This window comes from Phoenix dactylifera, unplaced genomic scaffold, assembly GCF_009389715.1.
Source record: "Phoenix dactylifera cultivar Barhee BC4 unplaced genomic scaffold, palm_55x_up_171113_PBpolish2nd_filt_p 000587F, whole genome shotgun sequence".
NCBI classification, from domain to species: Eukaryota; Viridiplantae; Streptophyta; class Magnoliopsida; order Arecales; family Arecaceae; genus Phoenix; species Phoenix dactylifera.
The window spans coordinates 251,019-316,625 of record NW_024067987.1 but is presented as its reverse complement, the minus strand read 5'-3'; the positions used below and the strand labels follow the sequence as shown (position 1 = coordinate 316,625).

At 38.4% G+C, this 65,607-nt stretch overlaps 2 protein-coding genes across 5 annotated transcripts; both read right to left on the bottom strand.

Moving 5' to 3' along the window:
- Positions 1-5,407: 5,407 nt before the first annotated feature.
- LOC120106645 (serine carboxypeptidase 1-like) lies at positions 5,408-8,224 on the bottom strand. The gene is made up of 8 exons (XM_039119647.1): positions 7,775-8,224; positions 7,317-7,424; positions 6,811-7,085; positions 6,382-6,633; positions 6,188-6,294; positions 5,995-6,081; positions 5,800-5,905; positions 5,408-5,691 (listed from the first exon to the last, which is right to left on the bottom strand). The coding sequence occupies exons 1-8, from the start codon at positions 8,148-8,150 to the stop codon at positions 5,548-5,550; spliced, it is 1,455 nt and encodes a 484-aa protein (XP_038975575.1). The 5' UTR covers positions 8,151-8,224; the 3' UTR covers positions 5,408-5,547.
- A 2,896-nt stretch (positions 8,225-11,120) lies between these two features.
- LOC103723780 (alternative NAD(P)H-ubiquinone oxidoreductase C1, chloroplastic/mitochondrial) lies at positions 11,121-47,036 on the bottom strand. Of its 4 annotated transcripts, XM_039119645.1 has the most exons (12): positions 46,780-47,036; positions 40,940-41,145; positions 30,762-30,857; positions 26,072-26,138; positions 25,739-25,931; positions 25,074-25,167; positions 21,206-21,421; positions 16,596-17,000; positions 16,443-16,519; positions 11,864-11,967; positions 11,659-11,780; positions 11,121-11,535 (listed from the first exon to the last, which is right to left on the bottom strand). In XM_039119645.1, the coding sequence occupies exons 1-12, from the start codon at positions 46,937-46,939 to the stop codon at positions 11,527-11,529; spliced, it is 1,749 nt and encodes a 582-aa protein (XP_038975573.1). In that variant the 5' UTR covers positions 46,940-47,036; the 3' UTR covers positions 11,121-11,526. The 4 variants fall into 4 exon arrangements, with proteins under 4 accessions (XP_038975573.1, XP_017702283.2, XP_008813033.2 ...); XM_017846794.3 differs by lacking the exon at positions 11,121-11,535 and having other exon boundaries at positions 11,560-11,780; XM_008814811.3 differs by lacking the exon at positions 11,121-11,535 and having other exon boundaries at positions 11,560-11,780; positions 40,940-41,133.
- Positions 47,037-65,607: the final 18,571 nt, after the last annotated feature.

Below are 65,607 nucleotides of genomic sequence, written 5' to 3'. Positions count from 1 at the left end.
TATTTTCTTTTTACTTTCCCCAGCTTTAACAAAGAAGTTACTAAGAAGTTTTTGTTTATTTCTTGGTTTATACCCTAAACCCGCTTTATTAAATACGGCTCGTTGACTATTAAGTATCATGTTTAATTTTTCAGAACTATATGTAAATTTTTCAACTAAAGGTTTGTATTTTTCAAGTTCTTTAGTTATTGTTTGATTTTCTGCTTTTACATTATTAAGTTCTTTTGTTAGATCCTTGTTTAAGATTTGTTTATGATTTTTAAGTTCTGAAAGTTCCTTAGTTAGTTTTTCGTTATCTTTACTTAAGGTGTTAGTCTTCTTAACTAAGAGTTGGTTGCTTGTTTTAAGTTCTAGATTTTCTTTGATAAGAGCATCTTTATCCTTAACTAATGAATCATACTTACGGATATAAGTTTGGTTAGTTACTTTTAGTTCTCTGTTTTTAACATTTATATCCTTATATTCAATCATTAGTTCATTAAAAGCATCATAGAGTTCATCAAAAGAAAAATCAAAATGCGTATCGGAAGTTACCTCATTTTTATTGGCCATGAAGCAGAAATTGGCCTTCTCCTCTTGTTCATCATCTGATGAGGAGGATGATGAGTCGGAGTCGGATAGTGTTGTGACAAGAGCCTTCTTCTTCTTGTACTTACTCCCCTTCTTCAGTAAAGGGCACTCAGCTCTTATGTGACCGGGCTTCTTGCACTCGTAACACCCAATCCCCTCATTTTCCCTTTTCTTACCCTTATCCTTTCGATAGGAATTTGAGGGGCCTCTCCTTTGATGATACGCCTTCTTGTGGTTGATGAATTTCTTGAACTTGCGCACAAGAAGTGCCTCACCATCATCTTCCTCATGTTCTTCTTCTTCACTGCTGCTACTGCAAGATAAGTCTTTGTTAGATGAAGTAGATTTTAAAGCTATTACCTTTTTCTTATGGGAGGACTCTTCCTCGTTGTGTTGTTTCATGGTGAGCTCGTGCGTCATAAGGGATCCAAGGAGCTCTTCAAGTGGAAGCTTGTTCAAATCTTTAGCTTCTTGAATTGCCGTCACCTTGGCTTCCCATGACCTTGGTAGACAACGAAGTATTTTCCTGACAAGATCACTGTTAGTATAGCTCTTGCCAAGGCTTTTTAGGCCATTGACAATATCAGTAAACCTAGTGAACATGCTAGTGATTGTCTCATTAGAATCCATTTTAAATAGTTCATACTTATGAACCAATATATTAATTTTGGATTCTTTAACTTGATTTGTGCCCTCATGGGTCACTTCAAGTCTATCCCAGATCTCTTTTGCAGAGTTGCAGGTAGAGACCCTATTGAATTCATTTCTATCTAAGGCACAATAAAGTACATTCATAGCTTTAGAATTAAGTTGTGCCTTTCTCATGTCATGCTCATCCCAATCCTTTTCTAGTTTGGGTACCGTGACACCCTCTACATATATGGATGGGATGTATGGGCCATTTACTATAATGGTCCACATCTCATAGTCTTGGGCTTGGATGAATATTCTCATTCTAGCCTTCCAATATGAGTAGTCGGATCCATTAAATATGGGGGTCTTTGGGTGGACTGACCCTCAATGTGAGAAGATCCGAAAGGGGTTGTCATTTCGATCTTTTACTCTTGGGTGGAAGAGTTTAGGCTCTGATACCACTTGTTGCCCAGATAGACAACCCAAGAGGGGGGGTGAATTGGGTTTTAAAATAATTTGAGTATTTAAAACGTTATGGATGATTAATTAAAAACTATTGCAAGTTATTTAATGAATGCTAAGTGCTGTGAGTGATATGAGAGGAAGAAGAAGAGAGACAATCCAATCACAAACACAAAGTTTTATAGTGGTTCGGAGCTAACCCTTGCTCCTACGTCCACTCCCCAAGTCTCACTTGGAAATTCACTATAACCCTCTTGGATTACAGTCGGTTGTTTTCCAAGCTCACAACCTAACTTGTTGTTTTACGAGCTCACAACGAACTCGGTCGGTTTTCCCAGGCTCACCGACTAGAACCACTCCGATTGTTTTCCCGGGATCACAATCGAACCCTTACACTCGTTGGTTTTACACTCGGCTCACCAACCAACCTCAATCCCCTTGATTCAATCCCCCGATTGAGCCAAGTAAATACAAGTTGTAAATAAAAAGGAAAACTAAGCTTCTCAAAAGCAGATGATAAACAATATAATCAAAGAGGAGTTTAGAAGCCCTCAAACGCTTTTAAGCTGAAGAAGAGGAATGGCTTCTTGAACTCCGAGTCTCCTCTTGAATGTGTAGTCGACTTGAATGCAGGAGGAGCTTCTTTAATTGCAGGGAAGGTGTAGGTGGATGCAGTAAATGCAGCTCGTCCCTCTTTTTCTTTGAAGCACAGGTTGCAGAGATTGAATGCTCTATTGCTTTGAGTGGAATGAGTGTTCTCTGCCTTGCTACAGTCTTCTGTGGCTATTTAAACCAACCCCCACGGGAACTAGCCGTTAGAGTGCTTTTTCTGCCCGTTCTGCACACTCTGCGCAGCCTGACAATATGTCCGTTGGTGGGTTGGAGTCGACTCGTGCGATCAGGAGTCGACTCGACTGTAGCGGGAGTCGACTCATACTCTTCCGGAGTCGACTCGGCAACTATTCCAAATTTGAATTAAAGTTGCCTTCACGACTGGGAGTCGACTCGTCTTGACCCGGAGTCGACTCGCCAACTTCTGGAGCTGACTTGGCAATTTTGGAGTCGGCTCATCCACTGAAGTCCGTGGATCCAATTTTGAATTTTGTCCACTCGAGTCGACTCGACTGTCCTGGGAGTCGACTCGAATCTCAGAGCCCGAACTCCCGATCCTCTGTATTTTGGCTCGTCCAGTCTTGGAGTCGACTCGAACTTCCTCGGAGTCGACTCGTCTCTCAGTTTCCGAAACTTGGTCTTCTGTCTTTGATGTGAAGCTGTCGTGGAGTCGACTCGAGCAGTCTGGGAGTCGACTCGAATCTCAGAGGCAGTAACTTAGTCTTCTGTCTTCCTGGGGGTCGCGGTGTCTCGGAGTCGACTCGCGTATTGCGGGAGTCGACTCGAATCTCAGAGTCCGAAAATCGCTCTCTGACTTTTGCCTTGTATACCGCTGAGAGTCGACTCTTGCTTTCTTTGGAGTCGAATTGCCAACCATCGGAGTCGACTCGCATTCCACTGGAGTCGACTCGAATCTCAGACCCAAAAACTGCTCTCTGACTTTTTCTTGGTGTTCCTCTTGGAGTCGACTCTTACTATCCTGGAGTCGACTCGGTGAACATCGGAGTCGACTCGCGCACTTTGGGAGTCGACTCGTTGACAGGTTCTGAGTTGAAGCTTTCTGTTCTTCTGTCTGTTCTCAGTCGGAGTCGACTCGTACAGATCTGGAGTCGACTCGAGCCCGTGCCAGTGAACTTGATACGCTTGGAGTCGACTCGTGATACTCTGGAGTCGACTCGAGTCTCAGACTTTGGTTCAAGCTGACTTCTTAACTTATCCAAAAATTATGAACCAAGTCTTGAGACACTTAGACAAGATTTTCACTGAAACACTTAATTGAATTCATTAGTAAACAAGAAATATACTCAATTGCTTTGATCTCATCAAAATCAAATAGGGTTTTAATCAATCACTCCACAATATTTGAATAATGCTGCCTTAATGCAATACATTAAAATATGCCATAAGCATCTTAATGCACCAATATAATATTATATCAGTCCCTATAGCAAACCTTGTGTTAGCATAACAAACTAGCATGGATCTTGACAAAATAGTATCAAGGCATGAAGGAAGGCTAGGAGTAGTGTTTTTCAACATTAAGCTATCCATAAAAGACAATTAACCAAATTGGCCAGGTAAGTAGGTGGGAGGCTTCCCGTGCTTTTGCAACGGTCCTAATTAAGTAACCAGCTTTGATACCTTCCTAGACACCAATTGATCAATAGATCCAGAATGGGTCAGCTTAAAGTATTTTGCACTACAACTTAATATAATTTTTATGAGGGCTTTCTGGTCTCTTGCATATTCTATAAATGTAACACATATATACATAGCATTTCTATAGACATACTACAACATATAACATTGCTATCTCTTAGCATATAACAATCATATAATATTGCTATCTCATAGCATATATGAATTCTATATCATGCATATTCATTTTATTGAACCAATAAAGGTTGGCTCTGATACCACTGAAGGGTTTTGGTATGATATTAGAGGGCAACGGAAGCACGGGATTTAAAAAATTTCTTAATAAAATCCCGTTACATCAAACTCTTATGAGCTAAGATCACCTTAATGGTAGCAATCAAATAAATAAATATAAATATAGGATTAAAAGAATAGCTGCAATGCTATATCCAATATGCAGAATTTTCACTAGGTGCCTAAGTGTTCACCCTCCAACGTTGATCCACACAGGACCTTGCTTTAAGATTCTAACTCCGAAAGATCTTAATTCTTGATGCTGAATTCTTCTAAAGAATTCAATTGGCTTGCTTTCCTTGCTTTTCTAATTTTCTTCCTTTTCTAAATCTTCTTCTAAGCTTCTTGTCCTAAAGAAAACCTCCTTGTCTTGGCTTAGGACAAACTAGGAAAGAGATGTTAGAAAGAAAGATTACTTGTAAGAAAAAAGGGATAAGAGAGAGAGTTGGTTTTGGAATTCGGATGGAATGAAAACATCGGGAGCGACTCCTATTTATAGATGGCGTTGGGACGTGAGGATCTTGACGCTTCATTAAGGAAGAGGCGCCTCATCAAGAGGCGCCATCCAATCGGGAAGCAAGAGGCGCCTCATCAAGAGGTGCCATCCTTCATCACGCCATCCCTTCTTTCATTCCTCTCACGCATGAAAAGTAGGAGCCATTCCCATCCATTCATCTAATGGCTAATGATGATCCAAAGGCTATAAAAGGAGGCGCCTCATTTATCTTAGGCATGAGGATAAGAGAAGAAATTTAAATGGATAAGATTCTTTTAATGGTTACTTCATCCTTATCCATTCATGGTTCCGTGAAACCCAATCCAATTAGGTTCAAATCCAAGGTGCCACATCATGATCTCATTATGTCTTCATCTAATGGGCTGATGAAGATCAAATGGTCATGATTAAAAGCCCTATCTTCGCTGGGTGTCTGATATAATGGCCATTGTTTGTGTGGACTGTGGGAGTATTGGACTCATTCTTATTTCTGGGACAAATGGAGTTCTTCTGATTGGCATCATTAACCCTTTTTTTTGTCGAATTCATTCACTCTTTGAAATGAATGCATATAGAAACTTTACTCTCTCTCTCTCTCTCTCTCGCTCTCGCTCTCGCTCTCTCTCTCTCTCTCTCTCTCTCTCTCACACACACACACACACACACAAAAGAAAGAGAGACAGACACAGACACGCACAGAGCTGTTTAAAGAGGATCGGTATTATTGCTAGAACGGCAGGATATATTAGTACCAAGCACATTAAGGATATCACGTGTACTACATCTCATGAATGCATACAATTGTTCCATAAAGTAGACAGAGGGTGAGGGGATGATGCTTCTCATGGAGGAGGAGGAAGCTTTCCCTTAAGGAATGCAGAGATCATGACCAGAGCCTTTTCAGGTTGGTAGCTCGGTACTTCATGGCCAGCTCCTCTTACTGTCACAAAAGTAAGTCCTTTGTATGCTACAACATAGCCTGCTACCTGTCATATGGATTATCATGGCAATAGCATGATTGCTTAGAATAGTTTATAGCCATTTAAGATTTAAGCCATTACATGACAAAGGAATCGGGTTCAAGGATTTCCTACCTCACCATTGGCCTGCCATGGGCGCCATGGACTTTTGATGGGCAAGCCAAGCATTCTTAAAGAGTACTTTGTGGATGTTACTGAAACAACTGAGTCCATGTCACCACTGCAAGTGCAAAGTTTCATATAAAAATGAGTTCTTTTTCTGTTCACATTTTACTGATGTGCTTAGTTGCAGCGCAGTATCGAACTTGCCTGTATAACCAAATTCTTATGCCACTCGTCGTCAATTGCTCGATCATAGGCAGCATGGTATCAGGGGAATCCCTCCAACCACCAAGACTAAATAATGCAATTTACAATAAGAAGAGAATTCTCAGCAGTTTCAAGTGAGCATTTCATTAATTCTATTAGATCGACGCGAGAAGGAGAAGAAAACCATGTGTACCTGCAGTGCGTCCATAGGCTTGGAACTGCATGAAGAGACTTTTGCACCACTGGTTGATTAAGATATGCATCAACGTACTCATCGGTGCAGGGATCAAACTCGACATTCTGGTCATGTTAGATTGCTGATTAGTACTTCTGTGAAATTAAGAATAACAGAGTTGAAAACACATGAAATGTCACGTTGGGACTTACCGAACTGGTAATGCAAGTTGCTTTGTGTGATTTTTCAGTGCAAAGTGGAGCATACACATTGTAGGGATTAATCGACCCAATTTCCATATCGGCCAGATTTGTGGCATGTTTGCACTCTGGCGAAGACATATCTGAAATGTTACATGTCCTCCGAATCAGCTTGTGGGTCCTGTCGGAATACATATCATGCATCCACAAAAACTCGTACATTGCCATCTCAGTTATGTTGCTGTCGATGTATGCGTTGCCCATCTATGCAGTGGTCAGTCAAGGTAAGCAACATATTAGAGACAGTAGTCAGTTCCAAATGGCAAATTGATCGCTTAATATTGGATAAGATGTTAAAATTGAGCTCCTAACGAAATACCTAATTTAATCGTCATCATATATATTGTTTAATTTTCTAACAGTTTGATAGTATTGTCTTACTGCTATGCCTCTTAGGTTGATGATTGGTTTGTTGGGGTTCTTGTTGTTCAGAAGAATAAGACTGGCAAGCTGAGGGACATAGTGGCCAGCATAGCTCTCGCCAGTTATGAATAAATCTCGGGTCTTGTATTCCGGGAACCTCTCCAACCAATTGACTAGAAAGGTATAGGTGTCTTCTGCTGTTCTCTTGTCCCCCCTGTTTTTGTAATCTGAACTTGTATTGGTGTATGAGAACCCTACACCCGCCGGAGATTCCAAGAAGATCACATTTGCAACTGTGATTGTCGAGATGTAGCAATTATCGGATAGATGATATAATTTAAGTTAGTAGAAGACTCGAAGATTGCTGAAGAAAATGAAATAATGTTCAAGAGGTTAACTACACCACAAGTAGCTAAGAATCTCTTATCTAGTATCATAATTGCTTAGCAGCATTTTATTTCGATCACTAAAGGATCGGTGTAATCAACTGGAAAAATTGAGATATGAGGGTTGAATTCACAAACCATTGTTCCATGCATGGTTATTTCTGAGAAGGGTTTTGCCATCACTGTTAACTCTGAAGGGTCCTAATTCCTGCAAGGCTCCATATCCCAAGGAGGAGCATCCGGGACCTGGGCAATCCAAATTTTACACATAAATTCATGATCTACCGAGAGGTGTTTTACATTTCTTTTTTCAAAAAAGAAAATAAAAGAAAAGAGAAGAACGGTGGCAGACCAATACATTTGTAACATCAAGTTGTGAATAATTCGATTAAGGTCTATTATTTGGGCAGCAAATATAAAAAGTAAGGGAAGTGAACAAATACCTAAACAATAAAATGCCAATTGAACAAGAAAATTGAATTATGATGGCATTGCTTGAAGAATGCCAATATATGACATTTGTGCATGGCAAACATTTGAGTGTATGATTGACATGATAGGCAAACAGCTGAAGTAGCAGTATGCAGTTGGCTAACCTCCATTAAGCCATAAGAGAAGTGGTTTCTTTTCTGAATCCCGTGGGGACTCAACAAAGTAGTAGAAGAGTGTTCTTCCATTCTGCGGCTCGACCGTCACATAACCAGCATATTGATCAAAGCTTACACCTTTAGGCTGGCCAGGCAATGCATCAATCTTATCTAAATCTTTCAGCCCATTCTGTGGAGCAACATAAATCGGTGGCGATGCTTCACTCCCGTTCACAAGATGCAAGAAACCATCAAAGCGACCACTAGATGACCTATTGGATCTGATCAAACTACGAAGAAGGTCAGCTTGCTTGGCATCGGTGCAAGTTGGCAAGAAGAGGAAGCATGAGAAGAGTATCCAAGTAAGTAATGAAGCATCCATCATGTGCTTGATGGTAGGGAATACATTGAATGAGCCAGAGGGAATGTTAGTGTGTATAGATATAGTGAAGTGGCTACAAGGGTACATCAAGGTGGCCATGCCACATGAGTTAACATTTCCTCAAGAGGCCTGGGGGACCAACATCTCTTTCAGTTTCGAAAGTCAGGATGGTACTTTGTCTTGTAGTTCTTTTTGGGGAGTTAAAGACATGCTTGGTTCGAGAGTGAAGCTTTAATCAACTGGAAGCATGAGGACCTGATGTAATGCATGACCACAGAATATGAAACGGCTATCCAAAAAGAAAAGAAGAAAAAAAAAAGAGTTCATGGATGAAGACAAGAAATAAAATGTAAGGATATGGTTAAGGAACAAAAAATGGAAGATTTGATGGCCCGTTTCAGTATTTACCCTTCTAACTCTGAGGAACTTCAGGATTTATCAGTAATTTTAGACAAGCTATCATCACCATCAAAGGAAAAAAGGATATGTGGAATGGACAAAAAACACATGCGGTGTCAAAACTTTCAGGCTGGAGGAATTGTTATGCCAGTATGGAAGTTGATAAGTAACAAGGGCTCTTTTTGATCTGGTTTTGTCTGCCCTGCCTACTCTTCTTTCTGTTTTCTCCTTGCGGTGTTCTCAAGAAAATGGATGGCAGCATAAGGGCCTTTCTGAGAGAAGGGTATCCTTCTCCCTCTGGATTTTCTTTCATTGCCAATAGACAGGTGGTCACCAAGACTAGGAAAAAGAGAAGCCTAGGTATGGCTAATCTCAGATTTTAATTGTTGGACCATAAATAAAAAAGTAAAATAAATAAATAAATAAATAATGAAAAACAATCTGCAGATTTGGCCACGTGTGGTTGGTGGATACTTGCTAACCCTTACCTTCCTCGGGCTGAACAGAACTTTGGATCATGCTTCCTACTTTAACCTTTCTCTTGTTAATTGCTATCTAGCTAGTTATTCAATAAAGTGGGCGCACATTATCAGTTTGTTTCTTTCTAGCTATGAAGGGACATTGTGCCTTAGTAGCTTAGAAGCATTTATTGCCAATTGAGGCCCCTAAGTGGCTGGCTTGGGCCAACTCAAGCTTCATATCTGTAAAATTGAAGGCTCTGATTTTGAGGCTATGATCTTTAGAAATTGTGATAGAAATGTATCAGATCTTGAGGCTATGATCATTTCGGACATAACAAAAGTGGCAGAATTAAATCTAGTGCTTAGGTCACATTTTGATATAATTTTAGATATGGACCGGTTAGCGTCACATTTTGCTACCATTAACTGCCATGAAAAAAGGGTAAAATTTGAGATTCCTGACCATACTGAATTTAGCTTAATGAGTAGTAGTGCTTATACTTCCCCTTGAGTCGTCTTTGCAATGCAAATAAAGCGGCTACTCAAGAAAGAGAGTATAGCATACATTGCCATAGTAGTCGATACTAGACAATCAGACTAAAAATTGGAAGACATCTTAGTAGTGAATGAATACCCTAATGTCTTTCCGGAAGATTTTCTTGGTTTACCACGAGATAGAGAAATTGAATTTACAATTGACTTGATTCCCAATACCATACCAATCTCTAAAACTCCCTATAGAATGGCTCCAACTGAAATGAAGAAATTAAAGGAGCAGTTGCAAGATTCATGCAAAATTCGATATTTAGGAGAGTATTCATGCAAAAAAAAAAAAAAAAAACTTAAAAAGAAAAAAGAAAAAAAGAAAAAGCTAACACTAATGCTTTTGTAAGTCAAATCCTGGTTAAAAAAATTCGCCCGACTGATATGCTGCCTTTCCATTGCTTATTTTGAAGTTTCTTATAAGCAATGTTACGACCTTAGCATTGCTCAAAAGGTTGTTCCCACTCCCCAACAAGCAGTTCAGCATAAAATTTTGGTTTCCCTCCATTACCAGCCTACACTCGAGCATTGTTCATCGCAGCGCCATTTGTTGAATGATACTGAATTCATACAAGACTAGGATCATAAAAAAAGAACATTAAACTAAGCCTAGGTTAAATACCTGCATTGAGCTAATGCACTAGTGGTTTAATAGAAGAATTCTCCGGCAGACTGGATGCAGTTAAAAAGATATCTCAATACTGATCAAAATCTATTCCATCTTGCTGCCCTGGTTGCTGCTCAATACTGTCGTCTTCCATTACCAATATATGCTGGGGATTACATCACAGCACTCTCCGGTTCAAGCAACTCGCATCATGGCATTTTAATGGATTCGATCTTTAGCTCATTTTGCCCTCGCAAGCTTCTCCAAAGGATCAAAACCTATGCGCACATAAGCAGTAGAAAGGATGCTGCAAGAAGAGGGGGACAACAATTCGAGGAACACAGCTTTCACCATTACAGTCACAATTTGCCTCTGATCAGTAGATGTCAGAGGTGTGGAGGATCCCATAATAAGAGAACACAACTCGGATAATGGCAGATGGCGGTTCCATGGAATCCCAGGAGGCTGGAAACCGGTGGGTTATTAACATGTATCTTCTTATCGCTACTTGGGTTGATTCTGTTTTCCAGATTCTTGTGGAAAACCAGACCCAGTATGACATCAAATTAGACTTCATGTGGAAGGATCTATGAATCTTTTCAATATATAATAGTGACTTGTCTTGTGATACCCAAGTTGCACTCAGCATGAAAGCTATCTCAGTTGTCTTGCTTCGTCTTAAGAGAATGGACTCCAAATATTTTAAAGAAACCAGAAGAAAAGGTGGGAAATGCCTTCCCAAACAGAGTAAGACCCCATATTTCAGTCTTCTCACATGTTTGATGCATTAGATTGTAGAGAAATATCTATCCCTCATTAAGTCACAGATATTTCAATGTGGCCTCTCACGCTTCAGTTTCTTTACATAATAGTCACAATTTCAGCTTACTATGATGATTCAAATGTCATATTCAAAATATTTTTTAAAAAACAACTTTGCCAAATGTTTACAAAGAATACAAATAATGCAAGAAACAGGAAAATTTTATAAAAATGACATTAAATTTACAGTAACATATGCAAGTAAATGCCAAAGTTGCAAGCATGGCAAGGAAATCACCAAAACCAACGGGAAGAACTCTAGAGTCTTCCATGTTGGCAAGAAAAATTCAAAGAAAACCTAAACCATGAAATGATCATGACGAGAACAGCGCACTTGCAAATAGCTCTGGTCCGACGTATGAAGATGCATCATGAAGTATGATTTATTGTTTCATATGTTTTAGAAGCTATAGTAGTATGATTGTTCCCTTCATGTGGTTATTGAACCACAGATGCTGATACTACTAGAAAAAAATATTATTCCATGCCTCGAATCATCAACTTGCTTGGCACAATGAGAACTGCAGCAAAAAGCTTCTGATTCATCCTAGGATCGCTATATTAGCAGAGAGAAAAATAATGAGTCGAACAAAATATCAATTTATGGATCTGTCAAGGTTAGATGAATGTACAGTCTCAACTTTCTGGATACATTATGGATTTATGAGCCCGATATTACTTTGGTCATAGTACTCTGCAATGAGGTAACAGAATCCACAACAGATTTTGTAAGCCAACTTATCCCGACTTTTACTCGGTGTTCATCTGTAGGCAGTCTCAGGAGGTATGCTATCTTCCTTCCTGCAACATAGAATGTTCCCCTAACCTCCACAGACCCAGATTATAATTAATCATGTAATGGATTAGGAGAGAAGTTTACTTACCAGCATGCCCAACGGGACCCTCCAACGTGAGACCCTCAATGAAACTTGGTGAGATTGCAGCATCATTCCTCCCAAGAGTCATCATCTCTCCCAGATTTTGAAACCTGATTATTAAATGGACAACACATTCTATATTATTGCAATGAGACTAGCTACTCTTTCAGTCAAAGAATATATACTGAAGAATATATGATTTTGCATTTAGTATTTAGTTAACATTGGGGGAGACCAAGACAACTGATTAAGATGAAAGCAACATTCAGCCTGCATGTACACATAAGATATTTGCAGAAAGCAAATTTTCTAATCTACAGCAGCCGCTAAACTAAAAGCAAAACTAGCCAACTTTTACTCTGTAGAAAAACTTAGTTTGTAGTTTGGAACTGTTTTAAATAATTAAAGGGACATTGCAGAGAAGAACCTAACCAGCAGACTGAGTATGAACACATTTTAACTGAACTGATAGTAGTGAAATAAGCACTTCATTTAACTTCAAATCCAATCTCAACTTTTCAGGACTCTATTAAGAAGCACCTCCCCTCCCAGAGGAAATAGGGCTGCAGATAAACCAGAATGTTCATGAATAGCTTCGGCTCAGCTCGATAACAGGCTCATTCAAGCTCGTTCAGCTGAGAAACAGGCCAAGCTCAAGACTCAAACATCTTTCAAATCTTGACTTGTAAAGGAGCAAAGCCTGAACATTCTGGACTTGCAAAATAAATAGAAGCTCGGCCAGCCTTGATACCAAGCATGTCAAGCTCATTTCAGTTCACAAATGTCTGACTTCAAAATATGTTGTTAGGTTCATCCAGAACCGTCTAGTGTAGGGCATACGGAACTGAAGTGGTCGATTATCAGAATGGAACGGTCTATCTATTCTGTTCCTGTTCGGGCTGTACAAACCCTCGCTCGCCTCTTGCTTACCTCAGCTAGGGTTTCGTCATCCCGGCCACCACCAACGACGACCCCATATGCATCTCCCTGTCTCGCTCTCTTGCCCTCTACATTCTCTCTCTCTCGCTCGCTCGCTCATTAGTCTCGCCCTCTCCGTTCAAGGAAGCCCTACTCTATCTCTCTCTCTTTTGCCTCTCTTACTCAACTCTCACTCACTTGCCTCAGCAAGGGTTCTAGCATTGTCGCCGCCCAATACGCATCTCTAAGTCTCTCTCTTGCCCTCTCCGTTCTCTCCTCTCCCTCTCCCCCTCTCCCCCTCTCCCTCTTCCTCCTCCTGGTTCCAATATAGATCGCGTTCGTACAGTAGATACCGACACCATACCAAATTGGTCGTTGACCGGTACAATGCCTAGTACCTATTTGGCAAACCTTTGTTTCTTACCATATACTAAACCAAAGAACCATCTTCTATGCTTTTTCATCTTATGCGAGGGAAGGGGCAGCATGACGTACTCATGCAAGCCATTTCACAAGAGAAGAAATAATTGAGGAGAATTTTGACTTGCATGTAAGAAGGAAGAAGTCTGATCACCTTGCCATGGTGAGAAAACCAATGTTTTACCAGTATAGATCGGTTCCATATGGTACGTGATGCCTGTGACCCCATACCAACAAACAGTACACTATTGGAGTCAGCACAGCACACATAGTGGTTCAGTACTTAAAACCTTGGAGAAAATGCTAAACCAAATTATATCTAAGAATGCTCCAATTATGAATTGCACATAAGGATGCACCAATCATTGAGGCACACACTAATCCATGATGCCACACATAAAACTTACAGGCTTGCATAAGTCAAATGTTTGCTATATCTACTAACAAGTATGCATGTGATTTTTGGCACCAAACAGTAGTATGTTCTTAGTCACTGATGTAAATTTCTGATTGCCTCCATACCATGCTAGTTGGAGTTCAATGGAGCTTCACTGAATGTTTAAGCCCACTTGGAGCTAGTTAAAAAGTACCTGCTACCTAGTGATGTAGTGTCATAATTTATTTGAGACTACATAATGGTTCCTTTGAACACACATGATGAGTTGAAGAACAGCACTATGTAAGTTATTAGCAAAAGACAAGATCCATTCAAGTGATTGGAAGATAGAAACAATGCATCTATTATGTCCCAAGGATGCCGAGGTTCAGCTTTAGCAGATTAACCAACTGAAAATAGAAAACCATAACTCTATTTTCCTAAGTGAATTAACTAACCTGTTGAGGCTGACCAGTTTGAAAGGCCTGAGTCTGCATTGATGGACCTAAGGAACGTACTAAACTTGGCAAAGGTCTACATTTCACTATTCTCTCGTGCTACAGAGAACAGGGCAAATTTCCCAGTTGAGCTGTGTCCAGGCACAAGCAGATTCTTGGGGATGTAGCTGTCTGAAGGTGTAACTTTCGGGGTCAATTCCCCTCTTGCATACTAAAAGGAATAGGGAGGAAAAGATGCTCTCAGTGATTATAAAAATTAAGAGTCAGATACTCTCTTGTGGGTCTTTATGAGAGAAATGAATCCTGAGGATACAAATTTGCAGCTGACCAGGTGACTGATGGAGGTAGATATTTGACTATTAAGAGAATTTCATATCTCTAAAATAAAAAGGTGCAGAAATATGCAGGCTATGTAGAAAAGAAACATAAAATTAAGTCTATTCAACTATTCATTTTAGGTGGGAAATGGCATATCTATTCACAGCACAAAAGAAATAGTGATACTCACAGATTCTGTAGCGCAGAGAATCAGCACACAAGAAGAGTATCGGCAAAAGAGAATAGTAGGAAAAGGAAATAGTGAAATTCTCCAATGAATATGTGTATCCAACTATTCATTTTAGGTGGGAAATAGTAATATCTATTCACAGCATAAAAGAAATAGTGAAAATCACAGATCTCTTTAGTGCAGAGAATCAGCATATAACAAGAGTATTGGAAAAAAAAGAAAAGAAAAGGAGAATAGCAGGAAAAAGAAGAGCTTATAAGAACAAGTGCGCAGGGAGAGGGAAAGAAAGATGAGAGACGAGGAATTATAGATTAAGAGGGAAGAGTTGACCAAACCTAGAGTTCGATCTTTTTCTTTCACCCCAAAAAAGAAAATGGTATGAAATAATAATAATAATAGAATGCTTTCTTTCCATGCCCATCCATAGGGATTTTCCTATATCCTTCTCATGGCTTCTTCAACAAGTAATCTAGAATTCTTACAATATGAAGTGCATCTCCTGAGTAAATCAGCAACTAACCCTTTATTTTTGCACAAATTAGACTCTCTTAAGATCTTAAAAGTCTGCTAATAGTAAACTAACTGAACAGCTAAGTTCCTAGAGGAATCTAAGGGAAAAGGAAATAAATCTTTTTCATGATTGACAGCATTACTGTATGGACATTGATCTGTGAATAGTATCTTACCCCCAAAAGAAAATTTCTAATTAATTTAAAATCCTTTCAGAAATTCAAAACTTGACATGGGCTGCTAGAAAGCCTTTTGTGGATGACTAGATCTACAGCCTGAATAATTGATCCGCTAATTTTGTTCCGTCAATGCTCTAACTAGCAGATTGTGGACTCAAATGATAATGATAAACATGATGCCATGCTTTCAGAGCCTCGCCACCTGCTCCAAAAACAATTTAAGGTAGTGGGTCTAATAAGTTTCAAGGGGACTAGGGAGTTTACAGCTGCAACATATAACTTGTAGCTAGAGGATCGTTAAGAGTTTTCGGAATAAATTCAGGTTTTACACTGTTTTCCAGAGAATCTTAGACCAAAGTCTGGTAAAATGCACTATTATGCATATATGGGCAAGCTTAGACGGAAAGTTTCATAATGGTGAGTTTGGATTTAGATCATAAACCAAATTGTGTGGAAAATACTGATTGCAAAAGAATACTGAAGATTCAAAAGCTAAGCTACTAGGAAAAAACTTAGGTTGACAATTAGCTCCTGTATAATCTACTGTACTTCACATTCTTTTGGAACTGATTGCAAGAAATCATCAATCATATGCTTTGACAAATGCTTCTTATGTACAATCTTAGCCGGTAAGAAATTTGATGACAGATGTAATCATGTAACCCTAAAAGTAAGGTTTATGCAGTTAGATGAATATCTCAGAATGAGATAAGCTCTTGAAAATCTCTTTTGAACAAGATTCGCCGTCTCTGTACCGGACCCCGTACCGGATACAGTACGGAGTTATTTTGGCGTACCGAATGTCCGTATGCCACCCGTATCGGATACCGGTACGGTATGCTATGCTCCGTACCATGCAGTTCGGATCGGTACAGCATACCATGCTTTTGCATTAGCTTTCCATTTTACTCTCTCTCTCTCTCTCTCTCTCTCTCTTTGTGTGTGTGTGTGTGTGTGTGTGTGTGTGTGTGTGTGTGTGTGTTGTGTGTGCCTGCATGCGTGTGAAGGAACTAAAAAACCTATTCAGCCTATTGCCAAGCGAATCTGATCATGGAATGACTCTATCTCGGTTAGCTAAGCTGCATACTGAGCTTAAATATTAAACAATATTAAATTAAAAATAATGCTTGGGTAAATCCATATTCTAGAGTGCAATGTCTGTTCCCAGTTATATTACTCTGTCACTAATGATTTTTTTTTCTGTAAATAAGCAAACCTGAATGGTAATAGAGGCCTGTCATTGATTGCTGCCCAAAGATTCCAACCAGCGAAATCTGCCTGCTGAAAAGCAACCTGAGAAAGTAATACAAAAAATATTATTACAGAATAGATGATTTAATCTGATGCACAAAAATAAGAATCATCATACTTGTGCGGTGGCAGGCAGAAGCTTGCCGGAGGAATCCCTTAAAGCTGCTGAGTCACCAATGGCAAATATTCGAGGATGACCCCTTACGCGGAGAGTTTCATCTGTTTCTGCTTGCCCTCTAGCATTCAAAGAAAATATGTTGGACTGATCAAATGGATCCAGATGAGGAATTAAAGGCTTAGATCCCACTGTCCATAACACTATATCTGCTTCCAAAATCTGACTTTCCAGGCCTCTTTGGGCAGGTTGAAGTTCCAAGATGAATTTATTTTGGTGATTCTTTGCATCAATACTTATTTCTTCTCCAATTCTCGTCATCACAACTGAATTTTCAGAAGCAGAAACCTCTTTTATGCAGCTCACAAAATATCCCAAGAAAAGCTGAGTCTTCCGAGATTGAAGAACCTGATGGTATCATTGACAGAAGCTCTAGCTGTGAGCATTTGTAAAAGAATATAGCCTTATTAATGGATTAGCCTTTAACAAGTCATGGGTGGAGTCAGACTTTAAAAGATATTAAACATAAGCATCATGATAATAAAAAAAATCTCGTTTGTAAACATTTTTTTATAAAGGTTTTAGTCCTTTTGCACCAAGTCTTAAGATGACTTGTCGAACACAACTATCTGAATTTATTCTGGCCATGCTAATGGGTCCAAGAATGTGACAATCTGTGCTAGGACTTCTTTCATTACATGTTTAATTATTCTACATTTTTCTAGCTCTATAACAATCAAACATCAATTAAGTAGGAGCAATGAGCCACCCACCCATCTTATCATGCTATCACACATGAATTAGGCCCCGTTTGGCAAATCTTTGGTGGGCCAGAAAGCACTTTTTGACCCTCCAAAAATACTTTTGGATAGAAAATGGATGTTTGGTAAAAAAATGGAAAAGTTGTTATAGTTTTGCCAGAAAGCTAAAACAGCTTCTCGAGAGAAGCTCCAAAATTACAAAAAATGGAGCTTCTTCAGAAAAGCACTTTTAGCATGCGTCAGAAAATTGTTTTGATTTATAAATTTTTTTTTGGGACCAAAATATCCATAATAAAATATTATAATTACAGAAAATATCCCTTTATATTTATTAATATATAATGATAATAATTACAATATTTTATATCTTTATTATTGTATTATACTATAAATATAATATTATATTACATTATATCATAATACATTATGTTATGTTATATAATATCAAATTATGTTACATTATTATGCTATAGTATACAATATTAAATTATTATATTGTAATAATATTATATTATATTAAAGTAATATTATACTATATCATATATTTATGTATTAATATATATTATATTTTATTATGCTCTATTGTATAATATTATGCAATATCTTTTATGATCATTTTGTCATACCAAAAGTACTCTCTTAATTTGTTTACCAAATACATTAAAGTTCTACGGCACTTTAGAAATGCAGTTACCAAACAGTAAATAACTTTTTATAAAAGCTCTACTTACTTTTAAAAGTTCTACTGTCAACAGCTCTGCCAAACGGAGCCTTAATAAGTAGAGATGCACATGACTTGGGTCTCCACATAAATTGACCACAATCACAATGCAACGTGACAGCACCTAAACAAAACTATATGACATCTTGGGTTGGGTTCAGCTGGTTCCAAACCTGGACTTCACTAATAAAAAGGGTAGAGCTTGCCACTTGTATATTGTAACTTAATCCCAACATACTGCAAATAGTATGGACCAAGGTACGCCATACTGTACCAAATCGGACGGTAGAAGCATATTGTACTATGCCTATTCGGCACCAATATGCGGTACATGAGGCAAACCGATACTCGATATGCTGAACCAACCTCCGTTAACACGGTAATATGGTGGCATCGGTATAGGGCTGGATACCGAGACGGCATACCTTGGTATAAAACATAAAATGGTTCAGGTGATAACCCAACCCAACCTGACCCAATAAAACAAATACTTATGCTAATACATAGATACATATAAAATTAGATACGTAGATAAATGCATAAATATTTTTTTTTGGTTTCTGGAGGCATGAATATGTACATTATACTATATATCAAAGTGTAAATGCACTCTCCTTCATTAGGCCTTCATGGCTCTCTTATTTCACTAGAACCATTTTAGCCCTCAATCGGAAGTACCAAACCCAACATCACTATCTCTTCAATGGTCGCTTTTTTTCTCTCATGATCTACACAACCACAATTTATTGTGCCTATATCTCCCCCTCGAATTCCCTTTCCCATGAAGAAGCCATAGATGAGTTAGAAGATATCCAAAAGAATTGAGAACTTGCACAAACGCTCTCTCTCTCTCTCTACGTAATTCTTTGTAACAAGATTCTGAGGAATAAAATATTGCTCAACTTCCAATTTAAGGAGACATGATGCACATTTGTGTGCCTTCCAATTACGCGCAAATGACACTATGACATCTCGCTGCAAATGACAGGTAGCTGGTGAATCACAAGTCATATGGGTAACTCTACCATAAGGAGTACATGGAATACAATCCATAGTGATGGCCTTAAAAAGTGCCCTCCCACCCACCCCCCCCCCCCCCCCCCCCCCCCCCCCGGGGGGAACATAGAATGCTGAAAATCTGTTTTCTAAGAAAAAAGCAATCTTACAAAAAGATTTATAAATTGAGAAACAGTAAAAAGCTTATTAATCAAACATGACCCTATGAAATCATGATAATGATCCTGTTTTCTGGTGCTGTGCCATGATGAAACATAATCAGACATTGGCCCAGCTGGGCATCAGTCACTTTGGACTTACAATATACTAGAGCTTTATTAGATATGACACATGCAGGAAATAGAGGAGCATTTGGTGGATGGTTGTGATCAAAGGAGGAAAATATAAGATTGATAGAAAAGAGGAATCTTGGATTCTTTGTTTTAAAAAAAGCATAAAATAGAGGAGTTTACAAAGGATGTTAGAAGAGGAAAAGATGAGACGGATACAAAAAGAGAGGAGTTCTCAAAATTTTGTTTTGAAGAAAAAAGGACCTCAGAACTTGAGATGTACCTAGATTTGTGGAGTATGGACCAAGGTTCGTTGTAATTGGTACAGTACGGTATGCTCGGTATGGTACCGACTGACATGGCAAATCTTACTATAGACAATATTGGGATTCTAACAGGAAATACAAAGAAATAAAAGTCTGATCACAGTTTTTTTCTTTTTTCATTTTTCTTGTGTGTGTGTCCGGAACTGAAATGGGAATCCAAGGACAGAAGGCTCTCCCATGTAAAATGGAAGATAAAGATTGGACTTTTATTATCTCAATCAAAATTCTTATGAAAAACATGAAAACAATGGCCATTGAGTTTGCCTGATAGAATCAATTGTAAGGACATAATACACAAGAACAGTATCTTATAAGTGCTCGTCCAAATTTCTGTAAAAAAAATGCATGCGGACATGGTTGGCTTCGCTTGATAATAGAGACAACGCAATGCATAAGAGTAGCTAAACCAAGATTCGCCATCTTAGTATTGGCCCTCATACATACTAGTACCATACTGGTAGTGTCGGTAGGCCCAATATGGAGATCGGTTCAGCATGCTAAGACTCAGTAAGATCCATGTACTGAGTCTCAGTTCAATATTGGTATAGTATGGTATGCCAGACGGTGTGGTATCCACTGGTAATAGTAAATATAAACTAATGTAACTTCTTGGTCAGGTCATTAGTTTAGACGAAAATAGAACCAAGAAAAGAATACAACGTACCGTCCAAGATGCTAGAGCTGCTTCAAAGTTTTTTTTCTGCTCACTTAAATTTTAAGATCATAACTGAATAAAATTTAGCCATATATCGCTACAACCGATCACTAAGACGAGAAGAATAACCGTGTAGAATAAAAGAAGCATTAAAAGCCCAAAGACACAAGAAAGCATCCAAGTCTTTTATTCCATAAAAATATACATTATCATACAAAATTCATCATCCTATATGGACCACTATTCATGCACACCCAAACCAAGACACAGGGATCCCGGACTCACTATGGAGGTCCTTGCATCAGGAGTTTCTTACATGAAAGAGAAAATTGAAAGAAAATGAATGTTTCTGATTTCATTACTCCAGATATCATAAAATAAAGAAATTTCCCCCCTATGAAGGATTCAAACAAATGAGATTAAGACCCAAACAACACAATTATGCAATTGATTGTCACAGGTCTCAATCTTCTGTCAATCCACAAGCCACAGACTTGTATGTCAGTGACAACAATAAGAACGGACCTTCAAAGCTTGCATCAGCCATTTAGAGATAGTTGGATTGCTTACAAATGGTTTTTACTGATTCAGGATTATGAATTCCATGGATTAATTTAAGGTGGTTTAATGAATATTCAGGTTGATCAAGCACATAACTAATTAAAGTTGATTTTCTATCATGTTGCTTGTAGTTCAGCTTGTACATTGGATAGTCTATTATGGATCTTAAATTTAACATACAAATGAGATGGCAGACACCATAAAAACCTGAATCAAAAGACTAATGTGAATGCACAATTTGGACAAACACAGAGAGCCATAAATTTTGTATTCTATCAAAATATGCTCAATATGAATTCTTACTCTGAATGCAGCTTCTCTATTTCCAGGTGGAGCATTCGGACAAATAGCAGTTTCAACACTGATTGCTTGAATTATCCCTCTATGTTCGAGTCTTTCAGAAATGGTAGCAGCTAACTCAACACCAGAGTAGCCACAACCGACAATAGCCACACGTATGGGAGGGGAATCCTTACCAAACCTCTCTCGTTCCAACATTCTTAACTTGCTGTTGACTTTCTGCAGCATTGGAGGTTCAAAGAGTAGAAATAATGAGGATAAGGTCCCCATGATATTTTTTATATGCACACAGATAACGAAAAATAAGAATACTTGGAAAGTCTTGGTGAACATCAAATCAACAGACACAATAAATTACCAAATACAAATTAAAAAATTAATCATTACCAAAATGGTCTGAGCTACACAAGTTATATTAATCAGTGTTTTCCTCTCTCTCTCTTTTTTGCTGAAAAAAAGGGGAAGGGGGGAGGAAGGGATGAGCCCACCCCCGCGTAGCAGCCCGAACTAGGCCCCCACCCTGCCAAAAGAATGTTCGATGCGGCAGAAATGACCGTGTGTTGGACACGCCGGCTGGTTTGTGTTTTCCTTTTGGCTTGCATTACGAAGACTTTGTTAAGAAAGAATATGTTGACCAGGATCTCAACAATAAATAATTCTATATTATTACGTTTCTTTATGCTTGTCAATTTGAAGTTCACCTTGAGGATCATGTCATTGGTAGCATTTCTTCATCTAGATAATCACTTCTGCTTATTTTCATTTTGGCTTCGTTCCTAGTGTCTGAGGCAATTTGCATGAATATGTCGTGTTTAAATATGTATGGAGCATCATATGTATGTTTCCTGCAATACTTACACGACAGGAGCCTAATTTCTGTGTCATGAAAATCTTCATTAAGTTTTTAAGTGAAGCAGTGAAAGGATTTGGTATCTCATAAGAATCCAACATGGGACTCTCCTAAGATTCAGACATTTGGGACACATCTTTATATATATAGTAAATATGTACAAGTGTATGCATATAAGGAATAATGAACTAGATCTATGCTCCTTAGGTTCATAAAACTGGATCAAATGGTTGCTAGTTGTGATGTTAGACTTGATAAATTTTACATGGAAGTGACAAAAGTAAACACATAATGATGATGGCATCATAATCCGATGGCATTAAGTGTCAAGGAATATTACAAGGTTCCCTATCTCCATACCAAACCCCGTTTCGGTACCACACTGGTACAGCATCAATACACTCAGTCTAGGAGTCAGTTCAATGTACCAAGGTTGGCACATCTCCTGTACCAAGTCTCAGTTCGATACCGGTGCAGTATGGCATATCCAGTACAAGATGGTTTTCGAGTGCCCGACAACTCAAAAAAAAAAGGTTTCCAAGAATCCAAGTAACACTAACCAACGATCAACGGCTACTAGTGGTAACAACTATTAAAAGCTGAATACTGGAAAGCTGTGATAATCCTATCTAAACAAGAGGTAGAAAATAATAGAGCTGAATATCAGAAACCTCTGGCTATCCCATCTAAACAGGAGGCAGCAAATAATTTCTATCTTTCAAAAGGTAGCATGCATGGAAGTGGATCTTTTAGAAAAACCATATTCCAAAAAAAGCTGGTATATGCTTCAAAATATTGTCTTCTAAGAGGCAACACACTCGGGATTATTAGTAGGCGAGTAAAAATACGAAACTCTATTGCATTTCGGCCACTCCTGAGTATTTCGCAAACCCATTTTTGCAAATTAGAACAGAAGTAAAAATACAAAACATCTTATTCCCAAAATTTTCCACTGCAAGTACTGTCAAAATGCTGGATTCACTCCTGAGATGAAAATTCAGGTCAATGCAGACCTCTAGTTGAGGATTATTTTGAGATCAATCTGAAGATGGAATAAGTAGCCTTTAATGCATGCCTAAAGGTGTAGAAAAATATATGTAGCATCTATTGTTGGATTCTACTTGGATATTAATATTTAAATATTATTTTTAAATTAAAAAATAATTAAAAATATATAAATAATACCAAAATTACAAAAAAATAGTAGTATGTGTTACAGAATTCAGAAGTAATTTTTAAGATAGAAATCATGTTTTTCTGAATTTATGATATTTAAACATATTTTTAAATTTAAAAATTATTAGAAATATATAAATCAATAAAAATATAAAAAAATAGTATTATATATTAGATAAATCAGATGTATTTTTTGAGGTTAAAAAATATTTTTTTATCTCAAAAAAAGTAGGGACCACGTTCACGATCTGATAAAACACGCGAAGATGCGATTGCATAGAGAAAACGGATTTCTGGAGGTCATTTAGGAGGACATGATAAAGCTGTATATGACCTTGCATGTGAAGTAGAATTCATAGATGTATTAGATTTTGAGTCGTATATTAGATTCTATTACCTGTAGTCACAGGTAGCCTATGACCCATACGAATACGAATATGGTGCGGCTGGGGCATCTTCTAGTAGCTACTACCCTACGTAGCCCAGAGCATCTCATGGGTTGGATTTTGCTGTCAGCATATTTGGATGGACCCCTCCACAGCCGTATTATCAGCCAGAGGATACTTCACAAAGCCAGAGCTTTAACGAGAGATCCGAAAGTGCTCATAACCCAGCGCGCATTCGTTAGGGGATGAACGTACAAGACTACAACGCCGCTTGGTTAGAGGGGTGAGTTGATGTGCCTCCTGACTATAATGATGATCCGGATATTTACGAGAGCCATCGCCACTCGACCAAATTTTAGATATCGGTATATATGTTGTACTTTAAATGTATGTAATTGATTGTATTATTTTATAATTTTATATTACTACTTGATTTAAGGATATTTTATGTTATTTCTTGTAGCATGCAACATCTCACTAATCATTTTATGATTTGTTTCATTTTAAAATAATAAGATGCATCATTTAGGTTAAACCAGAATCATAGAAACATCGAAAAATATCAAGAATACATAAAAAAAGCATCAAATTAGGCTTAAAATTATTGAAAAAGTTCAAAAAGAGCAATTACTAATTAAATATTTTTGAAAACTCCAAAAAAAAAAAAATACTTGCTTTCCTGCACCTATACCCAAAATAGCTTCCACATCTGCTCCCAATTCTAGCAGCCAAGGGATCGCCAACATCAGTCTGGTTCCAGGGTCCTCAATTGATTAAAAGTTAGAAATTTATACAACACCGACAAGATTGTATGAGATAAATCCAACACAACATAAGCTGCATTAACATGTGCAAGCAATTTAGTTGAGTTTGCTCTTTCTTTCTCCTTTTAACTAAAACTTGATACCCATGAATCCTCATCAATGTAGAGTTCCCTAAATAGCCTATCTAATAATTTGTTTGCTATTCTGGAGCTTCATGGTGCCTTGACGTGACTTCAAGAATCCTCTTAATGCAACTCTAGAAGAGCCTCACATGAAGAATGGTGCAAAAAAGGTATTATTATGGATACCAAGTGAAGGCCAGTGAGAAGATCTTGCATTGCTGAATTATTCATTTATTCAGAACTACACACTAGAAAGTGTAACATTCCTTCCATCGTAGGAGAAGGTGTTTGGGTGCTCCACTATGGTTAGACCTAGGTTTACCTTAAACCCATATCCTTAACCCCATACTTCGGCAATCCCGATGCAGAACCCTTGCTTCCACTTGCGTTCCCCTTTGGCATGACAAGACCCACCACATCTAATATTGTACCATGTCAATAAAAGTACAGCATAACAATATTTAAGAAAAGAATGACTAGTTACAAATTCAGTGAGAACCTTAATTTAAGATGGACAACTTGTAGAAACAAAAATGACATAGTAAATTATTGCATAAGCTCTTCAGAACTTACACGAGCATCCTCCAAGGTCGAGAAAGGAAAGGCATATTCAGCAGATCCTGGGACAACATCAAGTTTTGCTTCAGCTCCTAAAGCTAGAACCAGCCTGGCTGCCCAGTTTTCATAGAAAAAAAAAATGCAACATCAGCAAGAGCATAATGAAGACAAAGTACAAGATGGAGAGTGAACTCAGAGATTGCACTCTCTCTCACACATGCAGAGACAAACATGCACACATGCAAGTGCAGACAGGGGCACCCCAAAAACAAGATGGAGTCCACAAAATAAGACCATGCAGAAGGACTGGCAGTAATATCCATTCAAGACAATAAGTCCCATGACGCTGCTACCAAGTGTACTGTGTGTGCATGTATTTTGTATGTTTACATGCTATACTATTCCAGAAAACAATGTCCACAGTACATAAGAATTTATATAAATGTAAGAGCCAGAATCAATGATCATTCCTTTTCAAGTTGCAGAATCTTAATGTGAACAGACTAACAGAGCAAATTTGCTGTGGACACTTCGACTTGTGAAAGAATAAGAATTTTCTTTGAAGGATAGCATTAAAGAGCAGAATAGAGAGACATAATACGATGCTGATGACAATCAAGAAGATAGACAAATACAAAGTCATAATAAAGAAAGAGATTCCGCAACATCGAGGCAGAGACCAGTCATATTCAATGATTATCCCACTCTCAAGTTGAACCAATCCTCCAGAGCGTGACCTTCCAGGCTCCCTCATTTCTATACGATTTAAGTGGTCCAAAGGGCGTAAAAGCTCAACCCTGTCCTTGACAAATTGCACACTGGTGTTCCTCAGTAAGTCTGTAAAGGACGGTGCTATTTCCCAGTCATCTACTTCTGCCATCCAGTGATATTCAGTAAGAGACATTCAGTAAGAAAATTAAATAAAATGAGTAATTATAGAAATTACAAAAGGAATAAACAAAGAGGTGAACAATATTAACAATGAACTGCTTTCAACTACAAATCTTTGGTACCTCCAGATAGTAGTTCATACAGCAATGGCTTAAAAACAAATCGATCAGACTGATCTACAAGCAGCACCTGAAATGTTTTAATAAATGACATTATATCGGAGCCTTTAGCTGAAAAAAAATCAAAATCAGAACCAAAGCAAAGTAATGTAAGCAAATATTAGTGAAACATATTATGTAAATTGTAAATTACAATAACAGCTTACATTGCTTATAGGAAGCAAGAAATCAACATGCAACAGTAGGGAAAAAAATGAAACAGAGCAAAAAGAGACCAAAAATTACTAGAACCCCATATTTCAAAATATTTTGCAACGGAAGACAAATACAGGCATTACTTAGGAAGGATCCTGAACTATACTCATTTCCTATTGAAATGTCAAGATTGCTTAGCACTCGAAAGAAGAGTTCCAACCATTGGTGAATTATATTTTATTACAACTTATGTGGCTAATAGACAGCAAGAAATCAACATGCAACACTAGGAATAAAATTTACAAGAAAATCCAGAATTCCAATTATTTTGCAACAGAAGACAATTACAGGCATCACCATTGGAAGGGTTTGAGAACTATACTCATTTTCCTATGACCATGTCAAGATTGCCACAAGAGGACCAAGAAGAAATCAAGAAAATTTTTTCATATCCCCAATTCTAATCAGATTGCCTTTTGAAAGAAAATGAAGTACCACACAAAGTCTTTCCAATCCAAGTCAAACTATTTGTCTCCTGATATGTATATTTGAACAATGCAATGCTCTTGTAAGAACACACAAGCAACTTAATAAGTTCCAACATTTGTGGTCAGCATACACATAGTGGAAACAGAAGGAGATGGGCAATTGAACAATGTAACAAGACAATTTGACAAAAAAAACTTACTAATTTCTCCCTGTAATTTCATAGTATGTAGGAAAATTGTTATGTGGAATTGTGGATCAATGAAGCCAGTGTTGGTTAAACTTAAGATCTTTATCTGGTTGTTTAAATTTGATTTTGTCAAAATCAGCACCAAGGAACCTAGAGGGGAATGAATGCCTAGGCTGTAGCTAACTAGGCATTATTTTATTTAAGCAGATGGATAGGTGAGCATACACATGCATGCATATGTACATGAAACCCAGAAAATTCCAGACAAAAACCCATTTTTGTTTTTCATATTTTTACTTTCATGAGTCATTCTATCTTCACTATTACAATTGAAATGAACTTATAACTAAACTGGTAGTAAAAATTCGATAATTTACGATGCTTTTACTTCATCTTCTCCCCCGTCTCACCAAAATTGGCAATTTCTCATCTCATCCAATGCAAGGGCAAGATGGCAGACCTCCAGCAATTTTACACCAGTTCTCTTCCAACTGAAGGCCTGCCAGCAGTCATCCTACCACAAACAGACCTCAGTAGCCCAATGGCTGTGGTCTGACCATCATCATAAAGTATGCTTTGTGTACGTTGTCCCTTTTCTTTTATATATACTTCCTCTTCTCCCCTTTTCTTCCTCTTTTTCTTTCTTTTTCCTTCTCCTCTTATTCCTCTTCTTTCTCCCCTCTTTTTTGACTCCTCATTTTTATTCTCTTCCTCTTCTTTTTGCTTCTTTCTCCTCTTCATCTTTTCTTCTAGTTTCTCTGTTTTTCTTCCCCTGTTTTTCTCTTATTTCCATTTCTAATCTATTTTCTGCTCTTTAGTATTTTTTTGTCTTTTTCCTGTCAATTTTCTGCAATCCTCCTCATCACAATGCAAATCACAAATAGTTATTGCATGTTAAATTAAATTTTACTGTCATGCTTAACTAAGTAAATGATATGAGATGAAATAATGCATTTCTTCTCATGAATCTTAGCTCCTACCATGCTATAATGGTGTATTTGGTTATTTATATATACGAGTGTTTTTGGGGAAAAAAAATGCGGTAATTGATCATTATTTTTTTCCTCTTTGCCTTCTCTAAAGATGGACCATGAAAATCATATGCAATCCACCTAGGCACTTAGGCACTTAGGCACTTAGGCAGTCAGGGATCCCTACCAACTAGGGACTAATAGCTGCCTTGACAACCATGAACCCTGCAACCAAATTCACACCTTGGAACTATATTTTAAGTTTGTGGCATGATATTGAAACTGTTGATAGGGATGCAACTCAGTTGTTTTGGCCCATCACACAAACAGGTCAACCCAGAAACAAATCAGATTTAGCTAGAAAAACATACACTACCAAGTCAAGCATGGGTTCTGGTTGTTTATGCTGAATATTAATCAGGTGAGGCCCCAAATCAATCTCAACCCAATGCAAAACCAACCTGACCAATTTTTTCCATTCAAATTCCTCATTTCTCATTTCCCTTCAATTCTTCATAAGGGACCTGCCACTCCTTCCTAGGGCATCACAATGGGCAACTAGGTTGCAAATGGAAACAATTTAGTGTGGCCATACTTATGCCATAAAGACTTCGCAATATCTCCCATGCATCACCATCCCCTCACTCCAGCAACCTGACCTCATAGAGATGGCATGGCACAGACTTAGGTCAAGTTTGAGTCCAAGTCAGAAAGATGATCTAGATTAACCTTGACTCACCTCTGACCATACCACTTGCAACTCCAACTGAGGGAGCTCATATATTGGTACTTCAGAGCTTATCAACAGTGGGTTCTCTTAGCTTTTGTTACTGTATCTATTGAAAAAAGATGTCTTTTTATCATTACGGTAAGCCTTCAGATCCTTGCACCACCCCCACCCCTCAAGAAATAAAGAACAAAGGAGTTCCACACCATCTTGGGAATAGAAAAAAGAGCTGTTCAAGAATAACATAATTTCAGACAATTTCAGATAGATCACAATGTACAAACTCATACTGCTACATTTTTATCTTTAGTGTGTGAATTGTTTTGATAAGTTATTAGAACCATGGACATCATAGATTTGATCCATAGCACACAACATTCATGAAATGGGGAATTTATACTTGAACAAATCGTCTAAGTTTCATGGTCCAATCATGTTATCATGGTACGAACTACGAAATATATCACAAACATCATTTATGCTCTTCTCTAGACATAATATCCTCTCACCAAATGAAGCAAAATATTTTAATTTATCATACTTAAGATGTCATTGTATAGTGATGTACTGTACAATCAAATGTAAACAAACTTGACCATCTTCCCTTCTTGAATTCTAAGTTCCAGGAGGAACACCTTAATCTGACTGATATGACAGTTGATACAGACAAATCGAAATACTACTCCTACATTGCAAAAAGAAGTAACATATTATTCTTCCTACTTTAGTAGACAAGCTTAAATTAAGTAGGATTCAATTTCTTGCTGAGTTTCTAGATCAAAACCATAGAGAAATTGCTCTACAAGAGATATATTGATATTTCACCAATGATATTCTCAATGAAATAGAAAGTCCTCAATCTTTGAGTTTGTTTTTGGTAAATATTAAACTTTAAGTGTTGCATAGTATATCATTATAAAATAGTAGTCCCACAATATGTCTGTCTAATCTTCTTTGTTCATCAAGGGCCTCAGCATCATGCACATCCATAGACTCCCAATACTACTGGTTCACAAGTTACATAATTTTTAACATATGGAGACATGCCTGACATAAAAGCATGCCAAAGTGTGACGAAACTGGATCTAAATGAAACCAAAACCATTCAATTATACCTACCAATCAGTCTTTGAACCTAAATGATGCAGCAGTTCACCAGAAAGTTTTGTGTGGCACTCTCCGGAAGAAGGCTCATCAAAAATAATAGGTGGTGATCTTTCTCAAATACTTCATCTTGTTAGTGTGTGGAAATCTGTCGACTTATTCTTATCAGTTAATCAATAAGTAATGTTTTATTGAGACAAGCTATCTCTACTCAGGCTTGCAAGATTCCAAATCACAGAATAAGATGAAATCAAGTTCACCAATTACTATATGTTTTATGATAAGATTTAAATGATAACATATTATCTTCTAACTTTTAAAATCTTTGAACAGATCCATTCCAGCCACTACAGTCCCTCTCCTTATAGTGTTCTACAAATTTCTTAATGACAGTCCCATAATCTATATTCTATAGGCCTTCTTGAGCTTTGGTGCACCATATCACGTTGCTGCCCTTTATTCTGCAGCAATTAGCAGCTCATATCTTCCTATTTGTGGAAATCGTAGAGAAAAGCATGCAGTTCCATGGTACCTTTTATCAGAATCTCAACATGCTATTTAGTTCTTGAAATTAAATTCTATTCTCAAGCATCCAAAGAATGGTTGTAAAGTGGTTATGATCCACCAGAACATCATCATCCACCATTAACAGCCACTTACCAAGAAGAGAAGAATTTATATCAGTATGTTTAAGCCCCTCACTCTCCCTTTTCCTCTTTGCATTTTATTCCACTCAAAAACTAAAGAGATAATGTTGGATATTCAAAAGACCGATTTAAAGAGCATTTTATTCCACTTATTCTTCTCATATGATAAACTGTAAGAAATTCTGATTGGAAAGGTATAATTCTTCAATATAATGGACATACATAACAATTGAGATATAGAAAATACTGTGAGCATTTTAAGTAGCATTAATTTCACAAGGGTAACCAAAGCATATATGTTGGAATAGAAATCAGTTTCAGTTTTCAGTTTATCAAAACAATGTATTTCAAGAATTGCAGCAAAGCGTATTACCTGAGGCTTCCTATCATCAGGCCATACAAGAGACTCCAATCTTAAAGCAGTGTATAAGCCCCCAAATCCACCACCTAAAATGCAGACCCTTGGTCTCTGCAATGTGTAACTGCCTCAATTATTAGAGGGAAAAATAATCTAAATTATCATTTATTTGCATTTCTTTCAGTGATGCATCTAGTTACAATGCATATCAGTAAAATTAATGTCATCCAGGATAATATTCAAACCCTAAGAATATGAAGCATGACATCTTTTTTTAAATCGTTAAATTCATGATTCTTACTACTTCTCAAAATACACATACCAAAGCACGACATCAGAAAACAAGCTATTCATTAAGGACAGATGCTTCATTGGAAAAAAAAAACTAATGAAAAAAAAGAAGATAGATGGAATATAAAGCATTACCAATATAGTGTGTTTTCAATGATCACCTTGTTTAAACTAGATATAAAAGAAATAACGACATAAAAGTTAATGAAGCGGAACTGGTTTAAATTAATTATTCCAATACAATTAAACATGTTTTAATAACATGCACAAATCAATCTTCCAGACAGAAAAAAGGATCTGGGATGGGAGACAAATTTCTAGACAAAGGTTTTCATTGAACTTCTGTAAAAAAATTTAAAAAATCACTTGATCTCTTCTTCTGGGAACTTATGCTCTTGCATAATGTTCAGTTGGGGATTCCTTTAAGTGAGATGCAGAATAAGAGGGTTAAATTCAAAGATGCGGTAATTAAGGCTAAAGCACAAGTTGTGATCAGCTTGCAAAGTATGCAAAATTATATGAGTTTTTGCAATACATGTCAATTACATATAATCCAGTAATTTAGTTTACCTAAGTGTGAAATGAATTTATAATGCAAAAGAGGAACACCAGTTTCAATAGGTTCCAAACAACCTGAGCTTTTTTGTCTTACTATTGATTTGACTGTAGAATTAAGAGCAAGTCACTTAATTGGTCAAATCAATCATTTATTCAAGTTTAATGTGATTAGCTTATATTTTTATTTTGTTATTCCAATAAATAGCTGAAAACTGATGTTCATTCTTCTATTAATGTCTTTTGGTGACTGTGGCATACTGGCATGGTGAGAATACGGGGTTATAGATCAAAAAGGTCACCATTAGCCGATGTTGCATCTAATGCAATGACCAATTATAGCCAGCTTTTCATTATGATCATCATCACTAATAAAAATAGCCAAGTAATAGAAATTCAGTCACATATCAGACATGGAATTCTATTTCCAATTCAAAGAAAAGCCAATCACCTTGTACGGTTTGATGTATGTTCCAGTGACAAACAAAAAGTACTCAAAATCTACCTCACCCTAGGTAAGGATGCTTTGGAGCAGAAGCATCGTAGGAATCCAAGCCAACCATGGGGATCGCTATTGGTTGGTTACCTCCCACAATCCATATTTGAAGTTTTTGTTAGAATAATTTCAAAATATGGGCTTACACTGATTGCGTATTTTTGTTTTATAAAACGGGTTAGACGTATGGCTCAGAATGATACTATGGTTAAGCCCAATATGATGTGTGATCATTTTGTTTATGGATTTTGTGCACCTTGGATGTATAGGATTGAGTCCTATTTATTATGATAATTTTGGTATGTAGGCCAGGAAACCCAATTAGGATTTTGGAGCCTTTAATGGGAAAGCTCCCTTTATGTTTCCTATATAAAGGCTAGGTCCCCCTCTCCTCTCCATATGGTTGATAGCTTGCCCCATTGACGGCTATCTTTTGTGAGGAGCAAGGAAGAGAAGATCCAGCCGCTATTATTCCAAGTGATTGAAGAATCGTATTCAATATGTCTTCCGCAGGTATATCTCTCAAACTTGAATACACTATTGTTGTGATTCTAAATCTTAGCATGTTATTATATATGATTAACAATTGGTATCAGAGCCTCCATGCTAGGATTAGAATCCTTCATGCAAAATAATTTAGAACTCTTCAAGATTTCGTTTTTTCATCCTAAAGCCCGAAACTTCTAAATCTAATTCGCTGGATTTCTTCCTCTCGGTCTTTTGTTATTTCTGTCTATGATCAACAACATATGGTTCATTCCCCTAATAAATTTATTAGTATTTGTCAAGTTGTTTAATATTCATAAAATCGTATCAAACCAGATGTTGTAAAGTCCGAACGCGACTTTTGAAACATAAAAAAAAAAAACATTGATGTGCGTTGGGGCCAGCGTGACATGTCATTGGTATTCTACTCTCCCTAGCAACTAGTTTACCACCTTTTGTCATGAGATGGATGAACTAAATCTCTCTGTTTTTCCTTCTCCCGCAGACATCCTTCATCTTCTTCCCATTTCACAAATCCCCTCTTCATGGGAAAGAAGAAGAAGATGAAGGATGGCAAGGGGCCTTCCTCGCCGCTGGCCGGCGCCTCTGTGCCGTGCGACGACAGCGGAAGGAACTTTAGGCGGCTCGCACACCACCGCCGCAGGCGGAAACCACCGCCCAAAGGACCCCGGCCACAGTGGGATCCCGCCTCCTTCACGGGCAGAGATCACCGTTGTGGGGACCTATCCCGGCCATTCCACGGCCAGCCGCGCGCCACGGGGCGTCGCGGCGGCCCGGCGGGGGTCGTGTTGAGGACCCCCGCAAGCCACGCCGCAAGAGGAGCAACAACCGCACACCAACCGAGGGCCAAAGTAGCCATGCCAACCAAAGAGGGCCATCGGACCATAAGGAGGCCAACGGGAGGCCAAGCCGAGGCCAACGGGAGGCCAAGCCAAGGCCAACTACTTTGCTTGGAAAGCCTTGGCCAAACCCCTTCATACGGCCGAGCACGCCCAACCTCGACCGAGCCAAACATGCGCCCATGCATGCCCAAGCCTCGGCCAAGCATGCCCAACCTTGGCCGAACCCGCCGCGCACATAGCCCCGCCGAAGCCAAGCCGCAGCCAAATCCTGCCGCAGCCAACCTCACTTGCTACAGTGCGGCGAGGTTCTTGGGCAAGAACCTCGCCAGCTACAGTGCCCGCGCACAGCCAGGCCGCCTGCAGCCAGCTACAGTGCGGCGAGGTTCAGCAGGACGAACCTCGCTTGCTACAGTGCCCGCGCGCCCAGGCCCGCGCGCGCGCCTGCCCGCCAGCGCACCCAGCAGGTCGGCCGCCCGCGCACCCGCGCACGCCCGCGCGCCCGCCCGTGCGCCAACGCCCACGCGCGCGCCCGTGCGCGCCCGCCAGCCTGGCGCATGCCCAGTCCCGCCCGGACTGGGACACGCCCAGCCGGGACGCGCGACCCGATCAACCGGGACACGCGTCCCATGCGTCCAGTCCGCGGGACCCATGCAGATCCCACCCTCCATCCTCTTCCATCCAATGGCTAAAAAGCAAGCCAAAGTTCAGCCGTGGGAGGGCCCTTCTTGGGTGATCTTTAGCCATTCATCTCATGCCAATCAACGGTGGAAAAGCCTTGGATCCATATGAAGACAAATTGCCATGTTTTGTCTAGGACTTAGGCTATAAAAAGAGATGTAAAGGACCATTGAAAGGCATCAAGAGTTATTCTAGAGTCATGTTGTTATGTCGGCCATAAGGCTTGGGCGGCGTTTGTGCCGAATTCGGTCCTTAGATCTTGTGTTCTAGGACTTGGGCTAGTGGTAGATCCATCAATCTCCACTAGATTGGGCTAGGGAGAGATCTCTTCAATCTCTTTCTAGATTTCTTTTGCTTTCTTTATTATTGTTCTTCGTTCTTCAAGTTAGTGGAATATAAACCAAGTTTGCTTTCATTGTTGATTTTCTTCTTAAGTTATTCCACCGGGCGTTGCCTACAATCGGTCCATCGTCATCGTTTTCAAAGGCGCACGCGAGGAGCGCAAGAAAAGGGGCTTGGTGAGGGGCTTTGGACCGTGAGCCCCCATCAGGTCGCCGGCCACGGGTGGTGGCCGGCACGGTGGCTGCCATGGGAGGCAGCCACGGGTTGCTTCCATCCCAAAAAAAAAAACACAGGGGCGGCAGCCATGTGAAGAGGAAGAAGATAGTGAGGGAAAGAATAGCTTAGGGTTTTTCTTTTGCTTGGGCTTAGGCTTGGGCTTGTAAAGCCCAATCTGAATAAGTCCGTGATTGCGGGTTGGGCCTTTTATTTAGTCAGCCCATGTTTATTTCATTTGCATTTTATCTTAATGGATCAGAATGGGTTTTGGCCATGGGGCTAAAAGCTAATAACCCATTTAATTATTGTTTAAAAACTGAATAATTTGAATTAGGCCCTCATGCATATTAATTATTAAATTGTTAAATTTTGGACATTTCTTGCTATATATGCTTTTTGTAATTAACATCTTTGTTTAATCAATCACGTGTTTTTTATTATGTTTGTAGTATGTTTGATGGTTATGTTATTGTCACATAAACCATTATTTTTGTGATTGAAATTTGTTGGGCATAAAGACTATCTTTATTTTCCCATTAAGATAATATTTTGAAATTGAAGTGGGTGGTAGCCACCAAAGTGGCACACTCACTCATATTTATCTGATTTTCTCAACAAAAAAAAAAGGGTAGCATTGCATTTTGTCAAATCATTGAATGCAATATCTTGTCCGAAGGTGTTATTGTATATGATGATTTGGAAAAATGACATGAAATGATTAATGGGATTGCATTAGCCTAGAATCATTCTTCTGTCCAAAGGTGATGGTGTTTCGAAAGCTAATGTGATTTTGTTAATTAGCTTCATGATATGTCTTAAGAGTACCTTATAGCGTGTTGTATTGTTAGCCCAAAGGTGACTTTACAATGATGCACCGAGGCTCTTACCGTAATTAGACTTATATGTTTTTTCAAGTTGATTACGGACTATCTAATTAATAGCCCAAGTTAATTAGATAGATATGTTATCATCCATTGATTGCATGCATCATATTTGGATGATATTAAATAAAATATGTTGTTTCTGCAGTTTTGAATGCCTCTTCCCTTTCAAGCCAATTCTCCGTCATTGAAACCTTGACTGGAAATAATTATGTGAGATGGAAACGAGACATAAAAATAGCACTGGGTCTCTTGGGTTTAGATTTTGCTTTGAAGGAGCAGCCTTCAAAACCAACAACTAAGAGCACTGTCGAATACAAAGCTGAGTATGTCAAGTGAGAAAGAGCTAACATGCAATTCAAGTGCTTTAAGATCTGTGCATGATGTGATCCATTCAATAGTGGATTCGCATGGAAAATACAACCATTCTCCAACGTTGTTTATGTAATTAACCATCTACATGCAATTCAAGTCTGGTTAGAGGGAGATTTAACGACAATTGTGGCCTGGATCATTGGTGTCTTAAGGTTGAAGACCAGACTACCCACATTATTGAGAGGGGAATCAAGTGCCAAGTCTCCTGGCCAATTTGGGTTCATAGGCCGAGCAACTCACTATTTGGATTGACGTCTTCCCACCTCTAGTGTCTCAGTTTGCATCTGCTGATGTCTCTGGTTTTCCTTATATGAGAACGTAATGGGAGCTTTGCCTATCACCCACATAAACCCATGAAAGAATGGAGCGGTGTTGGAAAAGCAACACTCTTTTAAATATCTATGAATACATCACCTTGGGCTCTCAAGATGGTAGCCTTAAGCAGCCCAAATACAGCCTACCAAAAGTTTTAGTTACTACGATTAGCTCACTCGGCCTAGTCATGCTCTAAATGGCAAAAAGAGACTAAATGAAACAATATAATTATGGAGGAAAAATGAAAAGGAGAAGCTAGAAGGTTTTGTGAACGGATCCAATCTCTTTTGTCACTAGCCCAATATCTCGGCCCATAAGCCAGCAAAGAAATAGACAGACTGAAGACCTCCATTGAATAAGCTCAATTGCAAAAAAAAAAAAAAAATGTGGTCCCACCGCACCTTCTGTCAAAGCCCATTGGCCCATTCTTAATAATGACTAAAACTATAAGGAAGAGATCCATTAGGAGCAATGACCTTTTGGATCTTACTCACACTGATATTAGTGGACCGTTACTTTTTACTATATGTGGGAACAAATACTTCATAACCTTCATTGATGATTTTTCGTGTTATGGTTATGTTTGCTTGATTAATGATAAATCCTTTGCTCTTGAGAAATTCAAGATATTTAAAATGAAAGTAGAAAAACAATGTGGGAAAAGTATTAAAGTTGTGAGATCTAACCGTGGTGGTGAATACTATGGTAAGTATGACGAGTCCGGTCAGAATACGGGTGATTTTGCAAGTTTTTACAGCAATGTAGGATAGTCCCTCAATACACAATGCCAGGAACACCTGAGCAAAATGGTGTTTCTAAAAGACGTAATCGGACTCTGAAGGATATGGTTAGGAGTATGATGAGTAGAACAAATTTGCCAGAATTCTTATAGGGTGAAGCATTGAAATCTGCCATGTACATTCTGAACAGGGCTCCTAGTAAAGTTGTTGAGAAAACTCATTTTGAATTGTGGACAAGTCGTAAATCCAGTTTAGCCCATTTTAGAGTTTGGGGCTGCTCAGTTGAGGTTATATAATCCTACTGAAAAGAAATTAAACCCCAAATCCACACCAGAATTTATAGATCAAAGGGCTATAAGTTCTATTGTCCTAATCGTGGCACCAGAATTGTTGAGTCCATTATAGCAAAGTTTCTGGATAATGATATTGGTAATAGTGGAAGTTCTGTATTAAAGAAATTTTTTGCAGAATCGAATCAAGTTGTGGTTTCAATTTTCATTGTATAAGAAAGAGTTATTTCTCAGCTGATTACTACAGTTAATGAAGAACCTGGGCATCAAGAAGTGCCTCACGTTCCTCCTCCAACAGTGGTTGAGTCAATTTTTTGAACCACAGGTTAGAAGATCACAAATGGAAAGAAGGTCTGCATTGCCTAATGACTATATTATCTACTTACTAGAGAGTGATTTTAATATTGGGCATAATATTGATCCTGTCTCTTTTAATGAAGCATTAACAAGGCCTGACTTAGATAAATGGTTGAATGCCATGGAAAATGAAATGCTTCCTATAGAGAAAAACAGAGTTTGGGAACTTGTTGAACTTTCACCACATGTTAAGATCACAGGTTGCAATTAGATTTACAAATCCAAGTAAGACTCAAAAAAGAATGTTGAACGACAAAAAGCTACATTGGTTGCTAAAGGGTTCACTCGACGAGAGGGCATCGACTATAATGAGACTTTTTCACCGATTTCATCAAAGGATTCTTTTAGAATTATCATGGCACTTGTAGTATACTATGATTTGGACCATTCATCAAGAGGATGTTGAGACAGCATTTTTAAATAGATATCTGTGTAAAGAAGTTTACATGAGGAAACCTGAAGGTTTTGTCATAGAGGAAAAGAAAAATTTGGTGTGTAAGTTGAACAAATCCATATATGGGCTCAAGCAAGCATCCCGACAATGGTATTTGAAATTTGATGAAATTGTGACTTCTCTTGGATTTGTTTGAAAATACAGTGGACCAATGCATTTATCTCAAGATCAGTGGGAGAAAATTCATTTTTCTTGTTTTATATGTAGATGATATTTTACTTGTCAGTAGTGACTTAGGGTTACTTCAACTAGACAAAGAAAATATTATCAGCTAATTTTGAAATGAAAGATCTTGGGGAAGCTTCTTTTGTACTTGGAATTGAGATACAACGTGATAGAGACCGTGGCTTGTTGGGCCTTTCACAGAAGACATACATACGACACATCCTAGAAAGGTTCAATATGCAAAACTGTGCACCCAGTTATGTACCTATAGTAAAAGGGGATAAGTTTAGCAAAGCCCAGTGTCCAAGAAATAAACTTGAAAGAGAATCTTTGAAGAACATACCCTATGCAAGTGCTGTAGGGAGCTTGATGTATGCTCAAGTTTGTACTAGACATGACATAGCCTACGCAGTGAGCGTCCTTAGTAGATTTTAATCGAATCTAGGACAAGAGCATTGAAAAGCAGCCAAGAAAGTTATGAGATATTTAAAAAAGATTGAAGGTTATATGCTTACCTTTCAGCGTACAGATCATCTTGAGGTGGTAGGCTACTCAGATTCTAATTTTGCAGGATGTCAAGATGATCTGAAGTCAACTTCAGGTTATATTTTTATGATGGCTGGTGGTGTTATTTCTTAGAAAAGCGTTAAGCAAACTCTAGTGGCTTCCTCTACTATGCAGGCTGAATTTGTGGCATGTTATGGAGCTACAGTCCAAGCCATTTGGTTGAGGAATTTTATTTCTGGACTGAAAATTGTTGATTCTATCTCGAGACCAATTACCATCTACTGTGATAATAGTGCAGCAGTATTTTTTTTCAAAGAACAACAAGAGTTCTGGTGGTTCTAAGCATATAGACATCAAGTACTTGGTGGTCAGAGATAAAGTTAAAGAAAGGCAATCAAAAATAGAGCATATAAATACAGAGGCAATGATTGCAGACCCATTGACTAAAGGACTCGCACCGAAAGTTTTTAAGACACATATTACTAATATGGGCATTGTGGAAACCTTTGATGTTTTGGTTAGTGGGAGTTATTTATGTAAAGAAACTACATTTTGGCTTGATCCCTTTTTTTTACGGGATACGTAGGCAACCCATATGCTTCGAGTACAGCCTCTTCCAATAATAATAACATTATCTTCCTATTTATAATTCTGTATTTTGTGCACAGAAATTATAATTATGTTTGAGCATGCATTTCACATATGTCTTATAATATGATATCATTTTGATCTCGAGATATAATGCATAAAGACAAGATGTGAGTCTCTTTTGAGACATGTGGCTTCTTTTGAAGCATTTATGAGGACCGATATGAATTAGCACACCTTTAATCACATTTTGGTGCTAAGTTCATACTACATACTACCATATTGGTTGGAGGATGGGGATCCATGTCGATAAGGATGTTAGTATTTGTAGCTGTGAAGTGGTCTTACATCGATTAAATAGTGTAACGACTTCCATGTTCAATGTTGATGTTCTTGTTGGACCGGATCATGTATCCAAGGTGATTATCATTTTAGCTATTTGTGTGGCCACTTTTGTAGTCTAACCCGAGAGTCGTTTTCAAAATAAAGTTTTTTTAAATTAATATGACAATCCGTGTTCACCCAAGTGGGAGAATGTTAGAATAATTTCAAAATATGGGCTTACACTGATTGCGTATTTTTGTTTTATAAAACGGGTTAGACGCATGGCTCAGAATGGTACTATGGTTAAGCCCAATATGATGTGTGATCATTTTGTTTATGGGTTTTGTGCACCTTGAATGTATAGGATTGAGTCCTATTTATTGTGGTAATTTTGGTATGTAGGCCAGAAAACCCAATTAGGATTTTGGAGCCTTTAATTGGAAGGCTCCCTTTATGTTTCCTATATAAAGGCTAGGTCCCCCTCTCCTCTCCATATGGTTGATAGCTTGCCCCATTGACGGCTATCTTTTGTGAGGAGCAAGGAAGGAAAGATTCAGCCGCTATTGTTCCAGGTGGTTGAAGAATCGTATTCAATATGTCTTCCGCAGGTATATCTCTCAAACTTGAATACACTATTGTTGCGATTCTAAATCTTTGCATGTTAGTTTTTTGATTAATAGTTTTCCCTATATGGTCTGTATACTTTAGCTTTATTACCAAGAACTTGTGGACCAAGACATAAAAAAAATGCATTTTGGCAAAAGTATAAAGCTAAAGTATATAGTATTTCTAAAGACTCCATATATAGTATTTCTAAAGACTCCATATAGGCAAGAGAAAATACCAAAAGGGCATGTACAAACCCATTGGTCATTGGTCAGCCAGAAGATCAGCAAAAATAACTTGTTCAAAATATTGACTTTCCTAATCAAAATGACTTCCTAACCAGTTAAGATTCGGATGCTTAATATTAGGAGTTTGATGATTCTTAAAACATCTTCTAATATGCAGAACTTAAATAAATCACAAAATTTTAAAACTCTGAGACAAAGATAAGTTATAATAAATTTAAATTATATATTTACAAAGTACGGCACCAAGCAATTAAGTTTATGATTTGACATCATACAGAAAACAAGTACTATTTGTGAAAGTGTTGATGGCATTATTTGTCTAACTACATTTGGAACACAAAAAAGCCAATTTTGTAACGGGAAAAAATCCAAAATTTTCACACTTGAAATATATATATATATATACATATATTGACCTGGTTATCTGGCCATGTGTATGATGAAGGTTCTGTTTCACCTTCAGATGTGTGCCGAACAAATCTGTTATCTTGTACTCCAGATGATGAAATACTGCAAAAGAACCTTACAGGAGTCTTGTTGAATAAAGATAAATTGCCAGTGTATCTCCTTGAACAATCCAGAAACAATTTCTCCCAATGATCTCTGGCTGCTGAAATTGTTCCTAACAAAGATTTGTTAACCAAAACTTTGGAAAAGATAACTGAGTTATGCTTATTCTGATATACTCCTTGTCATGCAAATAAGGACTTTTCTTTTCACTTAGAATGCAACTAGAAGATACAGTGTGCAAACATAACTCTTATTGTTAAAGAAGACCAATAATTAAGGTGCCATTCATCCACTCAGCAAAATACCAGCACATACCATGTTAATGTCTAATCAGCACATGGCACAGATGTGTGCCAATGTTGCGTGGCAGTGCATTTGAAGCACTGCCATGGCACAGCATTACACATCCAATGCCAGTGTCAAGTCAACATGGCCCAGTACACAGCAAGAAATACTAAAACTAATACTATTTATCTGCATAACAAATTTAAATTGTAAATATAGCAGCATCAAAATATAGTATCGCATGCGTATGTGCGTGACAACATATCTTATGATAATTATCAATTCATGTATCATATTAAATTTTTACAAGATGTATACATATAAGGGGATTCTTTGGTGCATAACTTTCATTGGTCAATGGACCTTCTAAAACAGTCGGGTGAAGTGGCCTTGCTTACTTCCCACTTTCCCATTCCACTTCAGCCACTCTATCCTTCACTTACTCATCGCTCACTTACCACTTTCCTAATCTACTTCAGCCACTCTATCCTTCACTTATTCATTGCTCATCTACCTCTTTCCCATTCCACTTCAGCCACTCTGTCCTCTACTTACTAATCCAGGCTCCACAAAGTGTCAGCTTTCTCTACTCCAATATACTCCACCTGCATTTCCAATAGTTAGCACTGAGTAAAGCATCATCCCATTCCCGAGCAGCAGCCTGCCTCTCCATAAGCAGCAACCAATCAAGAAAGAGCACTCTATTGTGGATATACATCACAGCATGCATTTGTCAATACCATACATGGTACCTCCATGCTGATAGCACATACAATTCAAAGCTTGGAACTGTACATGGCACAAGGGCCTGCCCCCGTGCCCTGCAAATCACAGGGTATTGCTTGGTGCCATCCTGTGTCAAACTATACCAGTTCAATAAGGTTCTCGCATGGCTTGACATTAACTATTACCAAGCCAAGAGGCATGGCAGAACCCCCCCCCCCCCCAAAAAAAAAAAAAAAATCTTTGCCTCATTCTTGAGAGGGAAAGGGAGCTAAGTGGTAGACTCTTGAGGTAAGGACTATAAAACATGCATGCAACAATGGTATCTAAACTTATGTGGTGTGATGTTAATATGTTATTAGGTGTTGTAAAAGCTTAATGTATTATTTGTGAAATAATGAACAGATACTCAAGCACAAAACAGGCACTTTCCATTATGTTATGTCCGAGCCATGATAATGTGTAATCTTTATCATCTAATATCATTTTTCTCATGAAGATGTTCTGTTATTGTGTAATATCATGCCATCTTACATTAAACAGTATTAATCATCACCCAAAAATATCTTCATTTTTTTATTTCAGAATGCTATTTCTTTATTTGAATTCTTTTCTTCTGCGTAAGACTAATTTAAAAGCCTTAGAAAGAAATTTAGGATAGTTTTAATATATAAAAAGGATAATCCAAAGCGAAACTGGTTGAGTGCCTATAGCATGCTGATGTATAACGAGCACTAGCACAGCACCAGCACACAACATCCCTCCTCCATCGCCCCCTTCCTCTTTTTCAACCCTTGCAGCATGAGTGGTTCAAGAGTGCTATGTTCTCTTTGTTTCATTTTCTTTTTTCTTTTAATGCCTTATGTGATTGTTTTATGACTGGATCAGGGATGATTTTGAAGATTAACTATTTCATCCTATAGCCTTTGGTTCTGATTTAAATATGTCGATGTTGTCATTATATCTTTTATTGCTTCTTTATGCAAGATTATGAGCTTGAATTGTTGTCAAACTTTGGATTATAATAAGTTTTTGTCTGTTGTATCTATATAAAACCTAGTAGAGTCAAATTGTTATGCCCATAATCTGTCTCGCTGAAATGTCTCCATTAACTATAAGGTTCACTAGTAACCTATTACTCAAACTTCACATGAACAAGGGGGAAAAGAAGAATGTTCTTCACATGACATGTCTGCTGAAATGCGCTTTGGCTATCAGGTTAGGTGATAATATATCAATTAAACATCTCACATGGTGGGAAAAAAAATAAAGAAGGCATATTAAATATAGGCTCCTTGTTTGACCACCAGTTGACAATAGGAGTTGGTTATGTCACATTTAACTTTTATTACACAGTTGTAGCATGTTTTGCACACAGTTATGCATGTCCTATACACATTTCATACCTGTTTTTTACAAACTTAGGAACTGGTCAGCAAAGCAGAGTACTGAGAAATAACATTTTTGGTCAACACGCCCCAATTGTAAATGGTAGGCAAACCAAAACTGGAAGTTAAGTTGTCAATGTTATTTTGAAAATGAAAGAAAGACATCAACATTATATAATAGTTTTGCTGTTTTAATAATAAGGTAGAGAAAGTTATGCAATCCCTTGAACATAAATTATTTTATCATCTATATTTAAAGGCTTGTAGCATCAACCTTCTGATAACATGTATGTTAAAATTTAAAATGTCTCCCTTGTGATAACATGTATGTTAAAAATTGAGATGTCTCCTTTAACTATCAAATTATATAATAGTCTAATACACTATTAATTGAACTTGTAATGTAAAGACGGATGCACAATCTCTTCTATATGATATGAACTTTACTACAACTCGAAGAAACTACGGCCTGTTGGTGACCATCCTCTCTTTTCATTAACTCTGACAAGTTGCTAAACAATAGAATCCATAAACTATTGACAGCAATGGGTACCAACCACAAAGTTGAGGATGAATCTATAAGTACATGAATTATAGTAATTACAGCATGTATTACTTTAATCCTTCCACAGAGTGAAAGGAGAAATATTTGAAGGGAAGTTGCAATAAATAGGGATTTCTCCTTCCAGTTATTATTTTTTGAATTTATTATTTTTGGCTGGCTGAAACATAGGCACAGCCGGCACATAGACCCAGAACCTAGGCTCTAGGTACCATTTTTGCAGCTCATCTACTGCCTATTGTCTTTTAGAACTTTGACTATAGGAAAGTATTGCTTGGTAGTCGTCTGGGACATGACTGTGCCCAAATTATGCTCCTCATCATGGAGTTTGCTACAATTTGAAGGACTTCAGACTTAATGACCCTAGCAACTGTGTGGTTCAATTCCAGCGCTTATCATGTGGACCGAAGTAGAGTTTGTGTTTGCAGTATTGAAGGTTTTGTCTTCTGCATCTCACTTCCCACTCAATGAAAATGTTGATAAGTTCATGTTCGTATCATACACAATGATCTGATAGGAGAAAATCTGAAGGTGATGAAATATTAGATTAAAAATCATTAAAGAAGAAGAATGTTTCCAAGGTTATGTTCAACCCAGATCACAGAGACAACAATGAGAAAAGAGCAGAAAATGGGCAAATATAAGATATTTGATCACAAGTAATATGTGGAATGCATGTCTCAGTTTACACTTTTGTCATTGTTTCTATAGTTTCTAAAATTTGCATATGTACAAATTAAAATGATGTCTTCTACTTGTAGGAACCTTTGCATATGGAAACATTAAGGTTATCTCTTTTGTACAAATCTCTGTCATAGTGTACATAAACATTTTGTTGACGTCTTCTAATTGTAGTAAAAAAAATCTGCCATGCATATCTTATCAGAAACTCTTAACCAGTTAGTTATACTTATCATGCTAATTCTAAAGGTAGCACATACTCATGTTTGCATTTTACAGGACATTGCAAGGACAGGTAAAAAGGGTACTCTCAACTTGCATCAGGCTTCGGTAATTAATTAGTTTCTTATTCATTTTTCTGGTTAGCAAAGTTTGGGCCTTAAAGTTCATAGACATTTTGGAAAGCCTGCATTTGTAGTTGCAATGGCAGTTGTGAACAACAGGTTCCATCAGTAATCAAATCGAATGTCAAAAGCCATTGGAGGACTATCAAAACTAACCATTTCAAGATATAGAAACTTATAGCTTAAAGTGGTGTCCCATGGTACGGTACATTTAAACGGGCTAATATGAACAAAAATCCTCTGGTGCATGCCCCAGAGGTGATCGTATAAAGCGGTCTTCCTATTTTACCATGTATCCTATCACATCCATCTCAATATGGAAACCAAAAAGTCAAAGTGGGATAGGACTCCTTCTATTAATAGAGTCCATTCATCCCATGGCTTAAAAAAAGGAGGGAGGAATACGCGAAGCATTGTCCACGAAGCCGTTCACCCATATCCCCCTCTTCTTCCTCGTCAAACCATCTTTCCCTCTCCATTCGTCGATGAGACCTTCTTTCTCCTGCATGAGTCCCTTTCTCCTCCTCTGAATCTTCTTCCTTATAAAGGTGTCCCTGCCAAGTGTGTATCACATGGCCACGGACTGCATATTGGTGAACACTATATTTTACAAACTATATATCAATTTTTTTGAACATATATATTAGATCATTGTTGGATATATTTTACAAGTTATATATCGATTTATCTGGACGTATGTATTAGATCACTACTAGGTATATCCATTTGCTTAGACATATATATTAGGCCACTACTGGGCATTAGGTCACTACCAAAATTTTGATAGCTTAAAATATGTATCAGAAACACGTTGAGTGTGTATCATCTAGATATCTATTGTGTACTGATAGACACAATATTCTAAAAACTATGTATCAATTTACCTAAACGTGTATCGATTTGTCTAGAGGTGTGTATTAGATCACTACGAAGTATGTATTAAAGAAGCTTAAAGTATATATCAGAAATCCATCAAGTATGTATCATCTAAACATGTGCTTGTACTGGTGAATATGATTATTGAAAAATGGATATTAATTTGTCCGCATATGTATTGATTTGTTTGGCGGTGTATACAGGATCTCTGCTAGCTATATATCCAAAAAGCTTACAGTATATATCAGACAGTTATCAAGTATATATCACCTCGATATGTAATATGTGCTAGTGAACATGATATTCTGAAAACTATATATCAATCTGTCTAGAGGTGCATATGGGTCATTCGATGACAAATTTACTAGATGTGTATTACCTAATCATATCCTATGTGCTGATGAACACAGTTTATGGTCATGGGAAGGAAGGGATTCCATATTTCAAAGAAGGAAAAAAGGAGATTCGAGGAGGAAGAGGAAGGAACGAACGGAGAGGGAAGGATGGCTTGATGAGGAATAAGAGAGGGACAAGGGCGAACAGCCTCACGAATGATGCTTTATGTATTTTCTTTTCTTTTTTTCAAAATCTCGTGGTACGGACTCCGTTAGTAGGAGTCCTGTCCCATTTTAATTCTTTGATTTCCACTTTAAGATGGATGCGATAGAATACGCGGCAAAAAAGAAACACCGCTCCATATGCGCATCAGAGGATTTTTGTTCGGCTAATATGGATCCAGCTGCTATAAAAGCATGTGTCTAGTTAAATATAATTCATTTTCCAAAGAGTTAACCATCAATGAAACTATGACTCGCCAATGTGCCTTATATCGTTTCTCTGACTTACACTGAGGAAATGCAAGCGTTTCGGATCAAAGAGAGTAGTACCTTTAAAGGGTTCTCTGAAGGCCATGGCTCTCCATAAGCGCGACGAACGAAAGTGGGCGAGATCCCTTCTGCTTTGGGGGCGAATCTCTGCCCTCCTCGGGCCGTTCACGGAGGGTCCTCCACCGAGAATCGGGGAGCACCGCCCGGCCAATTGGCTCATCGCGGTGGCGGACGGCACCGGTTGCTGGAGAATGGCCAAAACCTAGGAACCCAAGGGGTGGGTGCGAGGGGAGCGCGACTGGATAGCGTTGCTTTGCTGCTGTTAGTTGTAAGCTCCTTGGAGCGGAGCGTGAACATTCTATTGGGAATCCTAGTGTGCTTGAGTTCGCGTTGTGTCCATCATTCCGACCGTTCAAGTTTCTCTCACAAGGACGGACGCCACGTATCCATCTTTATGAAGCCAAATAATGGCCTAGTTAGCTGAAGTGGATATATGCTGTAAAAATCTTAATACATGTCTTCCCAAAGTTTTGGTCAATCCCTTTTTCCCTCCTTACCAAAAGAATTATTACAATTACTATATTCAATTTTAAAGCATGTCCACCATTGTATGGTGTGTTAGACATATGCACTACATGTTTGAAGAAAAGGAGAAGAGAATGCGAGAGTGGTATCGATTTGAATTTGAGAATTCAATATATTTGGGTCAATTTTTTTAAGAAACATGGTGCAAATGTTGGATAAATATGCAATGATTCAAAACGGAGATCGCACCCTTCTAGTTTGAAAGTAAAATTAGAGAAATAGATAGAATAATTTATTTGGGAGTTTTATGAAAACATTTGATCTAATTTGGAAAGGAGAAGAAAACATGCATGATAGTTAATGGTGATAAAAGGTTAATTAACACATTTTCTAAATAAATAGATGGAGTATTATTGGTATAAAAATTAAGAAATGGAACCAAAGGAGAATATTCTTTGATTTTGAAATTGTTAATTTTTGTATTTGGTATTAGATATAAAAAGACTATACGAATAACTATAAGTAAAAATTCTTACCATATAGAAGGGAGATAAAAGAATTAAGTATGATCCCATGGTAGAAGATACACCTTCAAAAAAGAGTTTCAAAATATTAACATATAATTGCTAAATGAAAGTGAAGCAAATTTTAAAAAATGGTAAAAGTATGATCCCATGGTTTTACAATTAAAACAAAAGCTTTTTATCTTGTCAAATCTACTTAATAAGATTAATCGTGAGGGTAAGCTTAATTAGAAAGCAAAAAACTACAATGTGGGAGGAAGAATTTTTTAAGGAAGAGAGAAATGATGTATATAAGCTTTGATAAAACGAGAGAATTATTATAAAATCAAAGGCAAGCATGGTTTAAATAATAGTCGAAAAGGTATTATCCTATATTTTTGTTAATTAGATTGTTGTCATGTCACATTAGGGGCTCTTTCACGTTCTGTAACTTGAGCTGTGCGAAGCTTAAGTTGCAAGTGTAAGCCAATCAGCTTGTTCGGAGGCATTCATTTGAATGATATCATGCAATAGAGGCTTGGGTTCCATTACAGAAATTTCACTCTTATGATATAATTTGCTTAGGTTCTTTAATCTTAGATGATTTCTTAAATGCCAATAATATACGAGAATGAAAATCCTTTTTTTTTTAACACAACTTTTGATAGATCTTCAAGACTAGTAAGAGATAAAAGAAGCGTGTTACATATAAGTGCATTAATATATGTTGAATAATCAAGTTAAATTATTAGTGGTAACTTGGATCAAAGCAAAATAGCAATGAATATATCAGCAATGACCTTGCTTTGAAGTGAAAAAATTAGCAAATGGATCAAAGTGAAATTTATAAACCCTTACCTTCACACATCATTTTGCCTTTCCTATTATGATGACAGAACTTTGATTGTATTTTACTGCTGAATATATAAAAAATTATCAATTTTGTAATATCAATTGATATTTAGAGTGTTAAAATGAAGGATCATAGTACTGATTTCTCCTATATACCGAATTGTTCCAAAGTCATAATTTGATTAGAAAAATTTTATTTCTTATGATAGGATTGGTTTATCTTTCAAGTTTATATTATCTTAATTTATTGCTTCTCTGCAACATGATGGAAGTAGTCTCACCACCATTCATATGTTTAACCATCAGAAATATATAAGTAGCACTCAACAATTCAATGAAGGCTATTTATTCAACATCTCCATTTCTAATGTTTGCCTAGCATCTGTAGCCTTTTGAACTGATTGGGTGCACCACATGAGTATAATAGGTTCCAATGTTAGGTATTAGGAAATTAATCATAGGGCTAAGGGTTATTAGATACAATGAAGGTTGTTGGATACAATAATCAAGGAATTTAACAAGGATTCTTTCTTCATGCATTGAGGTAGATTTGACTAAGAAGGCCCGTGTAGAGTCTTTTTTGATAATGATGATGATCTATTTATCAATTTTAGCCATTCATGGTGTTGTCAAGTTGCCATTAAGCATTATGGTGGTGTTGGGTAGCACAATAAATTTTGGAAGGAATATCCTTTTATTGTTGAGTAATAGATATGCTCGATGGAATAGAAGATATTTTAGATTTTTATTACAAAAATAAACTTGCTCTACTACTTTCTATATGTTTATAGAGTGGATAAGAGCAAAATTGTATAAATTGGAGGAAATAAAGACAAGCTATTCCTTAGTACAAATCTATTCTAGCAAAGTGGCGGAACAGAATTATACTATGCAAGCCTACTTATACCTCCACATGGCATAGGTTTCTATTTCATGGCCTTTTTTGGTATTTTACAAGAATATCTCCCCATTTAGGAGGACTTACTCTGCAACCAATTAGGTCCTACTACTCAATTCAAAATATATGCATGTCCTATGTCAAACTTTTTTGATGCTGAAACTACTAATAAACACAACATCAATCATGTAAGATACTTCACAAAAATTCTAATTGTATAGAATACTTTGTACTATACCATAATTTTATAGAGTTTTTATTTTACTTTTTAGTTACTAAAATAATTATTTTTGTTATTATTATGTAATATATTTTATTTAATGGGTTTAATTTGTGAATTATTTATTTTTGTTACCAATTTATATTTTATTTAATTTAAATTTTATAATTTAGTACCAAAGATTTTAACCTCCCCCTTGCATCATGGGGTGCTTCACTAATTTTTATTAGAATAATAAAAAAGGGAAAGTATATAGTTGCATTTTAATGGTTAGCCTTTCTAAATTGCCTTGTGCATTTCCTCGGAGCCGTTAGGCCCAAATGACTCAAACGGGTTGGGTGAGCCCAATGTAGGGTTGATCCAAGCCCAATTAAATTAAACGGACCAATTAGTCCTAATTGATGTTGGATCTGAACCCGACCAAGCCTGAATGAACTCAAATCAAGCAAATTGGGCCAAATTAAACCCAATTGAGTTGGATTAGATCCAGCAGACCCAATTGAATATTGAACAGGCCCAATTTAAGCCCAATTAAATTGGCAGAAGGCCAAATTGGCTAGAAAAAGTGGACTTAACCACAAAATCAGGCCCAATCTTTCCCATAAGAAACCCAATTAGGCCTGGTAGACTCAAATTTACTTTAATTGGGTTAAAATTTATGATAATAGAGGATAATGTGGGTCTTATAATATGGTCCTAGGAATTAAAGACTTGTCGTCCGGACTAAAAGGATTGATAACAACTTATTGTAAGTAACCTGTCCTAATCCTGTTATGGATCATGTCATGTTATTAATGTTTTCCTAAGCATTTATTTTAAGTATATATGTTTCATGCATGATATGTTACAATGCATAAGTAACTTGCATGATCTCAGAAGCTATGGCTATGTATGCAACATGATGATACTGATAGTTTAATCATGCATGTAAGTTTATAAAGTCTTAGCTAGCCCAGAGGCACTATAATGGGCTCAAAGATGCTACTGAGAATGACTGAGCCGCCAGTGGCTGAATAGTAACTGAGCTGCCCCGCCAGTGGCTGAATAGTAACTGAGCTGCCCCGCCAGTGGCTGAGTTGGAATTGGGCCTGCCCCGCCAGTGGCTGAATAGTAACTGAGCTTGTCCCGCCAGTGGCTGAATAGTAACTGAGCCTGCCCCGCCAGTGGCTGAATAGTAACTGAGCTGGCCCCGCCAGTGGTCGAGTCTGACTTCACAGTAGCATCCGAGAGAAAAAGGACCACGGCATGCCGGGGGTCACGGTTTCATATACATATATTATGAAAATTTTGTGATTTGCACTACTGCTTTGTTTAAATTGCATACATATTATGCCATGATGATTATTAGATAAACATGCATGTCAGCTTCTCAAACCCTGATTTACATGTTTAGCCTACTGGTTGATCCGGTGGGACTATGCAGGATTACTTACTGAGCCGTGTAGCTCACATCTGTTTATGCTTCGTTTTCTTTCAGATCCTCATCAGTGATCGCCATCAGATATGTTTTTATTTTGTTACAGAGCTTCATATTTTTTTGGAGAAGCTTATATACTTTTATACATTTGAATAGCATAGAAGTTCTGTATTTTTGGTTTCAAACTTGAAGGTTGTACCGCAAAACTTCTAATATATATATATAAGTTTGAATCCTTTTGGCTACCTGTTACCCCTGTATGAGGCTGCGTGCTACTGTGGGCGATAGTCGGCAATAGCACGGCCGTGTCACGGATCCGGATCCGGGGCGTGACATCTAGTGGTATCAGAGCCGCGTAGCTAGACATACATAGGGTGTTGTTGAACCAAATAATTAGATAGCATACACCTAATATTTAAGAAGTCCCACCATGATACAATTTAATTAGTTGATATCTGATGCTTATTAATGTCAAACTAATTTGGTGTTGATATGTTGGACATGTCTCCATGAGACGTAATGTGGCCCGCATACATTTTTTTTTTGTCATATAATTATGGGTGGTAGGTTATGATAACTACCCATTATCTCTATTTATGACTAAGATAGATTTCTTGAAGGAAGCTAACAAGGTTTTGGTTATCTAATAAGGGTCCCTAGCCTAGCTTATTCAAGCCTGTGATATTCCATTGGTTTTATGGATTTTATGAAGGCATAATTTAAAAGACTCTTTACTCTTACGGTTTTCTTGTGGGTTTGCATAGAGAGTGAGAAACTCTGATCAAATACTTGAACAATCATGGTTGCTACACAAAAATATTTTGCTTGTGATATTAAAGCCACCTTCTTGTCTTATTATTTAGCATTTAGATCTTAATCATATGCGATCTTGACATTACACAGTTGATTTTTGTATACCATACTTGTACGTTTATTCGGACATAGTAGAGATTTTACAAACAATGTTATGGAACATCCTTCAAGTATGATTTTTTGTATTGGTTATGTGAAAATAAAAATTAAATAAAAGGGAGAAAGGTGAAGAGAGAATGGACGAGACACTAGCCATGGATCTCTTGCCATCTTCCTTGATTCTCGTTTGATTTCAATTAATCTCTCTATGGGCCTCAGAATGTATAGAATAAACATCTATAAACAATCAGCATATGAGATAAGAGAACAGAAAGAAGGTAATCCTCAAACTCCCATGTGATCAACATTATAGGCAGAGCCAGCCTCTAAAGTTTGAACAAATATGACAGTCATTGATATAGAAAAAGATTTTTTTTTTACATCATTGTTCTCAAAAGAGGTCACTTTCGCATTCTAAACTTACAAAACAAACTGTCTCAACCCATGGCCATTTGTTTGTTGAGGCTTGGGATATTCAGAGGCTCTCCAACTGGTTATTATATAGGGCATTACAGAAAGTGACCAGCTAACTTTAGTCTTGATCCTTTCTAGACTTGGACAGTTAGGCCTATTGTAAAAGATATCCACAGACTTCAAAAAAAATTTAAAGAATATATATATATATATATATATATATATATATATATATATATATATATATATATATATATATATATGTATGTATGTATGTATGTATGTGTGTATATATGTGTGTGTGTGTGTGTATACACACACACACACACACACACACTGCATTTGGTTGATCTTCCTATATTTTAAGATTTGATTTAATAACCCTTTATCCCTTTTAATTAAATGATCGAACCAAATTAGATCAATTGGGTTCATTTTGGTTTACTATGGTTCCCATGTAATTGGTCAAACTGGATTTAACTAGTCTAATTTAGGACTACAATATAGATTAATTTGCATCTATTTGCATAATACTTGATTAATTATATCTGATTAGACTAAAATAGACATATTATTGATTTAATTTAGCTGCAGTTGGTGTGAACCAATCTAGCTTGGGTTCATATGAACTATAAAAAAGGGTTAATCTATAACATAATAAAGAAGATAGGGAAATGCAAATTATTTTTGAAGATTTGTTTATAAATTTTAATTTACAATTAAGGACAGCAAGAGCCTACACGTAACAACATGTTTGTTTTGCATGTTATATGATTAATTAATTTATTCAACATTTGATGACTTGATAATTTATTTATAATATAAGGTTTTGAGATATCATAGGCTTAGGAGTAGCCATAGCATCTTAAGGCCCTGTTTGGGGGAGCTTTTGGAGGGCCAAAAAGCACTTTCTGGCCCTCCAAAAGTACTTTTAGATGAAAAACTGTGTTTGGTAAATTTTTCAAAAAGCTGTTTCAGCTTTTACAGGAAGCTGAAAACAGCTTTTGGGAGGAAGCTCTAATTTGGAGCTTTTAGGAGGAAGCTGTTTCAGCTTTTTCGAAAAGCTGTATTTTTGACAAAAATGCCCATATTAAAATAACATAATTACATAGTTTGTCCCTTTATAAACCTAAAAATCTGCTGGAGCCAAGAACCCTAGCCGTCAGACTCCCTTCCGTAAGAAAAGGTATTTTTCTTTTCAATTTTTGTATGCATCTCTTGAACCACATTTTAGAAGAAAAATTTTTTTAATCATTTTCCATCCATTCCAAAATCAATCTATTTTTTTTTTTATCATCAACCTCGCGGCCCATGCTGAGGTCCTCCTCGAGCATGGACCACGAAGAAGAGCCCCTGGACCGTGAGAAATTATGGAAAATTATTTTATACTAATAATTATAATATTTTATACCTTTATTTTTGTATTATACTATAAATATAATATAATATTATATTATATCATAATACATTAATATGTTTGTTAAATAATTTAATATTATGTTATATTATGAAAAAATAATTTATACTAATAATTATAATATTTTATACCTTTATTTTTGTATTATACTATAAATATAATATCATATTATATTATATCATAATACATTAAAATGTTATGTTAAATAATTTAATATTATGTTATATTATGAAAAATTAATTTATACTAATAATTATAATATTTTATACCTTTATTTTTGTATTATACTATAAATATAATATCATATTATATTATATCATAATACATTAATATGTTATGTTAAATAATTTAATATTATGTTATATTATGAAAAATTAATTTATACTAATAATTATAATATTCTATACCTTTATTATTGTATTATACTATAAATATTATATTATATTACATTACATTATAATACGTTAATATGTTATTTTAAATAATTTAATATTATGTTATATTATGAAAAATTAATTTATAATAATAACTATAATATTTTATACCTTTATTATTGTATTATACTATAAATATTGTATTATATTACATTACATTATAATACATTAATATGTTATTTTAAATAATTTAATATTATGTTATATTATGAGAAATTAATTTATACTAATAATTATAATATTTTATACTTTTATTATTGTATTATACTATAAATATAATATATATTATATTATATCATAATACATTAATATGTTATGTTAAATAATTTAATATTATGTTATATTACCAAATATTAATTTACTCTAATAATTATATTACTATTATGCTATATTAACATAATATTATTTTATATTACAATAATATTATACTATATCGTATATTTATGTATTAATTTATGTTATGTTTTATTATGTTCTATTGTATAATACTATGCAATGTCCTTTATGGTAATTTTGTCATACAAAAGTACTTTTTCAGTTTGTTTACCAAACACAAAACAAAGTACCACAGCACTTTACGAATATAGTTACCAAACAGCAAACAGCTTTTTATAACAGCTCTACTTCAGACAGCTCTACTGCCAACAGCTCCCCCAAACAGGGCCTAAGTCATTATGATATATGATGAATTATATTTCACTAATGTGATTATTTAATGGCATGGTTACCCAACCCTACAACAAGGTAGCTATTTTGGTCTGTTTGGGGGAGCTTTTGGAGGGCCAAAAAGCACTTTCTGGCCCTCCAAAAGTACTTTTAGATGAAAAACTGTGTTTAGTAAATTTTTCAAAAAGCTGTTTCAGCTTTTGCGGGAAGCTGAAAACAGCTTTTGGGAGGAAGCTCTAATTTGGAGCTTTTGGGAGGAAGCTGTTTCAGCTTTTTCGGAAAGCTGTATTTTTGACAAAAATGCCCATATTAAAATAACATAATTACATAGTTTGTCCCTTTATAAACCTAAAAATCTGCTGGAGCCAAGAACCCTAGCCGTCAGACTCCCTTCCGTAAGAAAAGGTATTTTTCTTTTCAATTTTTGTATGCATCTCTTGAACCACATTTTAGAAGAAATTTTTTTTAATCATTTTCCATACATTCCAAAATCAATCTATTTTTTTTTATCATCAACCTCGCGGCCCATGCTGAGGTCCTCCTCGAGCGTGGACCACGAAGAAGAGCCCCTGGACTGCGAGAAATTATGAAAAATTATTTTATACTAATAATTATAATATTTTATACCTTTATTTTTGTATTATACTATAAATATAATATAATATTATATTATATCATAATACATTAATATGTTTGTTAAATAATTTAATATTATGTTATATTATGAAAAAATAATTTATACTAATAATTATAATATTTTATACCTTTATTTTTGTATTATACTATAAATATAATATCATATTATATTATATCATAATACATTAATATGTTATGTTAAATAATTTAATATTATGTTATATTATGAAAAAATAATTTATACTAATAATTATAATATTTTATACCTTTATTTTTGTATTATACTATAAATATAATATCATATTATATTATATCATAATACATTAATATGTTATGTTAAATAATTTAATATTATGTTATATTATGGAAAATTAATTTATACTAATAATTATAATATTCTATACCTTTATTATTGTATTATACTATAAATATTATATTATATTACATTACATTATAATACGTTAATATGTTATTTTAAATAATTTAATATTATGTTATATTATGAAAAATTAATTTATAATAATAACTATAATATTTTATACCTTTATTATTGTATTATACTATAAATATTGTATTATATTACATTACATTATAATACATTAATATGTTATTTTAAATAATTTAATATTATGTTATATTATGAGAAATTAATTTATACTAATAATTATAATATTTTATACTTTTATTATTGTATTATACTATAAATATAATATATATTATATTATATCATAATACATTAATATGTTATGTTAAATAATTTAATATTATGTTATATTACCAAATATTAATTTACTCTAATAATTATATTACTATTATGCTATATTAACATAATATTATTTTATATTACAATAATATTATACTATATCGTATATTTATGTATTAATTTATGTTATGTTTTATTATGTTCTATTGTATAATACTATGCAATGTCCTTTATGGTAATTTTGTCATACAAAAGTACTTTTTCAGTTTGTTTACCAAACATAAAACAAAGTACCACAGCACTTTACGAATATAGTTACCAAACAGCAAACAGCTTTTTATAACAGCTCTACTTCAGACAGCTCTACTTCCAACAGCTCTACTGCCAACAGCTCCCCCAAACAGGGCCTTAATTGGATTAAGAGAGTAAACTAGATATCAAAATAGAAATTTTTCTAGGCCCACAGGTATGGAATATTTCATTTTGGTTTTTGTGTTTGCTAGTCTTATTGATAAAGAATTAAGTAAATTCTATGCATGCTTGCAACCTCCACCCACATGAAGATTTAGAATTTACTATTGAATTTAAAAATTGGTTAATTCAAATTAGGTTTATGTTTCATGGCATTGATATATGTTTATCTTTGGTTATTGTAGTTAATTTTACAACTATTTTTCTTAATGATTCACCTTGTATTCTAATATTGTTGGGTGATAATTGTTTTGATTGAAAGAATAAGATTCTCTTGACTCTGGGATGTACAGATTTGGATTTAGCTCTCCATATGGATGAACAACCCATCTCTATAGAATCAAGTATGCTAAATGAGAGGGCTACTTATAAGGGGTGGGAGCCATTTGATCACTTAAGTCTTATGCTCATTGAGTCCCATGTGATTAAGAGAAGTAAGGGTTCAATCCCAAAATATGATAAGGTCAGAGGCTGCATAAAAACTATGGAGGAACAATTTCTAAACTCTGACAAAGCATTAGCTAGCACCCTTGATGAAGAAGTTTTCAAGCATGACACATGACAAAAGTAGGAGTGCGTGAGGGCACATTATGAAAATAAGGGATATTGTTGCTCAATTAAAGTCCCTAGAGGTTGAGATTTCTGAGTCTCTCATGCATTTCATTCTCAACTCTCTCCCTATAGAATATGGACCATTTAGAATATCTTATAACATATATAAGAAAAGATAATAACTAGCTGACCATATGTGTGTACGAAGAGGAGAGGTTGAAGCATGAGATATCTGAGACTACTCATTATGTGAATCATACTAAAGCAAATGCTAAGAAAGGCAAAGGTGTTCCTTGATAGAAGAAAACGGATGTACAAATGAAGCAAGTTAGCGATAAGGATAAATGCCACTTCTATAATAAAAAGGGATACTTTAAAAAGGTTTGTTTCAAATATAAAAAATGACTTGAAAAGAAAAGTAATCTCACATTTATGTACTATAAATCTTCGGATAATACTGCTTAAGGATTAATTCAGCTACTACAATTCATATTGCTAATAATGTGCATGGCTTTCTAAACCTAAGGAAACTAGTGGTAAGTAAACAAGGCATCTATTCAGAAAATCTGATGCATTCACATGTGAAAGTTGTGGGGACTTATAAATTAGTTTTAAAATTTGGTTTTGAATTAGACATTGTAAACACCTTTTATGATCCATCATTTTCTAGAAATTTGGTTTCTATTTCAAAATTGACGTGTATTGGATTTGAATTTAATTTCATGGTTCAATTGTGGATCTTTTAAAAGATAAAAATATTGTTGGATCCCACTTATGAATTTAGTCCTTTAACCCTACATAGCAATGAAGTTGGTGTTAATGCTGTACTATTAATGAATGCTTCTCTAAATTTTGGCATAAGAGATTGAGACATATTTCTATTGAAAGAATTAAAAGGTTAATAGATGGTGGAGTCCTAAAAGCTTTGACTTTGCTGACTTTGATATTTGTGTGGACTACATAAAGAAAAAGCAAACCAACAAGACCGCTAAGGATGCCGAAAGTTGTATTGAGCTTCTTGAGATCATACAACAGATATTTGTGGATCATTTCCTACCCCATATCTAAATAGTTAGAGATATTTTATTTTATTCATTGATGACCATTCAAGGTAGATGTATCTCTATCTCTTAGTTGATAAAGCAAAAGCACTTGATGCTTTTAAGATTTTCAAAGTGAGAAGGATAGCTGCATAGTTTGCAAGCTAAAAAATGTATATATAGACTAAAATAGGCTTCTCATCGATGGTTTATAAAGTTTCACAATATTATTTCTTCACATGGTTTTATAGAGAACATTGTTGATTGATGTATATATCTTAAGATTAGCTGGAGCAAATAAATTTTCTTAAGATTATACTTATTGCATGAGATCAAATATTTTCTTAACTGAAACTTTGATATGAAGGACATGGGTGAAGCTACTTATGTCATTGGCAGAGAAATTCATCAAGATAGAGCCTAAAAAATATTAGGACTATCTCAAAAAGCCTACATTAAAAAGATTTTATAAAAGTTTAGGATGAAAGAATGTTCATCTATTGCAACACCCATTGTACAAGGAGATAAATTCAGTTTGAATTAATATCCCTAAAACACATCGAAATGAGAATAGATGAAAAACATCCCTTATGCTTTCGCAGTAGAGAGTCTCATATATGCACAGATCTGCACTAGGCCAGATATTGGATATGTAATAGGAATAGTGGGTATATACCAATGTAATTCAGGTATAGGCATATGAGGTATTTAGAAGGAACTAAGAACTTCAAGCTTACATATAAACATTCCGACCTCTTGTAAGTGATTAGATATTCAGATTCAGATTTTGCTGGATATATAGATACAAGAAAGTCTACTCAAGATACATCTTTTTTCTTATTGAAGGTGTTGTATCTTCGAGAAGCATAAAATAAACTATTCTTGCATCATCCACTATGGAGATAGAATTTATTGCATGCTATGAAGTTACATCACAAGTAATATGGTTAAAACATTTCATATCTAGCTTAAAAGTTGTGATTCTATTGCTAGGCCATTGATGATTTTCTACGATAATTTAGTTGCAGTTTTTTTCTCTAAGAATAACAAAAGTGAAAGCCAAAGTAAACACATTGACATAAAGTATTTAGTTGTCAGAGAGAATGTTAAAAAGCAAGAAGTGATTATTGGGCACATAAGCATTGAATTAATGATCGATGATCCTATGACTAAAGATTTGCGGACTAAGTTGTTCAGGGATTATATATATCATATGGGCTTTTTGGCTCATTTTAAATAATTATTTTTGATTCTCTGAATATTATGTATGCTTATAAACATATATGGTTAATTAATGATATGATGTCTATTGTGTAAATGAAGTAATTAAGTAAATTATAAAATCCTCATTGAGGTTTATATTTGTTACGGGGGAACTAAGCCGCCATGCCCCACGTGACCGGCACGCGCGCCCAGGAAGACTACGGCTGCCCTTTGATCCAGCAATCCGACCCCGAGTCGGACATCCTCGGCTCCGCAGCCCGACCCCGAGTCGGCTGCCCTTTGATCCAGCGCTCCGACCCCGAGTCGGACGTCCTCGGCTCCGCAGCCCGACCCCGAGTCGGCTGCCCTTTGATCCAGCAATCCGACCCCGAGTCGGATATCCTCGGCTCCGCAGCCCGACCCCGAGTCGGCTGCCCCTTGATCCAGCGATCCGACCCCGAGTCGGATATCCTCGGCTCCGCAGCCCGACCCCGAGTCGGCTGCCCCTTGATCCAGCGCTCCGACCCCGAGTCGGAGATCTCTTGATAACGACAGGCTATTCCCCAGAGGCACGCCGCGGCCTCCTGCTCCACTACTCCCTGCAACGGCTGTATCCGATGCTGCTCCACGATCTCCTGCATCAGCCGTACAAAGCGGAGCCCCACTATGCCCTGACGTGGCCGTACCCGGTGCTGCTCCACGACGCCCTGTAACGGCCATGTCAGTGGCCACACCATCGTGCCCCACGATAACGAACCCCCCTGAGAGACCCCCCAGCCAGGTATATATGCGGCTGGGGGGAGAAAGGGGGGGTGAGCAATATCTCCCAGAGCACTCTCTTACTTGCGATTATCACCTCTCCTCCTCCTCCAATCTCCTCTGACTTGACCGTCGGAGGGCCATCACCACCCTGGTGGTGGTGCAAGGCTTGTTTGCAGGTTTCTTGGCGGAAGGTGGAGCGCAACCAACACCAACCAAGACAACTCAGACGGAACCCCGTTCACACCGCAGTGCCAATCGTTCTCGGTTTGGACCACCAGCAACAGTTGGCGCTAGAGGAAGGGCCGAATCTTAGAACGATCGTAATGGCACGGCGAGGTGGTCGTGGAGCTTCCAATGCTTCCGGTCGCGGAGCCTCTCGCGCCTCCGGCCGGGAGGCTGCTGCGTCCCCAACGCACTCTCAGCAGCACTCCACCGCCCCTTCTCCCATTCAGACGGTCGAAGCTGCTCAGTTCGACCAGCTAGCCCAGCAGGTTCGCACCCTCGCGGAGGCAGTGCAGAATCTGCAGGGTGTGATCTCTCGGGTGCCGCAACGGGCTCAGGAGCCGCTGCCCCCCGAGCACTCGCCTCTTCCTCACAACCCGCTCTCCTTCCTCTCCCATGGAGAGGAGCGCCGGCGCGAGGAGGATTCTCGAGTGCGGTCCATTCTGCCAGGACCTTCTCATCGGAGCTGTGCGGGGTACGAGAGGCGGACCCGGGCGCGTTCTCAGACACCCCAGTCCTCGAGGGGCCCGCACTCCAGTCGGTCCCCCTCGCGCCGCTCCTTGTCCCCCACCCACCGGTCGCGCTCCCTGGACCGGCGGGTGGACGATCTCCACAGACAGCTCCAGGTCCTGAAGGGCCACTCCAAAGATCCCTTCGCTGACTTGGAGATCTCCTCCCAGCCGGCGCTTGCCTCGAGGATCCTGCGGACCCCGAACCCGCCGGGGTTCAAAATGCCGGCGATCGAACCCTACGACGGGGCGGCGGACCTGCGGGACCACGTGGAGAGTTTCAGGACTCTTATGCTCCTCCATGGAGCATCGGATCCGCTCCTCTGCAAGGCCTTCCCGGCGACCCTCCGTGGCCCGGCAAGGGCATGGTTCGCCGGCCTGGAGGCTAACTCCATCCAGTCCTTCGACCAGTTCACCCGCTTCTTCATCAGCCATTTCGCCGTCAGTAGCAGGCGGCGACTGGTCTCCGACTTCCTCTTTGATGTCCGGCAAAACGAGGGAGAAAGCCTGCGGGATTATCTCACCCGCTTCAACAAGGCTACACTGGAGGTCCGGAACCTGAGCCAGGAAGCGGCACTCTCAGCCCTGAAGCGTGGCTTCCGGAAGGGCAGACTCACCTTCTCCCTGGACAAACGCCTGCCGCGGAGCTTCCCGGAGCTGTTATCTCGGGCAAACCAGTATGCAGACGCCGAGGAGGCAGCCTCCCACCGGAACAAGGAGGCCGCCGAGGCCCCTCTAAAGCCCGAGAAGAAAAGGCGAAAAGAGGCACCCCAGAGGAGGAGCCCGACGCCTCAACGCCGGCGCAGAAGCCCGTCACCAGCAAGGAACCACGGCGCCACACGCCCTCGTTCTCCGCACCGACGCTTCAACCGGTACACCCCACTCCTGGCCCCCCGGGCCCAGATCCTCATGGAGGTCAAGGGGCGGGAGGACCTCCCGGTCCCGAGGCAGATGAAGAAGATCCCTGGGAGGAGGCCTTCTCGGGCATACTGTGAGTACCACCGAGACCACGGCCACGATACCGAAGACTGCTTCCAGCTTCGGGACGAGATCGAGGCTCTCATTCGCCGAGGGCGTCTCGGTCGATATGTAAACGACCGACGTCCCCCGGCAGACCCGCGTCCGGCCGACCCGGCCCCTCAGGAGCCTCGGGAGCAGAATCGACCCGTTGCGGGAGTGATCCACACCATCACTGGGGGCTGCTCTCGGCCCGTGAGGAACGCAGGGGGCTCGGCGGAAGCATCAGGAGTGGCCGTCGCGAAGAGGCAGCGGGTCGGAAATATAATCGCTTTTTGTGATGAAGATGTAAAGGGGGTTCAGACTCCCCACGATGACGCCATGGTGATCTCTCTCACTATGGCGAACTATGATGTAAGGCGTGTTCTTGTGGATAGTGGAAGCTCAGCTGATATTTTGTATTACGAGGCCTTCCAAAAGATGAGCTTGTCCCGACAATTGTTGCACAAAACATCCACCCCCCTCATAGGATTCACTGGAGACGCTATCTCGGCCGAAGGTGTCATTGAGCTGCCTGTGACTGCGGGCGTTGCACCCGCAGAAGCCACGGTGCGACTCGGGTTCTTGGTCGTCCGTGTCCCCTCGGCCTACAACGCTATCCTCGGACGACCCGGACTGAACGCCCTTCGCGCGGTGGTTTCTACCTACCATTTGCTCATGCGGTTCCCCACGGCGGCCGGGATTGGAGAGGTCCGAGGTGACCAACCAACCGCACGGCAGTGTTTCCTAGCAACTCTCAAAGGGAAGAAGCCCATGGAGGCCCTAAGCGTCGAGTCCCTTGACGCCAGAGACGAAGTGGTCTTGCGGCACGGGGAGCCGGCCGAGGGCGTAATCGAAGTTCCCCTCGAAGAAGGCCGCCCGGACCGTACGGTCCGGGTCGGTGCCAACCTCGACTTGGAAGCTCGGCTCCGGTTAGTGGAATTCCTCCGAGCCAATGCTGATGTGTTTGCCTGGTCGGCGGCCGATGTACCTGGGATCAACCCGGAGGTCATTTCTCACGCCCTCAACGTCGACCCGACCCACCGACCAGTAAAGCAAAAGAAGAGACACTGTGCCCCGGATCGGATCCGGGTGGTCGACCAGGAGGTAGACAAACTCTTGGAGGCAGGTTTCATAAGGGAAGTGAGCTACCCCGAGTGGCTGGCAAACGTCGTACTTGTCCGGAAGGCGAGCGGGAAGTGGAGGATGTGCGTCGACTACACCGACCTGAACAAGGCGTGCCCCAAGGATAGCTTTCCGCTTCCGCGAATAGACCAACTGGTCGACGCGACTTCCGGATATCAGCTGCTGTCTTTCATGGACGCCTTCTCCGGCTACAACCAAATAATGATGGCTCCACAGGACGAGGAGAAAACGGCCTTCATAACAGACAGGGGGCTGTACTGTTACAAGGTAATGCCCTTCGGTCTGAAGAACGCTGGCGCTACTTACCAGCGCCTCGTCAATAAAATCTTCAAGGAGCAGATCGGCCGGAACATGGAGGTGTACGTGGACGATATGCTGGTAAAGAGCCGCCATGCGGATCAGCACATTGCGGATCTGGAGGAGACCTTCGCCACCTTGCGGAAGTTTCGTATGAAGCTAAACCCAGCGAAGTGCGCCTTTGGTGCTTCGGCCAGGAGGTTCCTCGGCTTCATTGTCAACCAGCGGGGGATCGAGGCCAACCCGGACAAAATCAAGGCCATCCAAGATATGTCCCCTCCGACCAAAGTGAAGGAGGTTCAGGAGCTCGCTGGAAGGGTCGCCGCGCTCGGACGATTTGTGGCAAAATCGGCCGAACGCTGCCAACCGTTCTTCAAGGTGTTGAAGCGCCCGAAAGACTTCCTCTGGACGGCTGAATGTCAAGTGGCGTTCGACCAGCTCAAGGAGTACATGGCGTCTCCTCCCCTGCTGTCCAAGCCGCAAGAGGGGGAGATGCTCTACCTTTACCTGGCGGTCTCCCCAACCGCAGTCAGCGCAGTACTGGTTCGGGAAGAGGCAAAACTTCAGAAGCCCGTGTACTACACCAGCCGAGTCCTCCGGGATGCCGAGACGCGGTACACGAAGGCTGAAAAGATCGCCTTCGCGCTGCTGACTGCGACCAGGAGGCTTCGCCCCTATTTCCAGGCTCATTCTGTCACCCTTTTGACCGATCAACCACTGCGGCAGATCCTCAGCAATCCTGAGAATGCGGGACGGCTGGTGAAGTGGGCAGTAGAACTTGGTGAGTTCGACATCCGCTACCAGCCCCGGCCCGCCATCAAGGCCCAGGTGCTCGCGGACTTTCTCGCTGAGTGCACTGTGCAGGAGGCGGAACCTAGGCCGCCGGAAACACCCAGCCTCGATCTCCCGATCTGGACGCTCCACATTGACGGGTCGTCGAACCCTGAAGGTGGAGGGGCTGGGCTGGTCCTTACCAATCCCGATGGAGTGATAGCCGAGTATGCCTTGAGGTTCGGATTTCCAGTGACCAACAATGAGGCGGAGTACGAGGCCCTAGTCACGGGACTCAAACTCGCCAAGGAGCTCGGCATCCGGCGTCTGAAGGTCTTCACCGACTCCCAGCTGGTGGTCGGGCAGGTTCGAGGGGAGTTCGAGGCACGGAGCCCGACCATGCAGAGCTACGTCCGGAAGGTGCAAGCACTCATTCCCGACCTCGGCAGTATTGACATTCAGCAGGTCCCAAGGAGCGAAAATGCTAGGGCCGACAGGTTGTCCCGCTTGGTGGGCGCTGAGGCACACAACTTGTCAAGGGCGATATACCTGGAGACCCTAGATGCCCCGAGCATCGGCGAGGCTGAAGCGGTAATGGCAATTGATCCGGAACCATCTTGGATGGACCCGCTTGTAGCTTACCTCGCCGAAGGGATCCTCCCCGAAGATGAAGATCAAGCTCGGCGACTTGTTATGAAGTCCGCCCACTACGTACTCTACGAAGGGAGGCTGTATCGGACCTCGTTCACCGCCCCCCTCTTAAGGTGCCTCCGCCCTTCGGAAGCGGCTTACGCCCTCAGCGAAGTCCACGAAGGCATCTGCGGATCGCACCTGGGGGCTAGGTCCCTGGCACATAAGATCATGAGGCAAGGCTACTATTGGCTGACCTTATTGGAAGACTCAAAGGATCACGTACGGAAATGCGACGCCTGCCAGCGCCACGCCAACATCCAGAGAGTCCCCTCTGTTCCCTTGGCGCCAATCACCGCCCCCTGGCCCTTTGCACAGTGGGGAATGGATATCCTCGGACCATTCCCCATCGCTTCGGCCCAGCGGAAATTTTTGATTGTCGCCATCGACTACTTCACCAAGTGGGTGGAGGCAGAGCCACTGGCCACCATCACGGAGGCGCAAGTCCGGAAGTTCGTAAAGAAGAACATCATTGTCCGATTTGGGGTACCTCGGGTCCTCATCTCGGATAACGGTCGACAGTTTGATAACAAGCATTTCCGAGACTTCTGCGAGGAGTTCGGGATCGAACATCGGTTCACGTCCGTGTCGCATCCCCAAACCAACGGCGAGGCCGAGGTCACAAATCGGAC

Excerpts from the sequence above, each read along its gene's own strand:
- LOC120106645 (XM_039119647.1), bottom strand. The coding sequence starts at position 8,150 with ATGATGGATGCTTCATTACTTACTTGGATACTCTTCTCATGCTTCCTC. Across the intron at positions 6,295-6,381 it reads CAACTTGCATTACCAGTTCG|AATGTCGAGTTTGATCCCTG; the intron begins GTAAGTCCCAAC and ends TAACATGACCAG. Across the intron at positions 5,692-5,799 it reads CATGGCAGGCCAATGGTGAG|GTAGCAGGCTATGTTGTAGC; the intron begins GTAGGAAATCCT and ends TCCATATGACAG.
- LOC103723780 (XM_017846794.3), bottom strand. The coding sequence starts at position 46,939 with ATGAGCCAATTGGCCGGGCGGTGCTCCCCGATTCTCGGTGGAGGACCC. Across the intron at positions 25,932-26,071 it reads GTATGAACTACTATCTGGAG|AAGTAGATGACTGGGAAATA; the intron begins GTACCAAAGATT and ends ACTGGATGGCAG. Across the intron at positions 25,168-25,738 it reads ATAATCATTGAATATGACTG|GCTGGTTCTAGCTTTAGGAG; the intron begins GTCTCTGCCTCG and ends CTGGGCAGCCAG.